Source organism: Saccostrea cucullata, unplaced genomic scaffold, assembly GCF_032062105.1.
Source record: "Saccostrea cucullata isolate Sc308-1 unplaced genomic scaffold, CSIRO_AGI_Scuc_v1 ctg205, whole genome shotgun sequence".
NCBI classification, from domain to species: domain Eukaryota; kingdom Metazoa; phylum Mollusca; class Bivalvia; order Ostreida; family Ostreidae; genus Saccostrea; species Saccostrea cuccullata.
In genome coordinates, this window is record NW_026936671.1 from 374033 (window position 1) to 433163 (window position 59131).

Here is a 59131-nt window from a genome sequence, read left to right on the forward strand (position 1 = left end):
CCAAATGTTTAAAATTTCATAGCAGTGAACAATGGTCATTTGAACAAGGTCAAGAATATTGAAATCAAAAAGATTTGGTTACAACTGGAAGGTCATCAAAGACATCAAGATGATTTCAAGTTAAAAATGTAATTCACGAAAAGAAAGCTTTTACTTATGCTTATCATTGTGGCCAGAATCGCTAGATGAAAATGGTACAGCTTTGCCACATTTCTTTGTTGTGATTTATCATTTTCTCAAAGAAAAATATATATATAAAGATAGAAGGGGGAAATGGAAATCTCTTTGAAATTCAAGAGGTTGAAAAAAAAGGTTCTAATTAAGTATGCATTGTTTAATTGACATTTAGGAGTATAGAGAAACTGAATCCCACTACACTAGACAAGCTAGGCTTATAACAAAAAAAAATTATTGCAGAGAATGCTGATCGTTGGCGTAATTGAAACTACAAAAACAATCCCTCGCATCCTGAGACAGACCACCAAGACAAAAACATATGTCTTACTTACAAAATGACAAATACATTTAAGAGGAAAAATATCAGTGACGTTTTATGACTCAGTTATCCTTGTCCAGTGACAAAAATAATCATAGCGAACGTCTCAGCAGAGAGTTCAATAGAATAGCGTTGACGTCACACAGGGTTAAATGTGATATGACATTAAAAAAAATTAAAACCAGAAGCGGTAGGAACCCGGAAATTGCCCACGGTGCATAGTCTGTTGCATGCGCACTTTTCTTATTTACATGTTTATGTTGTGCAAAAGAATGCTTTCGCTATGAGGGGGTTAATTGGTACGAGCAGATCGTGCGAATTGTATATAAACAATTCTGGTGGAATTATGAACCAAAGTATTTACCAATTATCCCTGCTTATTAACAAAGCGTTTTTAACCTAAGAACAACAGGCCGGGTCAAGGGGTTTTGAAATGAATGCTATTCAGATCCTGTCCTATCGTCTTATTTAAAGAAACCTGACCCTTAACTTTTGATAACTTAGTTAATGAAGATTATTTATTTGTTGTTCGTGATATAATTAAGATTTCCTAATACTTTGGAAACAATACTGTTTTATTTCAAAGAACAGAAGAAGGGTTTTCTCGCCATTCCGGCTTTTTTCTGCCGCTTATTAGAAGATGCATTAAATGTGAGTTCCTTTTATATATTGAAGTAACTCGATTTGACCCAGATTGTCTCTGATAAAAATGGAGAAAAAAAACACAAACTGGAGTTTATCAAAGTGAATATCAGTAGGTTTTAGAAGCGGTAGAGTGGATGAATTCTATGGCATGTCTGATGTGATTTGTTTGCAAGCCTACGTAGGGTTCTAGTGATAAGAAGAAGATACAGAGTATAGGGATTCGCTTAGTGTCTGAGTTGTTCCGAGTAAACTGCAACGTATAGTCAACGGAGGAAAAAGAAACATTCAATTCCTCTCGCGGAGCAAAAGGAGCAAACTGACCGCCTCCTGTTTGTTTTTGTGTTTAATTCTTCTTACTTGGACTTGAATCAGCAAAAACATCGTTACATGTTTTTCTTTTTTCTGTTGGAGTTAATGTATTTAGGGTTCGTATATTAAAAGATTCTTGGGGTTAGATGGTGAAAGCTGTTAAAAACTACCCCTGAAGGTGTTAAGAAAAGTGACTTTTGGCAAGTAAAGCGTCTCGGAGCTGTGGATATTAACAGCCTTAGTGAATATTACAATTAATTAAGGATTAACAAGGAGAGGCCATGTGATCGAAGATTATCGTTTGAAGATCGAGGCCCAACCTTTACTGTTTTTCTACACACGTTTTTCTTGTAATTAATAGGAGAGTGTTTTATCGCCGATTTTCTTAATAATTCATCTCCGATGTAAATTTGATATAGATAAGGTTTCCGACATTCCTTCTCAACAACCAGTGGCACTTAAAGTAGTTACGCTATGAGTGCGCGGGCTCAAAGTATTTGCTGGGTTCAATATTTACGGAAATAACTTTCCTGAGTACCTCCGCTTGTAATGGGTCAGTAGCTTCGTGACATTGTTTGGAATATCTGGATTTATTTAATATTTTATTGTTTTAAAACAATGGACAGTTTGTTGACAATTGTGACTTTTGTGCTTTCGATTTCCGTATGGACTTCCGCAATAGATGTTGGACCAATCGCTAAAGCCCGATGTCGAGCAAGGTGCCTGCAAGAGGTATATACGACTTTTTATTTAAAAATAACAAACTTATTCTTTGATTAAATCGTAATGATTATTTAATTTTATGTGTATTTTAATTGACTTTCAAATATCTATTATAATTTATAATTACATTTTGGGAAAAAGAAATAGAAAAAAAAGCTGTATCATTTTAAGGATTGACTTTTGCGCAAAGGCAAAATGTCTTCATTTTGCGATTTATATCAAAAGTTTATTTTCTACTTTAAATACCAAAAAAAAAAATATTGTGATGTGTTTAAATTATAGATAGAAAATTACATATTAAATATATGAATAATGCTAAGGAAGCGTGTTCGAATGTTCAAGACAAACCGGAAAAAAATTAGTTGGACCGTTTTCATTTCGTTAGTTAATCTTCGAGGTCATCATCATCCATCATCTTGATCAACCAAAAATGAAAACTTGCTTGGAATAAGTTACAAAAAACTGTAAAAGACGTTAGTACCAAAGCACAAAATGGGGTGACGACAATTTTTTTAGAAATAGAAAAGGAGAAAACTAAGTAAGGCATTGTTTGATGATACGAGGAAGAGTCCAGGTGCGCGCTACAGGTACCTAAGGCCTGAGAGTGGAAAGATGTAGGCTGCATCTGTAGGAGTGTACGCAGGATACATGTATGGCTGTCCACTTTTATCAAGATATCAAGTGTCACTTGTGCGACTTCAACAAAATGACTGCAGAAATCAAATTTTGAATATTTTGGGAATTGAATCGATACATATCGTGATTTCCAATTACCGAATTAGCCCTAGATGAAGTGACTTTTAGTTCATTTTTTTACGAAAGGTTATGGGTGTTGTAAGTGCTTTTGGGCATGACAAATCCTCGGTGTCCAAAATTAACAGGTTAAAAATTGTGTTCCAAGTTGTGCAAGATAATTATATTGCTTTAAGACATTGCTGAATTAAAGGCTGCTTCCATGCAAAAAGTTGTGCAAGCACATTGCAGAAATATTAAGGTTACCTCTAGCTAATGCAGTATTAAGAATGAAAAGTTGGATTAAAGAGTTAATTTTATGATTGAAAGAGATTTAAGCAACGACACATACATTCACTTATTTCAGCATGTGCTTTATCTGGGGATGCCAAAATGTCCCCCCTTTTTCCTGGGTATAGGTGCATGATAATCTTCAAGAACTAATTAATCTTCTCGTTATTCCCCTTATGTTTTCACTTTCAATACTTTTCTTTAACAATGTTGTCATAGAAAAAAGAATTTATGTGGAAACATGTTATTATTAAGTTAACCAACCTGGAGACAAATTGATTAATTTGTTTGAAATTTTATTTGCTTTGGTGGCAGTTTTATTTAAACATGCAGAACACAGGTGCATGTTTCGAAATGCTTATTTGCCCCCCTTGATTCTTTTTCTTTTATAGACAAATCTTTAAGAAATTAAAAGATATTTATCACCCATGCAAAGAGGAGGAACTAAATTGCGATGTAAAACTTTGTATTTAAAATCTTCAGAGATAAGCTAATGGGACAAAAAAAAACCTAAAAAAATGTGCTCAGAAGTCCTGTATTTCCATAAGTATGAGCTGGCTAAAAATGTTTGACCAAAGACTAATTAAATCTCAAAATTTCATTTAAACAATATTTCAATGGAAGCATTAGCTTTTGAAGGAAAAAAAGTTCAGTGGTGCCTTTTGCAAAATAAAATTCTTACACAACTCCAAAAAAAAAATTGCAAAAACAGATGTATTAACAGTTTTGGTGTCTTTTTTTTCATTTGAGCATGAAAACCTTCATAAGTATGTTGATTGTTTTTATGAAAATTGAAGTGATGCACAAAAGTTAATGAAAAGATTGAGGCATAAAAAATTAATGATAAATTTGGAACTTTGGGTAATTTTTTTCAAAAAATTATACAATTGCTTCTCTTCATTAAATTTATGTTAGTATTTTCATGGTGTATTTTTATAAGCTATTGCAGACATCTCAAAAGTGAATAATCCACAAGGAATTTTTCCAAGAAAATATAATAAAGTTCCACAGAAACTGCTGAGATAGAATATATCTTTGAACATTTATTTTGCATTGATATCTGAATTGCATTTTTTTTGGACCATGTCATTTAAATTTTTCAAATGAGTAGCTAACACCAACTTTTATTTTTGTTTATTTTATTTAATACTTTCTTTTTTACTATCAGATAAGCATTAGTGAAATATCACTTTTAATAAATTTTTCCTTTCTTCACAGACATTGCGAGCTCCGTATGATGATAACTCCTGTTTCAAGAGGAAGAGCTGTGATGTGGTATGTTCATGTTTAATTTAACAAAAAACCTTGGCTGAAAAATATCACCCATCTAAAAGCTCTATAGCTATCTCACATTGTCCTTAGATTTTTTTTTTAATTCCACTATAATATTAATGCATGTCATCGCCTCTCAAACCTTTTAATATGATAATAAAGAACTCTTTTTTTATAACATTTGCTATGAGCCTAAAACAGCATTATGATGAAAGTATGGGCCGTTCACAAGGTTATTCATTAACCATGGTTATATGCAGGGTTGAATTTATAGCCACTATTTTTCACTTCAATATCCATTAAGAAAATGTGAAACCAGGCAAAGTTTAATTTCATTAAGATGAGTAGGGTATAGTTTTAGCATCCTTATATTTTACTGATCAATGGAAGGAAAATATAGCAACTCAGAATTTTCAATGAAACTATGATTGCATGTCTTTTACTCTTTGAATGGCATTGGTTTTCATACATATGATAACCAAGAATTCATATATTATATAGGCAACACCGTATTTTTCGGAGAGTTATATACTTGGTAATGATTATAGTAAGACAAAAATTTTATAAATCCTGGTTTTTGCTGTTAACTTTATGCTGAGGATAATATTCTCAAGAATAAAATTTTCTTGAGCATTGACCAACTCACACAATTAAGCAAAATTAAAGTTCTCACATTCATTATAAATTCATATTTTGATTCATTTATTTGTTTATTATTTTTTGCAGTGCTGGAAGATGTGTGAACCCCTCGTTCTGAGGCCTGAAATATTCTCAGAAATTTGTCACAATGGAGACAAATGTGTAAGAAGAAACATTTCATTTTAATTTCTAAATTTAAAATTTTTAATTTTCAAATTTCCAAAATTTTTATTGTCAGGGGAGACTACTTTGTTCTATATCTTTTATCCAAAAACTAGGTTATTGTCTGCTTTTATATGAATACTGTATACAGGGTTATTTTCGCCCCATTTAATTTTCGCCCTTTCACACTTGCAAACAATTTTGCCCCGTTTTAAATTCGCCCAATCAGAGTTTTATTAAAGAAATTATACCATATTATTTCATTTCGCCCTGTTTTAAATTAGCCCAAATGAGGGTAGGGCGAAAGGGGCGAAAATAAAATGGGGGCGAAAATTTCCCTGTATACAGTAGCCATTTTCTAAAACTCAAATCTGATGGGGTTTTTTTCCTGTTTGTAAATGTTTGATTCATCTTTACATTGAAATTATATTAATTAAAAGCATATGAACAGACTGGGTTAATGTGGAACTCTGTGAATCATGACATAGCAGGCAATATGTTCTAATATTTAGATTCTCAGCTCAATACAGATGAAGGTAATTGTAAAAAATTAAGTAATGGCTTAAATTGATAAGTTCCAAGTTTCTAGGTCTTCCATGAAATTTATCTCTCTCTTTTTTATTCCAGCAAAAAGGATGCAAAGTAGCATGTGATTTCAAGGCAAACATTTTGAACACAGGTAATTTATTAGGATTTGCCTTTGAATTCTTAGATTAAGTATAAACAAACAAGTATTTTGAACTTGTTGACTTCATTTAATGATAAATAAAAATATGAGTGTTTTTTAAGCCACATGTTTTATCACTATTTTATTTTTTAACAGAAATATATACATTTCTAAAGAAATATACATTTTTAAGCAAGTTTTATGCAATTTCTTTATAGTTTTTAGTATAAGAGTATACATGTATATTATTATTATTTATTACCCCATTTCAAGACCAAAAAAAAGTTTTTATTTCTCTTTTACATGGCTGTGTATCATCAGACAGACTATTTCTAAGGATTCTGTTAGAATGATCAGCAACAGTCAAAATGCAATAAAACTGGTCCCCCTCGGAAAATAAAAAAGAATACCTAGTCTCGTTAAAGTTGCCCTGGCCTCATTATTTGCTTCTGGTTTAGACTTGCCTAATTGGCTAGACTCTTTATGTGGAAATCTAAAGAGAATTAGAGGCAACAAGTAATTATTTCAGGAAGAGATAATCTTTGTGGATTTTATGTCAGTTAACCATTGTGTGTTTTGATGCACATCCAGAGGAGCCAAAGTCTTGAAAAACTGACCTTTGCTATTTTTCCTTGGAGTATATTCTTGTACCGGTACACACTCTCTGATTATGACTTGGCTATACACTGTAATTAGTTTTGATTTCCCCCCTCCACGTGTTGGCAACTCCTAGATTTTGGGCAGTTTTTGACTGCTACTAGAGATAGTCTCTGATAAGATAAACAGGGAAATTAAAACATCAGAACCTGTTACCAGGGACGGGCTGCAGAGTTGACTGACCAGGGTCTACCAGCTAGTTATTATTAATAACACACGGACAACATGCATATCATGTATTTATATCCCAACATTTGTAGGGATATCAAGGCCATCCAATACTTAATATTTTTCTTTAGATAGATTGATTTATTAGCATACACCTTATCACAGGTTATGCCAATTTATAGATTCATTGACTTTTTTCAAAAAGAAAATAAACAGTTTGCTTATAGGAACATTCAGGAAAGGTTTCCCCCTCCCCCCCCCCAAAGTACTCTCCCCCCCCCCCTCCCCTTCACATTCATTGGTCCATCTTAAATTTTTGTTCACACTTAACGAATAGATTATTACACATATTAATTACACCTCATTTTAATTAATGATTGCATTTATCTGAATCATTGCAGCATCTCCTAATACTGGTCAATGGATGTTCAGCATTGAACCAGTGGTGATACCATTCAAAAGGACACAGAAAATAGAAATAGCGTGGGACACCCCCACCTCAGAACAGGTGTCAGGGAATAGACAGGCCTTTGTTTACGTCCTTATGGCCAAGGAACCGGTGGGGACACCACAAACCAGGGCCTGGACAGAAGTCATACAGGTAAAAAATAGGGAGAAAGGGATGAGATTTAATTAAGCATGTGGAAACAGTGTTAGGTTAAAGGTTTAAATGGCCAATAGAAAAAGGCCAGTTTGTTACTTGTGTAATGGGAGAGGAGAGAAATGCAGCAGACTGGCCCAGGATTCGAACCCAGACCCCCTGAATCTCCAGTCAGGTGCTCTACTGACGAGCTATCCGGCCACTGGCAATCGATCCTGGCTGACTGCCACATTTGTTAAAAAGGCAATTTAAACAAAATTTAATAAAGAAAATTATGAAAGTTACCATCAGTTATCATATACCTGGTATTAAGAAGTACATTTACTTGCATGTACCGTATATACTCGCCTATAAGTCGGTATTTTGAGAGTTAGATTTTGATGCAAAAGTCTATATGTCCGACTTATAGGCGAGTCATAAAAAGATTGGTATTCATCTGGATTGCAAATCGTAGTATTTCATAAACATTTTCAACAGCTATAATAAAGTCTGGATTTATTATTATCATTTATGTATAATAAGTTATACATAAATTACATGTATTTTATATACATGTATTTAATAATTCTATTTTTTTTTCTTAATCATAAGAGGGCATTATTTATTTTTTTATGATTTAAAGTTAGACATCGACTTCATTTCTAAAAAAAATAATTGAAATCAGGGTAAAACAAAAAATAAGCATTTGATTCTAGCAAAAAGTTGTACCGACTTATAAGCGGATCAATGGCAAATCCCTTCCAAATAACCTCAAAAAACACAACCGACTTATAGGTGGACCGACTTATAGGCGAGTATATACGGTACCTAAAAAAGATGTCATCATTGTTGCTCTTAGCTTAGTGCTGATTTGTTGATTTTAAAGTGCACTGAAGGAAAAGTGCTCAGAAGTATGTTAATTATGACGGTCTGAAATTTTTGTGGTTTAGTGAAAGCTTTTCATGTCTTGGTCTTTTACGGGGCTGATTCTCTCTCAGTTTTGGATTAGTACTATCAAAATTAACTTCATCAAAGTGGTATTGATGTCAGTAAGATCTTAGACTCAACTTATCACCTGCTAAAGGCTTTGTTTACCCAGCTCTGGGGTCTTGATAATGATGAAATATGATTTAAAGGCTTTCTTTGGGTAATAGCTAATATTTCGCTTCTTTTAAATCTTAGCACATTTCAGGTTCAGTGTATATATTCTGACTAACTTTAGCCTAAATTGATAGATGTATAAGTTTGAAAAAAAGTTTTTCATAAGAGTGTATGTTAATTAATAACCTTTTATAATTTGCAGAAAACTTAAATTTGATTATTTAGACATATTTTAACTGATTAGATTTATTTGAAGCAAAGGTGTAAAATCATAATGTAATACCCTTTAAAAAGACGAGCGGAAATAACTATGAGTATTTATTCTGAAATATAGAATATCTTAACTTTTTTTCACTTTCAGCCATTCATTTAGCATTGTGTTAGACCTGTAGTGCATATGAACAAGAACCTGAAACATTCTGCCTTTTTTGCAAATTTGAAATAGCTAGATCAAACAAAACTTTAATTTAGACATAAAACTGTCTATGTAGCTTGCATATGGGGAAAAAATCTTGTCTTCTAAGTTATATAATTGTTATCAATATAGCTAAATCAAATTAATGAGAAATTGACACGACATCTATCACTTTCTTTATATCTATTTATCAGATTTGTACATAAAATTCAGGCTCTCAGTGCACCCATCCTTAGACCTGTATCAATATTTCTGGATCTATTTTTATCAGGCATATTATGAAAGATTTTTAATCCATAAATCAAATTTTTTTATTGCTATGCCGTGCAGAGTTAATATTGTGAAGGCAGATCATAATTTGTTCACATTCCCCGTAATGTGTCACCTAATTTTATCTGCCAGCTAACGATTAAAATAGGCTCATCTTGTTTCTAAACTTAATCTCGGCTAGGCAAAAAAAAAATGTATATGAGCGAGACTTCATCCCATATTGAATCTGACAGTGCGAAGGCAGTGAGTTTGTGTGGCCGAGCTTTGAAGCAGCATGTAAACTCTAAGTAATCACATGAATAAAATCATGTACATAAAATTCATTCGGGCTTGCTTTATTGAAACCAGTCAAACTTGGGTCAGACGAGTGCTCTCGGGGAAAATATCTCTCACATGGCTCAGGGTATATGCTTATATCTACAGTGTTACCTTTCGGTAAATTAGTAGAAATAGGTGATGAAAAATGCCTGAGTCTCCCACCTGTTCTTGCGAGTTTTCGGGCTTGCTGCCTTCCCAGATGCTAAGAACAGCACTCGAAATATTTAGAAAACATACCTCTCTAATGTTTCGATACAGCGAGATCAACGGAATATCAGGCTGTTTTTATAACTGTCTGTTGCTTCTTCGCAGATTCTTCATATCAGAGTAGATACATACAGATAAAAGGGAAGGAGCTGGGACAAAAAATAACTCCTTGGACATAAGAAACCTCTCCTAACTCTGGGTCCCTATCTCTAATACAAGTTCCGGTAATCCTCTATAGTTTCTCTCCATTATTAATATATCTCATTAATGAAGCCGGCACTTGAAGTTCAGCGAACATCAAACTTCTTCACGGTACTTGATGTTGTAATCATAATAAAAATCGGACTTTTGTAGAGATACCACCAGCAGTGATGGATTCGACTGAGATTTTATTTCCTAGAAGTCTTTTTTTTTTCAAAACTTAATCAAAACTTCAAGGCCAAATTGAATATTTGGTGAAGCTTTGACATTTAAGCAATTTTTATTTAATATAGATTTTATGGCACAAAGATACAATATTTCATAATATACGCTGAGGATGATCTGTTTGAAATAGAAAGAAGTACTTCAAAAATTATTTTTGATCCTCGTATAATTTGTCTCGGAGGAGTTGAATGGGGGGAAGGGTGCAGATGATTCTTATAGGGGAATGAATTTCCCATTGAACTGAATTCCCTCCAATTCTGTTTATACTGACGTGATTTATGCAATAGCTAGACATAATGCCAATGCTCAGATCAAATTACATCAGAAAAATTTAATAAATTGACAGATAAATTTTGACTAAGCTAGCAAAGTTTTTTGTGTACAAAAGCTTTGTAAAATACAATTACTTTAATTGCCATTCATAATCCATACATGTATTATATGTTTTTATGGGGGGAAAAACCAATGAGTATTTTTTAGAAATATAACATTTGTCTATAAATGTTAAATCATTGAAATATTTACATGTATTCCAATAATTTTATTCTAAGATCTCAATTTTTTGAGATGTTTTAGTTACTCTAAGCTCTAAAGTTAAAAAAAAAAAAACCAAAACCCCAAATCAATAAATCAAATATTAAATTTTAAATTCAAAGGGGTTAATTATTTAGTGCAACCTTGTAACATTTTTTGCTGAACCCTATAGTGATTGCCAATTGTATCTTTGCTATTTGGAGGACGTGTGTATGAGAATTAATCCATTCTACCGCATTGTTACCCGGTACTCATAAAGAGCTACTTCAGTGATAATGGTAGTAACTGGTATAATTGGTTGTGCCATCTCTCTGTTGATTTGGGAGATACTATACGGCAATTAACATAAGAGTAAGTCTGGCACAGATTACTCCAAGAGCAATGTAACCACATCACACTTACTCTCTGCCAAGGTGCACACCCTTAATAGCCATGGACATGATGATCGCATGTATTTCAATATAGTCCGTAACAATATGATTCGTAACAGCTATAATTCGTAGCAGTATAATTCATAACAGTATAATTTGTTATACTATCATTCATTTAATTCACACTGTAAAATTTGTAAGTATAATGTGACCTTCTTCTATTTCATATCTCCCCCAAATGTATTGTTCATAAATTGTCTTATGGTATGTAAGGGATGAGGAGTATTTATTTTCTTGAATTCTTTCAGCTTTCGGGTAATTTATGAATTACCAGTATATCAAAAAGGATTAAAATATCATATTATCGAAATTTGCAGATGATATATAGTCCGAGTATTTAAAATCAATTTTTATATTCAGTAATGTAATTAGCTTAAATACTATGGTATTCAAAATTGAATATTTTACATTAAATACCATGCAGATCTCATCAATTTTCGAAAAAAAAAAAATTAAAAAGTGATTATCAATTTACAAATCTTTATCATTTATTTATCAATCGACTATGAAATTAAATTTTGTTCTACTGCATTACGTAACTTTGTTCCCATTAGCAAGAAACCCACCTTGCAGATTGTTTACATGGGCACAAAACAATTTGTACACAACATTAAGTCCTTTACCCAAAATAAATTGTCTGAGAAGATGTTATACAATAAGAATCCTTACCAATAATACTTTGTAAGAGGGAAAAGTGCTAACCAATCGTAATAATGTTTCCTGAGAAATGTGACCCAGTTCCTATTAATGGAGAGCTCTGCTGGTTATGTGTCTGTTTATTAATTGTTTGACAACATTACTGTCTAAGAGTTGTAACTTGAAAATGATAAGGAAAAAAGATCATACCAGGGTTCGAAATTCACTATATACAACTCGCAAAATGCAAGTTGTAATATCTAAATTGCGTGTTCAAAATTTTGTAATTTTTTTGATTTTATGCATCCTAAATTTTACCTGGGAAAAAATATTTGTTTCACTTTCTTTCTGTTTAATTCTGCATATGTACAATTTTTAAATGAACAGGCATATGCCATGTCCGATGATCATGCAGGTAGAAAATTATAAAGTTTTTTAAAAGATGGATTGATGGCGGGTTTTTTTTTTAAAAAAGCTTTTGTTGCAAGCTGTCTTTTGAAATTGTGTGTTCATTTCTTTGGTACTGGCAATTATCTACAAATTGTAATTTTAGGGGATTAATATTGGTTTCAACCCCTGCATACTATATATATATATATATATACTAGTATATATTGGTTTTTATAATAATTACTAATAGATGCAGGACTGCAGGTTATGACCATCACGCAACTGTCCTTTTTGTTGTTTTAAAAAGTGAAGATTTGAAGTATATGTATATATCTTTTGAATGATTTTAAGGTTTATATATGTATATCTTATGAATACAATTGATCAGTGCATATAAACCAAATATTCTATTCACTCTATCTTCTGAACATGTACTCCATTTATATACTTTGTAACTTTTACATTATCTGGATTTAAGTATAAGATGAGAAAAATTATATCTGAATGCTTATAGATACAACTATAAAAAAGAATTGAAATGAAGGACCATTTACTACGATATTGTAATTTTATACAATACAAAAAAAATTGACCTCTTATATTTGCACTTAGTTCTTTTTATGAAATATGATTTGAAGAGCAGTATACATTCAGAATTGATAGTGACATTGGGGATGAAAATAGATTTGTGCTTATACAATGAATGTTTATGATGTTGTTTTTGTAAACCTGATGACTGAATGAATTTGGTAAAGTTATTTTGGCACAGATCGTTTCTGACTTCAGTGATACAAGTTTACATGTACAAATCTACGCTGCATGAAACAGTTGTTTCTTCCATTGCCGCTGTCATAATACGATATTTTGGTTCCAAGTTCTATCTGTGGAGCTCGACATGAAAGAAAATAAAAGCGGAGTCATTATGATTTAAGGATTGTTAGTTTATTGAGACTTAAACTGAAGAACAAGGGTTAGAATAGGGGGAATTGGCTCGTGTTGATACGTAAAACACGTGTAAAGAGAGGATTTGTCACAGACGAGTGCCGAATCACACCTCATTACGGGCCGCTGATGGACGAAGATTTTTCTTTTTTCTGTTCTGAAAAATTACCTGCTTCATTTGATGTGCAGACACCTTGCGGTCCGAAGCTTTAGAAGCAAAGCAGTCATAGGATCGGTGCTCATTCCCTCTTGGTTAATTTCTCACTGTAGCTGTTTTTTTTTATATGCAGAATGTAATTGATAAAACTGCCTTCAAATTCTTCCAAGATCCATATATTCTTTTCTTAAAAATATCTAGAAACAAGTGCTTTCATTAACTTTTTTGCAGGATTTCTTTTCTCTTTTTTTCTGAATGTGATGCAGATATAAATTCCCTGTAGATTATATTGTGCAAAGTTCAGCCTTAATGTATAGATTGGTGGCAATTTTGTTTTATTCTTATTCAATTTTTTTAATATTGATTTTGAATTCTTTTTTCTTAATTTTATTGATAAACTTTCATTTTCTGCTTATTTAATGTTCTCCGTTTACCAGCTAGTACACCATTTACAATCTCCGAGATTCCTGTCAATTTATTGCTGGAGCCAAAATAATTCATATTTAGTCATAATGGGATATATTTCTTGAGTAATTTGATCAGGCCCAGTCTTATCAAAGCATATCTGATGGAGGCCAAAAGAGTTTTATGTCATAAATATAAAACAAAGAGAGTATATTTTGAACATTCTTTATTTCAAATGCTTGGTCAATAACAATTTGATGGGTTCACTTTGGTAAAAATCTAATATATACTGCATATTCCGCTGATTATGTAATCCACTGGTCTTTTAAAATTTCTGTGTTGATTTGCTCCATTCCAAAGCAAAGGACATAAAAGATTTATCCAAAGATGTGCCGGTGAAAAAACTAAATCTATCAGCCTTATTATTTATATCAAATTTGTTGTCTTTAACCGGGATTGGATGTTTTTATGGAAATAAATGATTTGATTTTCATTGCTATCTCTTTAAATTATACCACTTGAAAGTTAGCCAAATGTGTGGGTTTTTTTTTTTCATCTCAACCCAAACTGCTATATGAACAAACTTAAAGATTACCTAAACGCACTTGAAGATTTTTCATTGTTCTCTCTGTTGGAGAATTGGACAAATTAGTGGAAATGTGTATTTTTTTATGTCTTTCCAGACAGCTGGTGTTAAATGTAATACTGTGAAATCTTTTTTTGGGGGGATTGGGGGGGTATTTTTGTTGTTTTCAAGGTTTGGATTGAGACACCCACAAATTTATGACCACCACGAAATGATATTTTTCAAATGCAATATCTACTACTAAACATTTTCAAAATGAAATCAAACGCCTAAAATCAATATATTTATCTCAAACCTTGAAAATTTCACCCCACAAAAAAACGTTATTTTACAGTTTGGGTATTTTTTCTTTTCAGACAGCCTCTAGGAATGTGGTGCTGAAGAGAGAGATCCTTCTCCACAGTACCGAGTTCTGGCTGGTCGCAGTGACAGAGAACGGAACCGCAACTGACGTCCATTTCCAAGAGAACGACAAGCTTATCTCAGGTTCTCGTCAACAAAGACATTGTTATCCATCATTTATCATTATAATCATAAATCATCATTCGTATATACGGTTGAAGTTACATGGGTATTGCCAACATACTGAGTACCTGCATGGATACGTTGAAGTGAGTTGGAAGTTCCAACCACTTATTCTTTTAGTGCTTTTCTGTTTAATATCTTAAACTCTCAGATATATCAAGGTTTTTTTTGGTCATGATAACAAGGGTTGACTGTAAATACATGTACAGTCAAACACATCTCTAACAAATATTCTGATGAACTCCTTCATATAGGGTAGTCAAGTTTTATCACCAATGTTTCTAGATACTAGTAGATAACTTGTTGACATGTGGAAGTTGAAATTGCTTGGTGTTTTCTTATATTAAAGTTTGAAATAGCAACAAGAATAGATTTGTATTAATGAAGGGATGCTAAATCCTAAATCATGAAGTTAATATGAAATGTAAATCCAATTAACTCATTGCAAATAAATTCAATATTTTAAGATCATAATTGATAATGAGCTAATGAAGGCTAATTAAGAATACTTTTTTTTATATAGAGGTGATGTATCCTCCATCAGGTTCCTTAACTGCCAGTACAAACCGTGGATCCTCGGTCAACACCCCCCTCCAGGTTAACTACACCATCACTGAGGACCCCCTAGATACCACCCTCTCCGCTCTCGTCCAGTGGTCCAACCCGCCCCTCCCTTTGGGGGAGGGGGACGCCTACACGGTGACCTGGTTTATGGAGAACTGTCAGATTTGGGAGTACTCCCCACCTTGTGATCAACCGGCTGACCATTACTCACACACTGTGTTTTATTCCAAGGACAAAGAGGTACCTAAAAGGGGGCAAACACAAAATATGTTGTTGAAAGAATGAAAATTTTTTTGTTTAAAATGATGGTTACAGCAGCAAATTGTAATATACAACATGTATAGCTATAAAACAGCTACAATCACAAAAGAGTTATGATAAATTTGATCTACTGATATGAAAACAATTTTTTTTAAGGTCTACTTTGTTTATTATTTTATTCAAAACAGCTGAATGCAGGACTTTTACTAAAAAGTATTTTTGAAGAAAACAGTACTAGCAAATATATTAAAAAGAAATTATATCCTGACAAATTCAATCAACAATTCCAAATGATTTTTTTTTTTCAGTGTTGAAACAGTGCCATTTAACGTTAACATTGTTTTTAATGTGTCTTTAAAACTTTAAGATTTGTTCTGACTTTTTTCAGCCCTCTTATGTGATCAAGTCCCTGATGTACAACTCACTATACAATCTGAGAGTGGACCTTAGCCTTGCCAGTCGCAATACGAAGAAAAAATGGTACGGACAAGTCGAATTTAAAACGGAACTCTGTGAAGATGTGGACACGAAGACATACACGAAATGTAACCATAACTACGTCGTCAACAATGGATCTGCTGTCACAGACTCGAATAAGCCCACCGGCGCAGACACAGTGGATGATGAAGAAGGTAATTATAGTGTAACCTGCCTAAACCAACACCTGTGTAAACTGATTTCCTGTGAATTCCAACCTATATTTTCATTCCAATTTTAATGTTTTTCCATGTCATTTTACACGGTACACTCAGAAAATTTGTGATCCCCTGTGCATGTCTGCTTTGATTCCCATGTACTACTAAGAAAGAATTACCACACAAATTTACAGTTGTACAAGTCAAAACAATTTTCTGACAATTTGTAGAAAATTATGTTTGACTATATACTGTAGATCACTTAATTTTCGCGACACCTTATTTTCGCGAGATAGTCATTGGTTCTTTATAAGCGAGACAAAATTTTCACGAATTGTGGTCATTGTTCTATACAATCATAAGGAATACTATTATACGTGAGAAATAAATTTTCGCGAGCACTTACGCGAAAATAAAGTTCTCGCGAATAAAAAGTGATTTACAGTAGCTGCATGCATATGAGACCATTTAAATAATTGTGGTAAAATTTTAGTTAATATATAAAATTTTTATTGTAAAAAAAAATCAATGGAAGATACCTGGTAGTTCACAAAGGAGAGAACAAAAGTTCTTTACAGAATATTCATGTAATATGCTGCTGAGATCTAGCAAACACCACAAATTTTTGTATTCTTCCAATGCTTGAATTTTATTATGGTTATATCCCTCTCTCTCTCTCTCTCTCTCTCTCTCTCTCTCTCTCTCTCTTCAATCTATTTCCCATTATAGGTGTCAGCTATAAGTCACTACAGTGCAGTCTGGTGGTAATTTGTTTGACCTGTTAAAAGTTTAATTATTTTCTATAAGACTACATGCCTTATCACCACAGAGGAAGCGAAGGCATCAGATAAGCCCCTAGTGTAGAACAGCTCACTCCACACAGTAATTACCCAGAGCATTTCATACAGGATATTTTTTTTGAATCCCTTTGCTTCATCGCCTGTGAAGATAAGACAAAGTCCCTGTAGCTAACCTCTGAAATCCCAGCCAAAATCTAGCACCTTGTTCTTGTACCCCTTCAACAGAGATTCAGATAAATTTTCCCGTTTATCCCTAATTTTCACTAATTCCATGGGAGGGGTTGGGGATCTTTGGATAAATTGCTTAATGCAGCTTTTCGTTTTAAATCAAAACAAACAATTTTGTTTCTTGGAGATCTTTAAAGATGTTTTCCATGTTTGATTCAAATCTGAAGAAGTTAAGGGAGTAATGGATGGGAAAGGTTTTTCTTCAGAAAGATCAGATCAAAACTGAAGTACATGTACCTGCATCTAATGAATTGTCTATCTCCTGCAGGTTTCTTGCATCAGTGCTGTTTTGCACATTCTAGGAAATATATCTGCATACTCACGTACAAAATTTTAGAAAAGATTTTGCAACTTAGGTTAATTATTTTAAAGATTTTAAGTTATCATAAGTTCTTTTAAAGATATTGTATATTGTTATAGAAATAACCATGAAAAGATTTTTTTTTTCAAAAACAATATCACTTTGCACTATTTGAGTGTGCCAAAAATATCAAACCAAGTTGAGAACTGGACAATGCCTTTTTTTTTTTTTTCAAGGGAGACAATCAATTTCGTTTCGTCCTCATGTATAAATGTTCTTTTCAAAGAAAGGACAAAAAAAATACACATGCATTGAAGGCGGTATATTGATCTCTCATAAAGTCAATAAATCAGTCAAAATATCTCATATACAAGACAAGTCTTGAGGGAGGAAGTAAGCGGTATGTGAAAGTTATTCAAGTACACTATTAGAAATGATGTATACACATTGTCAGTATTACTGTATTACGTATATTACGTACAGAGGCGATAAAAAACAAATAAAGCACAGCAAGAAAAATCAACATTAATAATTAAAAAACTCGGTTAAGTTTTCTCCCTGCATCAATCACTCGATCGGCAAATGAGGAGGATTTTGTATACGTTATTGTAAGACGAGAAACGATGCTTCATCTAAAGGGTATTGCTATGATTTCAGTAATGCCACCTTTTTCAACCCTTCTTATAAGAATCGTTGATGGTACCTCTGATGTTTGCCGCTAAACAATCTCATGCGTAAAGAATATGTGATATAAAAATCTAACACCCACTGAGGAAAGAAAATAATATTGAGATCACCATCAATTTTTGGCACCTTCTAAAATAGCATTACGTCAGTGGTACTGTATATTGTTTTTATAATGATGTACCCCTTCCCTGCAGATTAACGTCGTCTGCAAAAATCTTTTTTTCTTTCCATTATTTTTAATATCGTAAAGCGGGGCTTCTGTTTTGAAGATAATAACGGAACATGGTTGAAGCTTAGGTAAAGGGGAGAATAAGAATGTATGTTCATAAATAACTAAAACCCTGTCTAAGCAGTTGAAAGGGAATTCATTTCTCTTATCTGATACCAAGGAATTTTCTTCTTCAAGGAAAAGAATCAACAGAATACATTTTAATGACGTAGCAAGATTCAGACGGCATTTAGGGCATCAAAATCACTTGATTGCATGCTAAACAATAATTCTGCATAAAGACTGTAACTTTTGTGAATCTCAAGGCATTGCTAATATCAGAAATGTAAATACACACAATCAGACCTATATAGTTTAGCTCCCCCCTGTAGATGCCTTATCGGACTTTGTCATCTATTATTAATTATTTTATCTCCTTGAATTCAGTGAAAATGAGTCCCACAATTCCATGACAGCTTATTTTATTGCAAGTCATCTGTTTTGGTTTATGACAATCTTGCATGTTTGGATTAGCAAAATAAATGCATGGGATTAAGGATTAGAAAACTTAAAGATTTTTAAACCTAGTGGCCCTCGGTTGCATCCTGTCTTGATATGATAAGTGTATTTATCTGTTGCCTCCTTAAAAAGATCGTTCTCCATCTTTAGACCTCAATTCCAGTGAACTCAAATGACGTAGAAGCCATCATGAAATCTACTCACATAGACTTCCTGTATACTTATATTGCACTTCCTCCCCCCATTGTTTTATCTGATATTGCTCTTTAAGCATGATCATGAGTTAGATTCTCACTTAGAAAGGGAGGGTTTTCTGCTTTAAAGTACAATATGTACATGACCAAACCCCTGATATTGTTCAATAGAAGATCTCTACTGGAATTTCTTTAATGGTGATACCTATATATAATGAAAAAGTTGGTGCAAAAGTGAAGATTATAAGTTTTAAATCAGTTATATTAATTGAAAATCAGAATTTATATAAGTGGTATTGATTTAAAATTGCCTTTTCTGGTCCTGCCCAATTTTTTTTTATATCCAAAGTCGTTTATTCATGCAGTATATGCCACAGCAATTTAGGGTAAAATCGTCAACTGCAAATTATCCTACTACAATTTGCAATAACATCTCTTCTTCTTTTTCTCATCAAAAAGATCCTACCGATAGCTCTGATCCGTTACTGTAATCAAATTTTCTTGAACACATTTTATTGAAACCTGTTTACATAATTATGTAGATAATTAGAATAGAGGAATTTATGAATATAATTTTTGGCTTTTTCAGACCCTTTGGTTTGGTACCTAAACATTGTATCCATGACGTATGACATAGATACAGATCGCGTCACGGCAAACGTCTCCTGGATGGTGCCATATAATACGTCATACATCCGCGGCTACTCCGTCGCCTGGAAACTCGTAGACACTGACTCCTACAAGCTGGACTCTAGCTACAAGCACACAGTCACCAACCACAGTTTCTATGTCATGTCCTTAGACCCCAATAAGGAGTATGAAGTTCAGGTATGTATGTTTTTACTTATTTTTCCTCCATTTCAGTTGTTTTGTAAAGGTCAAAACATTGGAAGCCAAGAGTGAGAAAAAATGGCTTATGACCTAAAGATGTGTCATGACTGAATTTAGATCATTATGTCAAGGTCAAATTGCCTGCAGAACAATTTTTTTGATTCTAACTTGTCCATATTTTGTAAATGGAAGGGAGAAGGGTTTTTCTTTTTTTTTTTTTTTACCTTTTTGTGAGTTTATTCATAGAACTTTTAGGGTTTTTTGTGAAAAATGAAATGAAGACTACATAAATATTTAAGAGATCTTTGTTATGACTTTGATTTATATATATTTTATTTCTAGGTGGTACCTGTTTTCAAGGATAACAATGAGGGCTCCTTCATAGGAAACAACCAGGAGAGTGAGCGGTTGGTCTTTAACACTACATGGTACAAGTCCATGCCTCCGACACCCAGAACAGGCATGAGAAGAGGTACGGTCACACACAGTTATAGGGAATAGGCTTAGAATAAATCTACTGTACACTCGTAGTGAAGTAATTTTCATACCCCTAAGTTTTTGAAGATCCTCATGGTGCACACAAAGTTTCATAACACACTAATGCATGTCATTTAATTTGTTGGCAAAGCCATCCATCTTATGACAGAATAAGAATCCAAAATTTGAAATAAGTGCTGATCTGATTATTATATTCTGCATTAATTACCATTTTTCACATTCTTTGCTTCAAAATGGATTAATTTCGCGCTGTATTTTACAGATCAACCAACAGTGAAGCAGTCCAGAATGCAGGGGGTCCTGGACAAGGTGATAATCGGGATCGCGATGATTGCCAGTATCACCCTCCTCGGACTCATCATGCTCTTTGTGTACAAGAAACGCCACAGCTTCAAGGACATCATTATCACCAAGTCAACCGTCGCCAAGAGCAACAGCTACAAGTCCAATGTGGGATGTAAGGGTCTTCTTCTCACTTATATAGTTTTGATACTTTAAGTCATTGTGAATGTATCAAACATTCTGTATGTGCCCCAAGAAAAGACTGGCATGAGTAGGACATCCTGTAGATATACTATTTTCCACGGGGTCATAATTCCGTGGAATCTTGATTTCTCTTGAATCCGCGGGTAGAAAATTACGCAGATTTTTTTAGACTCTCACTATATTCCTTTCAAATGTTTTGAGTGTGATGAGACAAACGGTACCATATAGCATTCAGGGTAGAGCAGAAATTGATGAAATGTATGACAATTGGATCAAGATAATTATACATGTATACTTAATCATATTCACTTAGAACATGCATCATCCTAAAAATTACTGAAATACTTCTATGAAAAATTGATTTTTACTGTAACAAATGTGGAATTTACTGAGTCCTGACACGTATTTACTTAAACTGACTTAAAAGTTCACACTTTGAGAAGTAAACAAGATAAAGGCAAATCCTCTAAAGAAGAATGCATCAAACTTCATGGCATGCTTTCCTGTATCTCAGAAATATTCAGTGTATGTGAGGCTGGTTATTTATGTTTACACTGTAGACATGCTATGGAAGACGAACTAGGTTTCCATCATCTACAATTGATGAGTCTGCTTTTGAGCCTTGATATTTTCTTTCTATGTAAATTAGATGATGGATTTTAAATTTTTAAGAGCTATTAATTAGGGATATTGATGGCCAATCCTAGTAGTTGTATGGATATATAGGTGCCCTACTTTAATTTTGAAATTCATATTTCATCCTAGTTTTAAGAGATTTTTTGGGGGAATGTTTTCATCAATTCAAACAAGTTTTTTTTGCAAATGAGAAGAAATTATGAAATCTGATGAAAAGACAAAGGTTACAGAAAATGTCATTGAAATGATATCAGACAAGGCATATCATTCTTGGAAGAAAAATTGAAATAAAAAAAAAAGGCCAGAAAAAATAATAGAATCATGCTAGGTAACAGTAAAAAACAAAGGAAATAGAAGGATTTTTTAAAAAAACCTTCAAAAGTCAACACTTCGATCATCACGCGTCTACAGATTAAATTCTGGTTGTTGACGAAAGACCTGATTCTCTATTTCTGTGACAGACTGCAGTCAGAAAGACATAAAATTTCTATTTCTGGAGCAAAGTCTCAGGTGCTTTCTCTGTTGCCCCGTGTTAATATTTTTCTCATTGAGAGAAAAAAAATGCGAGATTCCTTTGTTGTAATTGAAGTCCCCTCGTTCTGGGATTGTGATCATTCTGTTACAAAAGATGCAACACTTCAAGCATCTAAGCATAGCCAAGCCCTGTTGGTTAGATCATATATTGTGGCAATTTGAGCTCAGGTTCTGTTGAAGGAATTTTCATTTTTTTCCCATACATCCATTGTTTGTGTGGGGCAACAGATTGTCTTACAAGTTTTGTTCTCTGTGTTATTTCTTTTTCATCCTTTTTTCCAAATTTTTCATTTTTTTTTTTTTTGGTGTGGTCTTTTGAATATTCTAATGAGAGAGTTGGCTTTCTTCAAAAGTATATATATGTATTAAATCCAAACTATTAGACATACACCTCATTAAAAGAGTATTTAATCATTTTTTTTTCATTGTTTTATTACCAGGGGGTAAGCTCATGTACAATTTTAAATTTTGGCTTGCACTGTATGGTGGTGGGCCATTGCATTATGCTCAAGAATTAGGTTATGTTGGTATATGATCATATCTGTGATTTTTTTTTGGATATGAATTGATATAAATTTACCTTACTTCTGTCTTGAAAAGTAATAATTCTAAGATTAAAAATTTCAGGGATATATTCTAATCTGACATTTTCTTGGTGGATAGGAGTTGGAAAATTTCATGTCTCACAACCTAACAAGATCAAAGTGTAGATTTCAGCAAGAAAGTATCATAGAAATTAATCTTGTGCCTTCATAAAGAGGATACAAATCATGTTTGTCATCCAACAAAATGGTTTTTGGCACAGGGCCTTATTAACAAAATTCAGGTGCTTTGGCTCTCCAGCTTTCTTTTTCCTCTCTGTAATTTTACGCCAGTTTAATTGTCTTGATTTTGTGGGATCCTGGAGAGCAAAGGAAGTTCTCGCTTCAGTTTTCTCCCTTTGATTTTGGCAGAGTCCTCTTAAGGTGACCTAAGTCACCTAGAAACATGTTGATTTTAGTGTATATTCTACTGAAAATAAAACGTTCATTTATTATGTGATAATTGAAACAGAATCTGCTCAAAACTTTGTTGTTTTTTTTTGTTTCTTCTTTTTTTCAACTTTTTACATTTCTTTTAATTTAAAAAAAGATACTGAAAATATCTAAGCAATAAAAAATAACAGGGTGTTTTAAAAAAAAATTCTTCAAAATCTTGCTTTTTGAGCAATTATAATCATGAAAATCCATGGGTAGTTATTTTTGCTTGTTAGAATCATATTAGAAACTGAGCATTACAAATTATTACGTCTGTCTCACAATTTGTTTGTTTGAAAACATGGGGGAAAAAATTGGAGTAAGCCTGGCACCTTCTCATTAGTTTCTTCACTTTCTTTCCTAATCACTAAATACCCACAAATGATTATTGGAGAAGCAGGAATGAGGGTTTTCATTTACGCAAGTCTGCTGCTACAACGTTGAAAAACACAAGTTTTCAGATCTTAATTGAGTATATGAAAGAAAAGAGTCAGCAGCAAAATTTAAGTAAATCCCACATTAATGACGTAAAGAAAAATACACGGTCATCATTGGGGTTAGTTGAGAAAAGCTTGAAAGATTCGATTCCATTACCAATTTTCATTAGTGAGTTAAATAGCTTTCAATAAGTAAATTGTATAACAAACTTATACACTAAATTTCTGATGATTTGTTGTATAGGAACTAGTTACTACCATGATCAAATTCAGATATAAAATTTTATTGTCCAAGTTTAAAACAGCTAGTGCAAAGAAAATATGTTGATTTTTTTCCTGTTAATATTTCCATGGAAATCCATCCTAACAACAACTCTTGCAACCTATCAAATACCTGGATAGATAATGAAGTGTACTAAGTAGCCTAATGCTTGATCAAAAGCAAACTCTTAGAATATAAAAGTTAACATCTACTTGATATGAAATACAGAAGGTGCTGTTTTTCCTATATTTTTTCTTTATTTTACAGGTAAGGTAGACTACTCCAATCAGTTACTGGTGATCAGTGATGAGTGGGAGTTGGATCCCCGTCTACTCAAATTCAGCAGCCCCATTGGTCAGGGGGCATTTGGGAAAGTGGTAACTGGTTACTATGAGAACCAAAGAGTAGCCATTAAATTAGTCAGAGGTAAGGCAGGTCATTTCAAAGAAAAAGCTCAGAATTTTTCGAAAATACAAGATCTGGTTTTAGAAAAGAAAAAAAATGTCTAGGCAGATATAGACAAGCACAATTAGATGCCTTTGGCTGTATCTTCCTCGCATACTCTTAACCTGCCTTGATACAGTAATGAACCTGTAGAACCATCTTTGTTCCTGAGGAATAAAAGTTAAGTTTTCTCAATGTATCTGCTCATTTTGTATATGTATACGCAAATTTCCCCACAAAATTGTATCCCACAATCTAATAATAGTTAGACTGCCCAAGACAATTGACCCCACACAAATTAATATGTTTCCATATGGTATACTGTAAATGTATTATATTTAGCGTGTACGATATTTGGCGGAAATTGGATTTTTAACAAGTTAGCGTGAATTTGATTTAGCGCGCATATCTTAAATAAATGTTCTTCTTTATAAGTATATGTACCAGACATTTAGTGTTGTACTTGAATTAGTGGACATTGCTTTCAGCCAAAGTTGCTAAAAAGAATACACAGCCAAATGTAATATGTTTACAGTAATCAGGAGATAAAAGTTTTTTTGACCATAGGAAAATAGAAAAAAAACCAAGCCATCTTTCATTAAGTTACTTCTTTTTTGCATAAACAGTTGTTTGAAATCATTGAGGAAACAGGTGTACCATTGGTAGAAACAAGATAGGGACGCACAGATAAATTTTAAATAAATGACATACAACACAGTCTTAATGATCCCGAGGAAGATTATAAACGATGATTACGAACTCGTAACCTGGACCATGTACCTCAATGCATTCATTCCTATCTTTCTTCTATTTTTTTCTTGTACAAAGATAAGAAAATCTTATCAAAGGAGTATTTATTGTCAAGTTTACTATTTTGTTGTTTTTATGTTTACTACCAATGAAAATAAACTTAGTTCAGGAAAACTAGGTTACAATCAAATGAATTTTTGTAAGCTTTTATTTGAGAAACTTTTAAAAGAATAATAAATATGTTTACTTTTCAATCATTATTATAAAATATCAGATAGTATGAAAGTACAGTTGAACCTTAGTATATATTAAACTCCAATATCTTGAATACCATGGATATGTCGAAGTGATGTGGAAGTTCCAACCACATATTCTTTACCTGTAATTATTTTACCCTAGATATTTCGAATCATTGTATATCTCAAAGGTTTTTTCTCATCCCCATAAGATTAAAATTACAAAGTTTGACTGTATAGGGAAAAACCATGAATTAAGAAAGTTGTATATGAAAGAAATACAGATGTATGATTTGTTCTTGATGGGTTTTTCACAAAACATTTTATTATTGAACTTGACAGACAGTGCACCCTTATCCTACAAAGAAGATCTTTTGGCGGAGATCAACTTGATGAAAAGAATCGGTTCTCACCCCAATATTGTATCCATGTCAGGGGCCTGCACTCTGTCAGAGCCCATAGCTTTGGTGATGGAATATGTCCCCTATGGAAACCTTCAAAATTTTCTCAAGTGAGTACCATTCAAGATTTTATTCAGAAATTCTAGCTATTTGAGTTTATGAATAGTTTTTCTTTTGTTTTCTTTTTTTTGGGGGGGGGGTGGGGGGAGGGGTTACTTTAGTGTTTTAATTAAATTATTGTTTTGCATGCAATGCAATCTTAATTGTTTATACCTATTTTTATTTTCAAAATGGGAGTTATGTAATTTTTTTCACAGAACAACATATGCTGTAAAATCATAAACAAATGCCTTTATGAGAGATCAGAAGGAATACAATAATGATGATTAAAAGATGACTTAAATGATGCTGACCATGATTCTGAAATAATTAAGCTTGCAGGATTATAAAGACAGTAATTGGACATGGCATTCCTTTTCAACAGACTACCTCACCCCGCAAATGTCCCACTTCAGTACTTTGTTGAAAAATCATCGCTAATTAAAATGTATCATTTGAGACCTCAGTGCACTCTAAAAAAGAGAAGCCACCTTTGAAAATGTCTTTGATAATTTCTGCCCAGAAGGGGGTCTCTCTCTCTAGTCAAAGTCGGGGGATATATTGGATGTATGATGGTATTGATTCTCAAAGGCAGCAACTCCAATTTGTTTCATAAACTGGGGTCTGAAATAAAAGAAACTGTAAAAAAGCAATAAGACCCCTGCCCAGGGAAATTCTTCAGTAGGGTTCAGGTGAACTTGGAGAATGTGGGTCAGTGAAGGTGATTGATGAGGTAATTGTAATTTGAACGGAGGCATTTTTAATTAAGCAAACAGACAGTTGTAATTCAAATTATCTGTTGTGCAGTCCTGAAAAGTAATAGAAAAAGTGGCACTTGCAGTAATTAAGAGAATGGAAACAAGGAACATGATTCTGTATTGGAGGTGCCTTATCTCTGGCAGATTACCCCACTTTCTTATATACCAGTATATGCAAAAGCTCAGCCACTGAAACCCAGGCTTGTGTGCAGTGCATTATGTTATAAATTTAAAGCAAACACTGGTTATCCCCTACTGTTTGAATGCTTCTACTGAGGCAGACAGGCAAAGAACCCTGCCTTGATGCACAATTCTGATATCAAAATAATTTTTAGCAGATACTTTACAGGATAGAACAGCAGATTACAGCCTAATCAGCCATATGATTATGCTAGGGGGTTTATATGGTGGTGTGCCGTTTTGGCTTTCTTCTGTTTTGCACTTGGGGCCATTATCACCACAGCAGGCCCTATCAGTAACACATGACCCTGTGGCTGATAATATTGCCCTCCCCCCTGCCGGCTCGGTGAAAAACCTGATGGCCATCTGATTTCTCCTGGCTTGAGATTTTTATATAATTGTAATTTTCAAAACACTTTCTCTGAATAATTTATGAGTTCTTTGACTGATAGAGGGTGGCTGCCATTAACTTTTTAGGTCACCTGAGTAAACTCAGGTGACCTATTGCTATCCGTTTTCGTCCGTCGTCGTGCGTCGTCCGTCGTGTGTTAACATTTGAACATTTTCAGCTTCTTCTCTGCAACCACTGAACCAATTTCAACCAAATTTGGCACAAAGCATCTATGGGCAAAGGGGAACAAAAATTGTGAATTTCATGATCCCTGCCCCCCTGGGGCCTGAGGGGTGGGGCCAAAACCACTAAAATTAATGCAATCTTTAAAAATCTTCTTCTTTACTCCTGGACATCAAGCAGTCAAACTGTTTGCATGTTTGTAATCAGCATTGAGTCCTCTATCAAAACTGTGAAATTCATGGCCCTGGGGTCAGGGGTTCTAGTGCTAGGGTGAGGCTAAATAAGTATATAGTGAAAATGCATTATTTCTTTGAAAATCTTCTTCTCTGCTCCTGGGTATTAAATAAACCAATTAAGTACATAGTTATGATGAGCAAGAGCGCCTCTACCAAAATTGTGAATTTATGGCCCCAGGGTCAGGGGATCTGGTGTTAGGGTGGGGCTCTATTGATTATATATAGTGAAAATACATGATTTCTTTGAAAATCTTCTTCTCTGCCCCTGAGTATTAAATAAACTAACTAAGTGCACAGTTATGATGAGCAAGAGTGCCTCTACCAAAATTGTGAATTTTATGGCCCCAGGGTCAAGGGTTCTGGTGTTGGGGGGGGGGGGGGGGTGTATTTATTATATAGTGAAAATAAATGAATTCTTTGAAAATCTTCTTCTCTGCTCCTAGGTATCAAATAAACTAACTTAGTGCATAGTTATGATGAGCAAGAGTGCCTCAACCAAAATTGTGAATTTTATGGCCCCAGGGTCAAGGGTTCTGGTGTGTGGGGGGGGGGGGGACTCTATTGATTATATAGTGAAAATGCATGAATTCTTTGAAAATCTTCTTCTCCGCTCCTAGGTATTATTTAATTAACTAACTAAGTGCATAGTTATAATGAGCAAGAGTGCCTGAACCAAAATTGTGAATTTTACGGCCCCAGGGTCAAGGGTTCTTGTGTTGGGGGGGGGGGGGGCTCTATTGATTATATAGTGAAAATATATGAATTCTTTGAAAACCTTCTCTGCTCCTGGGTATTAAATAAACTAACTAAGTACGAGGGTTGATCCAAAAGTAATGTCACAACTTCGATAAAATCGCTATCCGTCGACGTAAAACAACAAAATTATAAATGATGCAAGCTACATTTATTTCAAATCAGACCAGAAAATTTCAATTCAACATGATTTATACTTTTTAAAATATCGGATTATATACAACGTTCGATAATGGTAGTCGCCGCACCTAAATAACGTCATATGTCGGATACGCGCCGTCATACATTTAAACGCTTCCCTTCGTTTCATTGAAAAATATTTGATATTTGATATCCACGAACACATTAACAAATTTCACTTTCTTGCCCCTAGTACCCATCGTACACTCACTCTTTCCATAATTTATTCTGTCAAAATTCATTGAACAGTAGTAAATGACCAACTTAAAATTTCATATATCGCTCTATCCGTCTGTCTTTTCGACAACGTCACGCACCATTGAACATTTCCGTCCGCCCTCCCATTTTCCGGTTTTCTTGTCATCTGCTGAGTATTTAATGACCCATCACCCACCCAAAATCGCTGAAACCATCTAAAAAAGTCTGTTATTTACATTCTTTCCTCCGAAAGTCTAGTGAATCAACATAACTGTCTCTACTGGCGATTTCTTCATTTTGAAGCAAAAATGCATTACAGTTTTTTTGGCTTTTCTTGTCCACTTTGACGTTTCCTTTTTTCAATGCACCGGAATAAATCAACGATGTTTTTCATAAAAATAGCAGTGATGTCATATAATTTTCAATTTAAGACAAGAAAATGATGTAAATTTTTGTGTTTTAAAGTATTTTGTGTTAGGGCGCTTTTAAAAGATATTTTTTAAGTGTTTGTCTTTTTTATACTAAAAAAAGTACACTTTAATTTGTGACGTTCGGTTTTGACGCGGCGACACCCCCTATCTTATATGTTTTAAACATCTATAAAATAAATTCAGTTAAACATTATTGAATGAAAAATTAAAGTTTAATTAAATTTATATTTGTGCATCTTTTGGTATATAATATTTGAAAATATGAGGCCAAATATAAAGGATATGGACACTGTGACATTACTTTTGGATCAACCCTCGTACGTAGTTATGATGAGCAAAAATGCCTCTTCTAAAATTATGAATTTTATGGCCCCAGGGTCAGGGGCTCTGGTGTTGGGGCGGGGCTCTATTGATTATATAGTGAAAATACATTAAATCTTTGAAAATTTTCTTCTCTGTCTCTGGGTATGAAGCAGATGAACTACCTAAATAGTTATGATGAGCAAGGGCCCTAATCTTGCAGAATTGTGAATTCAAGGCCCCAGGGTCAGGGGTGGGGGGGATCTACTTATATACTGAAAATGAATTAATTGTTTGAAATCTGCTCCTTTATATTTATAAAACATGTATTTATTTTTTGATAGGCAATTTTAAGGGTACCTTTTTAAAATTTGTGCAATGTGTGGACCTAGGGTCAGGGGTTTATGTCACAGTGTTAGGGGCACTACTGATTATTGCTGAATATTACTGATTAGTTGGAATGCAATATTGTTCCCCTGCCCTGCGTATGGGTATTCAGTAACCAAGCTAAGCAACTGCTAAGTGTATTGTTATGATGATCAATGGTGCCTCTTTCAAAATTGTGAATGCCATATAGCATCTGGCTTAAAACATGAATCAAATTCAATAAGTGGAAAGTTGTTGCATAATGCTCAGGTGACCTATAAGGCCCGTGGGCCTCTTGTGTAGAAAGGGGAGGGGAGGGACTAATTAATCTGAACACTAAGAGGGAGGGGATGGTATTTGCTGAATTGCATGTAAAAGTGTATATATGACCCCAAAAAAATGTACATGCTTTATTTACAAACCTGTAACTTACAAAGTAAAATGGCCATTATCACTTTTATGTATTGAGGGTCTGGAAGTTAAAGAACTAACATAAAGAAGCAAAATTGGTGTTCTGTTTAAAAGTATTGAAGACCATTGATGTTAATAATTGGAAAATTATGTTTAAGAAATGCCAGAAAGTTATCAAGGCCAAATTGGGTTCTATGCCAAGAATGACCTTGTGCCATATTTAATGTTGAAGGTGAAAAGTGGCATGGAGTACATTATAATGCACCCTGTCATTTTCTGTAGGATTATCTAGCACTACCTAAAAAACACACAAGTCAGTCAAATCTTATCTTGTATAGTGGTGTTCTGGTTTCTTTACATTTGAGTTTTACTTCCTTCATTTCATCTTACTCCAAGGTCACTAATGCTTGTCAAGCCATCAATTTTATATGGGGAGGGTGGTGTAATGTAAATCTTCTGGGTAATTTCAGCTGCTCATAAGTAACATGGTACTTTTCAGTGTTTTGGTTGAAGAATTAACCGAAGAATTACCAGGGTACTTTATAAATACAAGTACGGCAATATCTTTTGTTGAACCTATGTTTATTCTGTGAAGAATGGGTTGGTTAATGGAATATATTATGAAACAGTATCCTGTTGTTTATGGATATATGTAAAAGTCTTAAATAAAAAGATTACATCATCATTGACTAGCTCTGTGTAATTTGTGAGCAAGATATTCCCCCCAGTTTTGACAGTAGAATTGGATTTTCTTCAGACAAGCATTTTTATGCATCTTTCGGGATTAATAGCCCTATCATTTAAGTCACGAATAGGACTGAGTCCTACATAGGAGTTGCCTTTGTTACTGATTTTTTAGAGTTTTATTTTTCTGTTGAGAGCAATTGGTTCTGCATTGATGTAAATGGGTTTATTAACAACTGAAAACTTTCAAATCTAACATTTTATTAAGGAAGTGCATGAAATTTGCATCCATACAAAAACGTAAACAGTTAACTAAAAATCTTTACGAAATACATTTCCAAATGTCATGCAATTCTTAAAAAATCCACTAAATTTTTTTTAAATTAAAAGTTCCAAGAAGATATAGGTGTCTGAAATTTGAAATGAGCTGTGTCTCTGAACATTTTGGTACAGAATGTCACTCGATCACAGAAATTATTTAGTATTGTATGCAATGAAATAGATGTATATGGTACATAAAATGGTGTGTCCTTGGAAAAAGCCAGTATCCATTTATACAAATTACATGTATTGGCCAGATATTTCTGTTGATTGCCTAGATTATTTAGAGTAGGAAAAGACTCAGAAAGTGTTTTAACTGAACATAAATTGATGGGATCAGTAAATTATTAGCTGTAGGCAGATGTACAGTGATTTGGCAGCCCTACCTGTTTGTTTGCGTATTTTGTCGAGAGGGAAAGTAGCCATCGTTTATTATATTCCTGTCATAATTTCGTCTGCAGAAAAAAAAAGTTTTTACGCAAAAAGATGTTCCTGCGTTATCTTTATAGCTTGTGATCATGGGAGTCCCTAATTTCATGCATAGTTAGAAATTATGCATTGTCTGTGGGGCTCCCCTGTTTTAATCAATCTGGTTCCAGAATCATTAGCTTTCATTTTACCTTTAACAATCGGCAATGTATTTATGGCCAACGAATTGGTTTTGACTTGTTTCAAAAAAAGTGATTGAAAGTATTTTTTCAGAACAATAATGAAAACGATAATGAAAAGCAAAAATGCTAAAGTAATTGTTCTTGAAGGTTCAACAAGTAATTAAGCAGGGGTAAAATTTTTTTGGCTAAACTCTCGATTTTTATTTTTTTAACTATGCACTTTAATGACTTTCTGCAGCCATGTTTTGCATGGTTGAGGAGTTCTGTACTACTACTCGATGACATATTACCAGGTATACCCTTTATCTGTTCAAAAGTCTGCACTTAAACTTAAGCTCTCGAACATGTGGTTAAGTCATCTTAGGATAGGAGCATCAGTGCACGGGGCTGATTTTGTTTGTCATGTAAGATGTAGTACAAGAACAAAACACATCTCAAATTCCTGATGCAGCAAATTGACTGTATTAGGACCCCCCTGTGTGGTTTATTGGACTCTTTGGATTGGCAGCTGTTTTGGGGGGAATAATATTTTAAAAATAGAAATATTTTTCAATCTAATAAAATGCAGACTTCTTTGATCCTTGCTTAATAAACTCTTCATATCAAGAGTGTATATAGCACTGAGCTATTTGGAACTTGGATTTTATTTATTATTGATAGAGATATTTTGAATGTTGCAAAACAGATCAATTATTTGCAAATCTTTTTCTCTTTCTAATTTTGACATACCCGGTATAAACATGCAAGCACTATAACAAATCATAAAATTTATCCTTTCAAATGTAAACAATATGAACATTCTTTGAATATGGGAGTAGGAGTAAATGTATAAGTATTTGACATTAATTAAAGAATCATCTTTGTAACAATGTTTTACCCTTATATTTATTGTTTTGTTTGATGGAGGCTGGGAGTTCTATATACCAGTAAACAAAGAGCCAGTACATCATTCTTCTTGTATACCCTAGCATCCCCCTTCTTGCTCATCAGCTGTCAAGTCTGGACAGTCAGCCAAGGGTAATAATCAAAAATTAACAAGACCCATAAATCACTCAAGCTATGGCTGCCTCTCTCTCTCCTACCTCACACTCGGTGCAGACTGAGGAAGGTGCGAGGTTCGCCTTTATGATATCTGATGGCTGGCACGAGATTCCTGTCAGCATACTGCACAGATATGACAAATAGGGGTGCTGAATTTCATTAGTTCCTGCTTCCGAGATTTCCGTGGCATGCAGAAAACGAGCCTGCGATTTGAATATGCATGTGCATCACTGCTTTCATGACCGGTTAGCATGTGGTCAAGCAGGGTACATATATGTATATTCTTGTTACATGCAGGTTGAAATAATTTTTAAATTGACAATTACTGGACTCAGAGAACTGAAGAGCTAACTTACTGGTTCAGGGCTTTACATTAATATCTTATCCCCCTTCTGGTCCCAAGAAAAGAATAGCTTCATCCCATTATAGTGGAACTCTTTTTCTTTAATATGAAAAGAATTTTTGAAAAAAAAATGCTACATCAGTGAAAAAGAGTTTTAAAAAATGTACATGTATAAAATACAAAATAATATGATATGAAGCAGCTATTAGATTCTTTTTTGCAGTTTTGCCTTTCCAGTTAATAAGCAAGTATCTTGATGATTCATAAAATGAAAGCCAAAACATTATTTGTTGCAGCAAGTTGAAAACTGCATATTTATATTAAACTTTGATAAAAAAAACCCAGAGTGCATGCATATACAGTTTAATGTTCCTGCTTTTAATTTGCTTAATGTGTAAAATCAATCCAGAAGAAATTACATTACAAAAAAAAAAAAGAAATATAAAAATTAAACCTGAAATCTATTAATTTAGTTACAAATTGAACAATAATTGCAGATTTGATTGAATGAATTTCTTTCTTGTGCAAAAAAAAAAAAAAGATAAGGCTTGAAGTTTTTCAAATGCAAGTCAAACTCCAGGGTCAAGGTCAAAATTGTTGATACCCAAATTAAGGAAGGCCATTTCATAAAGAATATACTTAATATGAAATATGATAGCCCTAGTACTTTGGATACCAACAATTTGACCTTGAAGTTTGACATAATATTTGAAAAACTTCAACACATGCTATAAGCTACTATATGGGGGCATCATATTTCACAATCACAGCTTGTTTTTTCATATACCAGGTAGCTCTTAAATCTTTTTTTAAAAGTCTTATTAAAATTCAGTGTTAAGGCAGGTAATTTGAAATCCACTTGTATATCCTTAAAACTTTATGTACTTGTAAAGAAAGGGACAAGGAGCTTTGGTAATAATGTGATATATTAGATTGCGTAATAATGAGCATGAATGTAATGAAATCTTTGAGCTCTTAAAGAACTTTATTTTGTAATGTTCTTTAATCAATACATCCCTCTTGAGTTCAAGTAATAGAAAAATTTGTCTAGCAGTAATTTGTTCCAAGGTTTTGGTATACATGGAATTGAAAACTGGAACAACCTGAAACTAAAAAAAAAATTTGAGCAGCTAGGTCAAACCGACGGGCTGAGAAAATCCTGCTCATTATCAACTTATTTTTGTAAATTATCAGTTGTTTACTTGCAGCTTCTAGATAAATATCAAAAGATTCCTAGTTATTATTTGAAGACGAAGTCATTTTAATTCTGAAGTTTTCGGAAATTTGTTTTTGTCAGACACTGATAATTTTCTGCCTAAAAACTTCAGCCAGTTGTACATTCTTTGATAATTTTTTTTCCTGTCTGTCTTGGCTCAGAATTTGCCAGATGTAAAAGATTTTATTTTAGAAGAATTATTTTTAATTACTGCAGATATTTATAATAATGTTAATCTAAAATTAAGACATTTTTTGGAGGAATATTATACCTGTTGACTCCATGCAGTCAAAATGTAGATTGAACTTTGAAAATGGGTGAAGCAAGTATATGCAATGAAATATATATAGAGATAATGAACAAAATTCAAGCTCAAAAGTCCATTTAACAATATAAATCAGATGCAGAGCACACAAGGACCTCCAAAACACCAGAGGTGGGATCAGGTGCCATGGAGGAGTGATAATCCCCTGCTGACCATTCATGTATGCATTTTGAAATCAAAGTACATGTATGCTCACTTAATTGAGGCATTGTCATATATTTTTGTCTTGCAGAAAGTGCCGCTTAGAAGGGGATTTCCAGAAGCGTATAGGTCGTCCTAGTGAAGTGGTATACTCTCTAATGGATGAGAGTGGTGGTATTGATAGTGGTGTTATAACTCCGGCAGACATGCTGTCCTTCGCCAGACAAACTGCAATGGCAATGGTTAGTTTATGTGTGTAATTTAATTTGAATTTACATCAGAAAATTATATACCTTGTCTCACATTCTTTGCATTGCATGTACAGATCAATCTAAGGTGTTCTTGGATATTATGAAATGATTAAGTTGAAAAAGTTAAGTTGCTCATTCATGAATAGTACATGTATGTCTCTGACTCAAATCATGTTCTATTCTTACATGGAAGTAAAATTGTCTTAGAATGTTGAGGTATATTTCTTTCGGAAATCCTTTATCAAAGTTTAACACTTTTAGCTGATTGACCTACATTCCATAACCACAATTTGTACGAACTCTTAAAAGAATTTCTCGACTTCACTTTATCTTGTCTTATTCTAATCTCAAAGAAGGAAAAATCTTCCTATTATCAAACATACTTCACGGGACCAAAGAGGACATGCAAAGCTCATCCATATCAGTGTGGGCTTAAAACGTAGGAGCTGGGGTGCTGTTGCCAAATTATGTCTTCAGCATTCTTAGACTTGTTTTTGCTTGTGATCTTGAAAAGTTTTACTATACATTTCTATCAACAACAGAGAAGATAAAATCAAAGCAATCAAAATACCAGGCCAGCTCTTCCCCAAACTCAACCAAAATATTGGACGGAGGCTGTTTCAACATGTCTTCCAAAGTCGTACCTGCCAACTGATATTACATATTTAGACTGTGTTTTATGTTGGAGAGGAATTTTATCATATATTTTTTTTTATCTAACTTTGAGTATCTTTTGTTTGATTTTATTGGGTTCGTGAGTTCATCGGAGAGATGTGATGGTTAAGCAATGAGCACTTTTAGATTCGTTCCTATAAGACGATAAGACAGATTAAGTTCAATTACAGAAACTTGTATTTGAATTAAGTGCAGTGAAATACATGTACATATTTTTTAGCAAAGGTTTTTTGTACTACTGTTCAGGAATTTCATTTTCAGATATTTTGATATTTGACGCTAAAACTAAAATCATGTTTGGGTTATATTTTACCCTCTTCTTAATTGAATACAAGTAACATCTGTTCTTCTATCTCTTAATGACTGTTCCTAAACTAGTACACAACTAATTGCCACCAAACAATGGAGAATACTTTGAAATTCCCAAAAAAAATTTTTCATCACCATTAGATATAAATATTCTTTGATCAAGTACTCAATCCTTTTGTTTCAGGAGTACCTGGCAGCAAAGAAATACGTTCACCGAGATTTAGCAGCCAGAAACGTTCTTCTGGGTTACGACAAAGTTGTAAAAGTCTGTGACTTTGGTCTGTCCCGGGACATTTACAATGACAACCAATACCATAAGATAACCAGTGGGAAGCTCCCCCTCAAGTGGATGGCCATCGAGTCTCTGAGGGACCGCATCTTCACCACCCAGAGTGACGTCTGGTCCTTCGGAATCTTGATGTGGGAGATCATCACGATGGGTAAGATTGATTGAATGTTGTTTAATTTCCCATTTGAGAAATTTCATTTATATATGGACGTCGATGTATACTAGTGAAGGGCTTCAAATATATAGACCTATACTTGAGACTCGGGTTTTTGAACTATGAGGATTCTTTATCATGCTTATACCTACCATGAAGTGGGATCTAAGTTTTTTAGGGTTTTATACAAAAGACCAGTGACATTAGGGTCTTATACAAAAGACCAGTGACAATCACTTTTAGTGCTGGGTGCTTGGCAAAAGAACAATTTTTTTTTGGGTGGGGGGGGGGAGGGGGGGAGAATTGTCACTGAACAGAGCTATGAAAACTGGTAGTTGTGTTTATCCATAAATGACTATTTTTACAGTACATACAGTGCAACTTGTCTCATCTAGATGTTATGTAATTCAAAATGCTGTCTATAGGGATGAAAATTTTGAGTCCATTTCTTCATTTTTTAGGAAGATTAGCCAGCTACTGTAGTATTTAATGCAATTAGAATTGTTCAATTATAAAGGACTCAGTTAAAAGGAAATCACTGTTATAAGGATTTTTTTTAGTACGTAATCCTTAGGCGTCTTTATTTCACTATGTTCCAAATCAATCAAATATTGATATCAAGAAATCAATAGAACTAAGAAAAAAACTTAAATTTGGAGTAAATTGAGGATTAAAGATAACAGGGTAAAATAAATTACTTAAAGAATATGTGGTTGGGACTTCAAGATATCAAAGGTATTAATTAAGATATCAATGTTTGAGATACCAAAGTTCAACTGTATATGGATATAAAGAATGTAATGTATTAAGAAGTTAAATTTCAAATCCCAATGACTTTATAACTGAGTTTTTACTCATGTGTATACATGAAAAAATTTCAGTTAATCTGTCTTGAAGCAAGCTAGATGAAGGATACATAACATTGAAGCTCTTATAGATAGTTTCTACATGGAAGTCATTGGTATACTGTAATCTTATGAGAACTGCTTATCAATGTCAGGTTTAATTTCCTTAACAATGAATTGTTTTATTTTTTTTTTTAACAGGTGGTTCCCCATACCCAAATATAGCATTAGCAGATCTTTACTATGTTCTAGCCAATGGTTACAGAATGGAGAAACCCAGTAATTGTTCATCAGAATTGTAAGTAAAATATATATATCTTAAAAAAACATTTCATTACATCATTCAAATCATTAGAAGCAGATGCTGGAGGTCATCCCTCATTATCAAGGTCAAATCCAGTGTTATTTGGTTCAGGCAGTGCATTATGGGTAAGAAGGCACCCTACTGGCCTACTATCATCTGAAGCATGTATTTTTATCTGTATCCTCTTTCACAGCTAATTGGATTAGGGTGTTTTTCAATTGCTGTGTCTTCAAACATTTCCCCCATCTGGGCTCACTGACTTCAGAGCTGGCGTGTTTACCTTGTCAGTCATATCAAACAGTGTATTAGACTACTTCAAATTAACTCAATTTGATTTTGACTGATGAAGATTTTGGCAGACATACTGACAAGGTGAGGGAACTGTATCCTCCTTCTACACAGGAAGTGTGATAAAATTTCCCAGCAGGTGTGGATCCTTAAACAGAAACTCAAAACTACACACGTATGCAAATCCATCTACTGAAAACTATAAATTGTCGGCCGTATTGTTCTTTTCCTGTCAGCATTAAAAAAAAATTTTCTAGACAAAAGCACCTTAATTATTCTTCAACCTTAAAATGTCACCACTGAGCATTTAGCAGAAATTATGGGTCTACCTGATGAGCCGTTATGGCCCTATTTTTTACTTTGTTTTGGCTGCCGTTTCAGCTAATTTCAAGCAGTTTTTCCCCCTCCCCTTGTCAAGGTCACCTCCACTCATCATCTTTTTGTACTTTTCATCTCTTATCACCTTTACAAGAAAACTTCTTCCTAGTTCTTCTATCAAGGTCTCAGTTTTTGGGGGTCCACTATGTATCAGATCCTATGCCAAGTAGGATGTTTTTTAAACAAGCTGCAATCACGTAGTAGTGTAATTTGGCACCTTGAATGTGCAGAAAGATTTGAGGTCATAAAGATAGTTGCGATTCATAAGATACATGTATGAGAAGGGGTTAACGGTGCAAAGATATGTATTTTATGATGATCAAACTTTATTACTGAAGCAAAACTGATAATGAATTCAATTTTTGTTATGTAAGAGTAAATGATACCACATATAAGCTTCAAATCCAGACAGTTTAAATTATAAAATGAAAAAAAAGAAATTTAATTTATATATGCTTCTAATTCTCTGAAAGCATCTTTGATCATGAGATATGGAGAGCAGATGAACAGTAAGATATTTATCGAAAAAGAAAATAATGCAGAATTGGTCACACCCAACTATTATTTTCATCAATCTTACAATCTCCGTTCTTTTCCGGTTTAAGATCTTTACGTTTTATCAGTTTTTTTTTGGCTTGAAATAGACTTCAGGTTGTGAGTTCGTGAGATATTTAATTGTAATGAACTTGTATCTCCACCAAAGCTTAGGTGAAAAACAGGATGTAGGTGTATATTGGATTAAGATAACATGTACATATACCTACATGTATATGATAGCACTGTTTAAAGTCCAAAACAGTCAAGCCCATTTATCCAGACACCTGCTTTGTTGCACCATCCTTTCTACATACATGTACTATTGCAAAATTGGAAAAGCTGAAATATACTACTGTACAGAAAACTGTCAAAGAATGAAAAGGAAATTCATTTTTTGCAGTGCACAGTGTATTTTGCATCTTGTTTAAAGCAATCTCCTCTCCTCCTCCTCCCCCCCCCCCCTTTTTTTTTAAACAAAAAATTGAATGGAAAAGAATGAGAGGAAAGAGAGATTGACTTTTTTGCACTCTTCAGATGTGTCAGTCATTTGAAATTGTGCAGACATGTCTAAAGAGACATAGTTGTTCATAAGATCAAACAGTTTATACTAAGAGGTGTTATTTTTCTTTATCTAAAGATACTGTTATGGTAACATGTTTGTATTCACTCACTCTGTCAACTGAGGGGAAAATTCAAGAATTTCAAAGATCTTTTATCTGATAAGGTGATATTTTTACTTTAAGAAATGTTGTCTGATAGTTTTACTTTAAGAAATGTTGTCTGCACTTTCATTATCAGTATTTGAATGAAATACTTGAGTTTTTCCCTTTATTTTTCTTACTGACAAAATAAGATATGCCATGGATTTTTGGGGGGTATTTGATGCAAAGCAACTGATCAAGCAGTAGGTATAGAATCCCAACAAAGAATTTCAAAGCACTTATCTGAAAAATGTGACAAATGCAGTAAAACTCAAAATTAAGATTAATCATTCACTGATCGAGAGCATTCATTAATTCTGAATTTTTCAACTAATTTTTGCCATGCTTGTTGTTTTTTCAGATATACGATCATGCGCCAATGCTGGATCGAGAGTCCGTCAGAGCGTCCTAATTTCACAGACCTGAGAGTTCAGATAGAACAGTTGTTGTCAAGGGACAGAAATTATTTAGATTTAGATAACATAGATGCTCCTTTGTCAACATCAGAAAGCAGTAGTTCTCCTAAATCTGATGATTCTGACACTATGTCTCTGCTCAACACACGACCGTCTGCTCACAGGGTAATTCCAGGGCAGTCGTCAAGGAGACCGGGAACCAGTTCACCGGGTACCAGTCGGTCTGGGCCCCAGAAGACAGTTACCATAGCGACAGACCCTGTGACTGTTGTGTGTATTGAGAACTCAGATCAGTGGTATATGAAAGGAGGGCAATCAGAAAGCTCATCATAGCCGTTATAAAAAATTCTACGTTTTCTGTTATGAAATATGAAAAAATTGAATGACACTGACACGAAACTGCACAAAGACAAGAATGGAGGAAAAATGTTCCTCCAAATGTGCAATGGTTGTCTTTATTGTTGACTCGTTGAAGTGAACTGCTCAATATTGTGCAGTAAATATATGGACTGTGATAGCCCAGTGTTGAGAAAACTGTGTTCACTGTGCCAGCACTATTGTGCTTAGGTGTGCTTCAAGCCAGTGTACCAGCACAGCACATTGTGTGTGCTTCTAGAAACACTAAGAAAAATGTCTTTAATAAGGCTTGCTGTGATTATGTTTATTTTTTTGAAAATATGTCATTGTTTTGAATTTACAATGTAGATCTGTAAATATTTATATATTTATATTTTGCAATAGTAATTTATTTTGTTGTTGGGGGAATGTTCTCCATATGATGTGTTTATTATGATAGGGCCAGTACATTTTTACACTACATCCTGTATTATTAACTGTATGGGTAACAGAATTTTGGCAGAGTTTGACCCCTTTCTTGTTTGTTGATTTGAGATTTTTTCAGAGACAAGATTAATGTGCTGAAGTGTAAAATAACGAACAAACAACAAATTTCGGAGCTAGAATTCAACAACAATTTAACAACATACCGGTATTTTAATATTTGCCTAAAAAATAAGTATGCAAATAAATAAACAATTATAACATATAACTCATGTACATGTATATGACTTCATGTACAATGTAACACATCCATCTTATTCATCTCTCATCAAAACGTACTTCTTGAGTCAATGGTTCCTAGTTTAAATAAAACTTTACGTTGAAGGGAATTGAGATTTTGAAAACATGTTTTTTTTCAAGTGGTGCTTAAAAGGGGTGAATATTTGCTAAGGTTGTTCAGAATTAAGAATCTCAAATACACTAATGAAGTTTGATTGTTTGAATGAATTTCTGATCAATACAACTGTAACTTTTTCAAACTAAAAAAAAAATGATGCTTTGGGCTAAAGAAGTTGTAACATTTTTTTTTTAAATTTTAGAAATGAGAACTCTTTTGAACTATTGAAAAAAAAGGGTAATGTTCATAGTGTCTTCAGAGTCTTTAAAGAATGTTGGTAAATAAACCCACCCATGCATTTGTCCAGGTATCGTTTATGTTATCACTAAGTAATTTATATATAATACAATTTGTATCATATTTGCATTAAAACACAATGAAAAATACCCTCAGGTAAACAGAGAAAAATATTTATCTTTTTGTAAATCCACCTATTTGTATGTTACATATTCTTGTATTTCCCATCACACCATACTTATACCAAAGGAATAAACTACATTCAAATCTTGAAACAATTTGATGGAAACATGCTCATGTAATTGTAATAGAGAAATGTTCTTTGTCGAGATTGTTTAGCCATAATATGGGTTTCTCTAAGAATTACATGTATAATTCTTCATATGTTTTATCATTTTCTTTTATTCATCATTTTCATGCATTTTAACCATTTCGTGCCATACAGACTATAAACTCAACAAATGCATCTCATCACCTGTATTTTCCTCTTTAACAGAGGAAAATACATTTACCCCCCAAAAAAAAAGGAAAAATTAACAAGATTAAATGGAAATGTTAAAGTTATTGTTTCAAATATGAAAAAGGACATACTGGATATTTTTTCACATTGCTTTTGGTGGAATACATGGATATGTCTTAAATATGTTAATCATTATCAACTTTCGTTTCATACAATATAAGTATTTCAAATTCAATTGGACCAAATCTTTAAGAAGTATTTTCATAGTTCTATGCTTTCTAAAACAGAAAATACCCTATGTGCTTCTTTAAAACAGTTTTTTAATTTTTTTATGCTCGGAAGCAAATTGGCTTTTGAAAGAATTTTAAATTTGGATGATTGAAGTTATGTATACTGCTGTATAATTAATTAGATTTTTTTTTTAATTTACTTAATATTTAACTTTGCTTTCAATAAAGAGAATGTAATTGGTCTAATGTAAGATTTTTAAAACCAAATTTTATTTTACCTTATTTGTATAGAATAGTGGTTTTCTCCGAGTGTGCTCAGATGGATTTTCTCTTACACCTATTAAGTTTATGCTGCCATTATTTTACCTGTGTGAGTGGACTTGATTGTCTCCCCCTTTTATATGACCGTCCACCATAATATTGTCATGATTGTAAACTATTTGTTTCTGTTAATAGTTATTGTATTTCATGCATTTGTAATAAAAGAAAAAGCTGTTTTACGAGTCTTTTTATTTTGCCCCCCCCCCCGAGAATCAGCATCATTCACAATAAAATACGCTTATGGCAGAGTGCCAGGAGTACAATTTGATTTGTCCTAACTGTTTTAAAAAAAGGTGACAATGTTTTTAAGACTAAGGGAATCTAAAATCACTTTGTTATAAGCAGGAATTCGTTATAAACAAGTTGGCTATAACCATTTTTACTGTAGCTAGAAATTTCCGAAGATTAAAATGTCCACCTTCAGAGAGGTTCATTATTATTTATTTATAGTTATACGAACTTGAAACAGGAAACTACCTAAATTATTGCCCATGTTTGAAAGATTATTTGTAGATTAACACATTTATAGTTTTATTTTACCAAAGGAAAAGTTATATTAATTGAATTTTTATATTTTCAGTTAAATAGAGAAAGAAATAGTCAGGGGAAAGAATCCCGGATCATAATAAAGATTATTGAAAGATACCGTTATATTGTACTACAAGTATTATGGTACAACATTTAATGTGTAGCTTGAATGGAAAGCTACTAAATTCAATGTTAATACAGGTCCTAAACTCGATGACAAAGTTTCTAATAATTCTCGTCCATATTAAAACGTGACGTTCAACAGTAGATGAATACATGTACCATGTTGAAAAATGCGGATGAGAAAATGGGAGCACGTAAAATTGAGATAATTGAGTCAAACAGTGCAAACGAGAGGTTCTGGACCCCGCCCTGTGGATCCGCCAAAGCATATCGTAAGTATGTAAAATTTTCAAGAAATAAAGAAAACGTGTACTTGTGGGCTCATTTGACAAAGCTAAGACATTTGTCGAAACTGTGGTATGTCCCGCTATGGTTTTCTCCGATAATCTAACTATTCTGCATTCACCTTAGTTAATTTAATTAATAGATTACGCTTTTACATAAAATAAGACTTTAAAAAGTTCCATGTCTTTGTGTTTTCCACTGATATTTCCGTTGTACGATTCTTTCAGAAATGTAGACAAGGCCAGGCAACTTTAGACGGCATAACTCAGACATTTGACATTTTTTTGCATTCTCAAATCTTTAAAGTTTGGATGTATGAACAGAAAAATACATTTTTAACGTGAAGGAACAGACATGTTGCATGCGTTTTTAAAGGGTTCGGCGACTAATGCATAAGTCGACATGGTGCAACAACTGCACGCACTGCACATTAAAACAAATTTTATTTGATTGATTAAGTTTTTATATCTTTTATGCGATTTATCTTCTTTTGCAAGAAAAAAAATCTTCTTTTAAACAAAAGGTTATGCTTGCTGTGAAACTTCCTGTTTTTTGGTCGGATGTAAAAGGCGTGTGTTCGATTGAAAATTCTTCCTGGGTTATCTTGTCAGCTGCGTTTCTCGAACTTTATATTCATCAAGAGCGTGGTTTCTTTAATTCCTGTAATATATAATGTCATATTAATTAGGTTCTTCAACAAATGTAAGATGTCTAGATATCTCAGAGCAACCTGTGCGATCTTTATCTACGAGACAAATTGGGGATGCTTAAAGATACAACCAGCTTACATAAAGGTTCCATGACATTTGCGTAATGTATTTTCGCGAGTTTCTTGAAGTAAACATTCGTCTGGATGCGTACTGATGAAAATGGATAGATAACAAGAGCACACGAGATTAAGAATTTCTCCTTTTCGATGGTCCGGAGATTAGGAAACACACTGTTTGATTTGAAAGTGACAGAAATGTCGTCAATTTTATAAAACTTTGATGTAAAATCTTCCAAATGGCACCGAAAGAATTGACGGCTATCGCATACAATATTGGGTTTTCTGGTAACGATAAGTCTGTGACACGTCACGAGATAAGCCCAGATAGGAGAACTGAACGGACGCTTTGGTTTGTCTGATCTACGATGCATGCGATATCGCTAGTCATCACAAATATATCTACGGTGGAAAAAACTACCGACATCTTATTTTGATTATTTTATTTCTGTTTTATATTTCATCTTGTTTCCCCATGTACTATTGAAATCTTTAACATGCACAAGATTCCTGCCAAAAAACGGGTCACTAGACTTCACTGCCTCTTGAAAGACAAGAACCAGTGTAGGATATTGGGATGTTTCTCACTCATCTCTATTGTTTTATCAAAACATTTTGATGAAACATTTCACTTCCTATATTAAGGAATGTTTTGGAATATTTACTAGTCCATGACAACATGCTAAACTTGAAGCAATCTTCTTTACTACAAAGTGTTACATAATTTATATAATTTATTTCATTGAAGATAGTTTGTAAAACACAAGCTTCCTGCTGATTTCAATTGATATATCATCTGATTTTTAACACAAGATCCAATATATTTCCCTAACCAACTGTGAAATGGTCTAAATCTGCAAGATTAGTTGGCGATTAACGATGCCAAAAGTACAGTTTAAACTTCTTGTCTGCCATTTCTGTTTTTCAATACATTGAAGATGAACATAACCTTGTTTTATAGACGGTATAATGGATTTGTGATTATCATGATTATAAGAATCACGTGACGTAGTATCCAGCATATTTATACCTATAAAGTTTCCATGATAAGGGAGGGTTTCTGGAGGTCTGCCTGTCTATTGCCCTTATCTGAATCTTCGTTCCACCCTTACCCATCAATATTTTGACAGATTTATCAACAATATAAAAAAATTAAGCCCCCTCAATCAAAACAAAGAGCGATCGTAAACGACGCAAATGACGTTGCATGCAGTGGGTGTTTTGCTTCATTTAGAAGCGCGTTTGTTTTGCTTTCTACTGCGGATGTTGACGATGTAGCTTGAATCAAGCCAAACGAACGATGATAGCGTTAATACTCCGTTAATATATTTAAATCAGCTCTTCAAGCTGGGCGCCAAATAGTGACATATATGCCCATGTTTCGTTTCTGATTGTATGTTTAAGATTTACATCCTTGACATTTAACTTTAAAGTAGATGTATCACAAATCTTTGTCGCTTTTATTCAAGACTGAAGAGGAACCATTACATGGTATCAGCAATGACTATAAATATACAGCCTGAGTAAGCATTTTGAAGTTCGGATGTGACGGGTGATAAATGTTTGCTTATAAAAAGACCTGGATATAAAGTATTTTGGCACTTTCCCTCTTTTTCAAACTCCCCGAAACAATGAAAACGAGAGGATACAAGATAAACTCACGACAAGATAATGAACGTCTTTCCATAAGTAACTGGAAAATGTCAAAAAATCATCATCAACCTTTAAATCAACAAACTATCTGGAGCAGGAAGCAAAAATTGTCTTGTCATTATCTTTTAAAATTGTCAAATCATTTTAATGTTTTATAATTTAAAAACAAGAATGAAAGAACAAAAAAAACACATATTGACAAAAAGTCTTTATTTAAACACAATCTTGTACAGCTCAAAAACAAAATGGGCAATTATAATCACGGGTTTTATTTTCTTTTAATGTTAAAACATTTTATATCAATGAAAAACGTGTAATGGTTTCATATCTAGTTTTGGTTCAAAGAGAGACAACCGTCCTACATTCTTGGAATGTAACATCAAAAGGCACTTCATTACACATTAATATCTATGAACTGAATTAATTGATATGCAAATATATACATGTAGTAAACAGTCTGCAATACCCTTATTGTTCTTGTGTTGGATATAAAGTTACAAAGGTATATTAAAACTATATGTATTTGTTCAGTTTTTTTGGTGTCAGCATACTGATGTGATCATACCGAAAGACCAACAAAGTCACTGAAATGATAATACTGTATGTCAGACATGAAAATTGAGAAAATTAATGGAAGCTCCAAAACCACGAGTCTTTATTTATCAAATTTCTCTTTTCTTTTCAAAGTGGCCACAAGCCAAACATCTAAGATAAAAGAAATTCCAAAAGTATAAATACACATTTTCTATGATGTTCAAAATGATCCCTTAATAGAATTTTCTTAAGAAACCTTGAAAAAAAAATGAAAACCTCATGTGGCTACACTTATTCATTTTACATGTACTTAATCATATAGTAAAAGAATCTATTTTCCCGATTATTGAGAGAAAAAAAGTTTTTGTCTGGCATTCACTCGTAGGATATAAGGTAATGATTCACAATGTAAGTTAATAATGAAAAATGTTTTTCTAATACACTCTTTCCACTTTGTACTTATATTAAATACTTTTACATGTAATTAAATGGGAAGTTAAACAAGTAATAACCTCCATCATAAATGGCAATAAAGTAATATCATTCGAATATCACCTTTTGAAAAAAAAAAAAAATCATATACCCAGTAACAATTTTTGTAGATTAAAAAAGTTTCAAAGTAGAAAAAAATTTCATAATTAAACATAGTAATCAATATACATATCTGAATTTATGATATGATGATCGAGCCAAGAAATTTGACCTCTACCCCCCCCCCCCCCCCCCCCGAAAAAAGTTAATCATATGTTTCAGTGTTATTCACAATCGAGTTCAAAATTTGAAAATTTCAACATGTGATTATTACTTTGGTCCAAGCATGTCATGTGGTTGGACTTTGAGGTCAAATTCCTCAGCGGTCAGTAGCCTCAGTGAAACAGCAGCGTCCTTTAAGGTGGTCACTGTAATATGGGCGTGTTTGGCAATCTTAGCGGCGTTATCGTACCCGATATGTGGATTTAAGGCAGTGACTAACATTAGAGATTCGTTCAGCAGTTTGTTAATTTTCTGGGTATTGGGGACTATTCCTTCGATGCAGTTTTTGGAAAATGATACACAGGCGTCTCCTATCAGGCGAACAGATTGTAAAACATTGGTGACGATCACTGGTTTGAACACGTTCAACTGAAAATGGCCATTACTTCCACCCACCGTCACGGCAACATGGTTTCCCATCACCTGAGCTGCTACCATGGTAACTGCTTCACACTGTGTTGGATTTACCTTTCCTGAAAACACATCAATGATATACAGTGTAATTAATTCACAGCATAAACATCTCCATATGTTTGATATAACAAGATTAAGGTACATCTATTTGGTATTATCTTTTTGTCTACTTTTATATAAAATATCTGTACCTTACTTAAAGAAATATACATTTTGATACGAGAATGTTTACGTTTCTTGTTATAGTTAACAATTCAATTGGTCAGAATGTCTTACTGTCATCTGATTAGCAATTCTGTGTTTGATTGCAATCCCTTGTTAATTCATACATAGAAATTAGGCTAACCGCTAAAGGCCGTGTCACAATGTCACGATTTTTGCTATGATTCCACACGACTTACAAAAAACCATAAATCGCCGACAATCGTCACGCTAGCCTAGTATTTTTTTGATAGAGGGTGTTTTTTTTCAGTGTGTAACGATACAACTATGATGTCCGCTCAATAATGTACGAGGCTTATACGATAACAGAACGAGTTTTGGTGAGTAATGTACGAACAAAAACGATCAAATAACGAACGCAATACGATCTTTATACAAATTTGTACGATAAGACACGATTTTAAACGATGCTTTTACGAATACCTACAAGTCTGTACGATGCATACATGATATTCCCACGAACAGTGATGAATTCTTACGAATATATGTGGTTTGAGTATACATGTATATATAGAGAGAGGGTTGCTTGAATTTTTAAGCATAATTTCGAAGTTGTATAATTATGGCAGTAGCTACCATGCGGAAGCTTCAACTGCTGCAATATTTGGGGGAACTTGAAAAGAAAATTGCAGAAAATGACAAGGCAATTGCCAATTTATTACACAACGGGTGTCCACAGAGGCAAAGAAGAAGATACTGGATAAGGCCATGGATCACCAGACGTACTCAGTATGGATATTTTGATCGATTGATGAAAGAACTTGAAACAGAGAATGTATTATCATTCAAAGACTTCCTCAGAGTAGAGCCAGGTATGTTTAGAGAGCTTGTACATGTAGACAGATTGAGTCCCAGATTACAAAAAACAAGACACATGGTTCAGAAAGGTTTTGGAACCTGGATTAAAGTTGGCCATTACACTTCAGTATTTAGCAACAGGAGAGTCAACAGAAGTCTGATATACGGATTTCGAGTTCCACATAATACAATTTCCTTGCTGGTTCGTGAAGTTTGTGAAAGTATAATAGTGGAATATGCTGATGAAGTAATTGCATGTCCAACAACTACAGATGAGTGGCAACAGTTAGCTGAGCAGTTCAGAATTACTATAGTAGATGGACCTGGACCATGTCCTTGGTGCTTTGGATGGGAAGCATATGGCTATAAAATGCCCCCAAAACGGAGGACTACAAAGGGTTCCACTCCCTCATTCTTATGGGCCTTGTTGATGCTGATTATAAATTCATTTGGGTTGACGTAGGTGCAAATGGTTCTGCATCAGATGCTACTGTGTTTAACAAATCAGAATTAAAAGATGTCATTGAAAATCAAAATATTGGATTTCCAGAAGCTGCCCCTCTACCAAATGACAACAGAAATATCCCATATTTCATCATGGGTGATGACTGATGATGCCTTCCCTCTCAGGACATGGCTTTTGAAACCTTTCGCAAGAAGGACTTTGACCCATGAGGAGCATATAGACTCAGCAGAGAAATGCGCGTTGTGGAAAATGCACTTGAAATACTCGCCAACTGATGGCAATGCCTCTTAGCTCCAACGCGCCAAACACCAGAAACTAGTTTTTCTGTTGTATAGGCATGTTGCTGTCTTAAATTCATGATTTGATGCGAATGAGATTTCCTAATTTCCAAAACGCGTACAATCCTACTATTTCGCAGTTCACTTGCAGGGTACTTGTATTGCACTTGCCGTCAATCGCCTGTTTTCGTATCATATTCGCACGAAATCGTACGGCATTCCTTTTTAGTCGAGAAACACTCGCAAAAACTCGTGTGATACTCGCGATAAATCATAGGAAACTCGCAAATTGGAAGTTCTACGAATTTTTGCGAGTGTCCTACGAATGTCGAAGATTTACGACGATTAGATGTACGAGTGTATTGCGATTGCTGTACGATCGCTTACGAATAATTAAAAATCGTACTGTGGCCATGATTGGTTTGAACATGCTCAAAACAATCGCCGCCTTCGGCGATTTGCTGCGATGAAACACGACTATCTCTACAATGAAAGCCGAATTACTGCAATTTTTTAACTCATACTCTATCATAGCCTAAAGTCTTGACAGTGTGACACAGGCTTAAGATCTTGAACATAGTCCAGTAGTTATTAAATTTTGGAACAAAAGTAAAGTCAAGCAATAAAAAAGAATAAATCACAAAATTATGTAAACATCACATGTTATACAAAATGTTAAGTAAGATTGCAGCACCATTTAGTGTTTATGTATATCAACAAAATTTAATGAAAGCAGACAGTCAAAGAAAACCCTTATAGATCATGGATTTAGAATTTACCTGGCATAATGCTACTCCCAGCCTCATTTTCAGGTAGAGAGAGTTCACCGATCCCACAACGAGGTCCTGACCCCAGAAGTCTGATGTCACTGGCTATTTTCATGAGACTGCAGGCCAACACATTCAGAGCTCCATGGAGTTCCACCATGGCATCATGAGCTGACAAGGCCTCAAATTTGTTAGGAGCAGTCACAAAAGGAAACCCTATGGATGACAAAAATAATTTAAATTGTTTTTAAACCAGTCATTACTAATCTCTAGGTTGTATATTCATAACGGTCTGTATATTCATAAACAGGCTGTATATTCATAAACCCTTAATTTACTTTCATTGTGAGGGTTACAAAATGATGATTAGAATTTTACAACCTGCATCTTATTTTTTCCAACACATTCAAGGTCAAAGATAAGGTTGATATTGATGATCATAAAATAACCTTTGCCTATGAAAATAATGCTCAGAAATCAGAAAAGATCATCATGTAAAATGATATTCTTTGAAAGGTGGAAGAGACTTCCTATCATGATTACAATGGCTGAAAATCAAATGACAGACAATCTTACCAGTTTCTTCTGCTATTCTGGCAGCTATTTTTTCAGCAAAACCAATTCTGGTATTTAGTCCTGTCCCTACTGCTGTTCCACCTTAAGAATCAATGTGTTCATGTTAACAATGAGGTGTATGTTCTAGCTCTTTCACCAAATTCAACCCATACTGACAAAATGTCAGAAATGTTTTTAAAAGAAGTAAACCAACATGACATTTCTTTATCAGTAACTTTAAACCATCAATCAAAATGTATTCCATCAACCATCTGCTTCAAGGCAACTTTTACAGGACCTATTACAATTAGGTGCAATAATGTAGCTGTCTCCAATCCCCCCTTTGTTCATTACTAAAAGCTTTTTAAAGGTGACTTTTTGAAAAACCCAACCATTATACTAGCAATGAATGATTAATTTCAGTTTTAATGATCTTGATCATTACATGTAATAGCGAGCGCAGCGAGCTCAATAGACTAACGTGTAAGAACAGAGGAAATTCGGAATGAAATCTGCACATAAGTCAGGCAAATTTCTCTGTAAAACATTTCTAGAATTCCTTTAATACCCTATGTCCATTGCGGGAATAAATAAATAAATAAATAATAACGTAAAGCATAAAAGGCTTTCATTTTGTAGAAATCTTTCAAAGAAACAAAAAATAACTCTGCAATGTTTTTTGACCAAAATTGCACTAGGTCTATACATAGTTTCAACCAGATGCTCAGCTGTCTCCGTAAGCTCCAACAAGCTCCATGACGTCGTTTGACGTCACAGCTAGTCGAGACGTCTCGTGCGGCTTGATGTTTGAAGTTGCTGATCAATTTTTCAAATGTTTTTGATTTTACAACTGCGCTCGCCCCAACGGTCACACCATAAATCATATTATGTAAGAGATTGTAATGCTTTTTGTCAAGTATGACGTAGCTCCTTGCTGCTCTTAGTTATTTCTTTCAGAATTTTATATATTTGAGCCCATTTTTTACACATCTAAACTGTGTGACTTGATATTGTGTAAATGACCTTAGTTTATGGTCATGACAAATCCTATGGTTATCTGTATACTAGTAATCTACCAAAATCATAAACTAGTGAAGGTTTAATTCAAACTCAAAGCTCTTTCAAGGGAAATAACTCTTCACATATTACAGTGGACCTTCAGATATCCGGACCCCAGATATCCGGATGCTTCAGTATCCGGACGATTTTTCATCGGGACAGAATTTTTAAATGTTAAAATTGTTTTGTGTAACTGGTGATTCAGGTATCCGGACGCTTCACATATCCGGACAAATTAACTAGGAACCAAAGCGTCCGGATAAATGAAGCTCCACTGTATATAGAGCAATAAATAAATCCTTACCAGCTGCTAGCTCATATATTCGTGGAAGTGTGGCATTCACTCTTTGTATTCCATACTCAATCTGTTGTACAAAGGCACTGAATTCCTGACCCAGGGACAAGGGGGTGGCATCCTGGAAAATCAACACTGTGACAGTATATATACAGACGTTCTTCATGACAGAATGACTGCATTTTGCAAATCCTGAAGATGTTGATTTGAATACAGTTATGCTAGTAATTTCTGTTGATTACTGAAAATTGTTTTAATTCTGGGGAGTTAAAATTTCACAATTTCTCAAAAAGTACCAATCGCGATTGTTTTAATTTAACACGTACTGCAAGAAATTAATTTAATTTTCTTAAAAGCATTTAATCATCTTGAAAAACTAATGATAGCATTCATGATGGTTTTAATTTCATGGAAAAATGATATATCAAAAACATAGTGAAATTAAAACCCATTTGCCAATCTACAGTACTTGCAAAAATGCTAATTGCTAGCAATGCATACTGCTGGCAAAACACATAAAATTTCTGATGTTTACGTAAGAAATTTTGTAGTTAGCATTAGAGCTGGGCAAAAATATCGATATTTTGGTTTAATTGTTATACCCTTATAAATATCATGCTATATATTTATTACTTATAAAAAGTCCAACAAAAGAACTGTTTATTAAAATACAGTGTACATCAGTCTAACAATTTCACTATTGACCGATCTTACATAAGAATTGTTAGACCGCAATGTCACTCGTCTGTTACGTCACAAGTAATTAATCATCGTTCAATAGCGGCGACGCAAAATTAGCCAAAGTTAAGAGCTACAAGAGTTGTTGCTAACAGCAAGGTAAGGAAGAAGGGAAGAGTATGTTTTGTGATAAATAATTTTTGTGATATAATAGATATATAACTGATTTTGTTCTTTCTCAGCTTGATGTTTTATATTTACTGAAGAAGCCATAATTTTCCATATAAAATAATTGATAATATAGCGTGTATTGATTAAATTGATCAATCTTAAGTGAGCAGTGAAGGGTATAACAAAACAGTTATAGACTGGGATTCGGCCTTGGGCAACATTTTCACCTTCAGGTCCAACAAATCATATGTTGCCCTCATACCCAGTCAATAACTGTATAATATTGCAATACAAAAAATATTGTAGTTCAATTCGTTTTTGTAATATTGATATATCGGCAAAATGCTTAGACTAAGGAATTTTATCATTGAATATAAAAATATATGTAAGAAAGGCTTGTTATTAAGCCAAACAGTAAGACATATCGCAATACAGCTAAAAATATCCCAGTATATCACAATACAAAATCTCTGGCCAATACCCAGCACTATTAGCAATACAGATGTACTGATTTTCTCTCATTTTCATAATTTTCTATATCAAAATTTATGAAGATTCTTCATAAGCGGGGGTAGCAAATGAACATGTAGCTGTAGCAGCATGAAAATAAACGTTTAAAAAGTTACACTTTTTAAAAAAAAAATCTAATACATCATGTCTTTGATAAATATTTCAAAGCAAGAACAGCAGTTGTTATGATTCACAGCTTACAAAAAAAAAAGAAAAAAAAGAAAAGGAAACAAAAGACTACTTGCCCACTGTTGTTCACAATTCCTAAATTTATTGGGATGTCAGAATTGTGATTTGCTTTAGGAGAATGATCTTTGAAAACTCATTAATTAAAAAAAAAACAATAAAATTAATTTTTTTGTCAGTTATTCTTTTCAACTGTCTGCCCTCCCAAAGTTTCTTGTCGTTTTCTTAAAATAATTTTTTTTCTCATTTAAAGGTCAAGTGCAACTACGCTATAATGACATTCAATAATCTTCAGAAAATGCAATCATTATCAAGCTTATCAAACTGTAGCTTGAACTGTAAAAACATAAAGAGAAGCAGAATATTTAAATATAAAGTTTAAAAATTTATCAAGCTAACCTGTAGATGGGTCCTGCCTATCTTTACAATGTCCTTGAACTCTTGTTGTTTGGTTGCTAGGGCTCTATGTAAGGTCTGTAACCCTGGTAACAACCTCTGGTGAACCTCTAGGACAACAGCAATGTGCATGGCTGTGGGGAATGTGTCATTAGAACTCTACAATAGGGACAGCTTTATTATATTTTTATGTCATGAGGCTTTTTAGAAATAAACATTTTTTTTTAAACTGAATTGTTCAATGGGAGAAGAAAAGGGTTGTAAGGAACCTGAAAATCTCCAGGTAACAAATCTTAAGATGTAGGGTATACATGTATTATTACAAATCTGAATATTGAAAAAAAAAAGCTTGAATAACATTTACACATTAATATACATGTATTCTTATATTTACATTTAATATTCACATGTATGTATTTCATGCAAAGAACCAGTTAACATGCAACACATGGACATCAAAACATTCCAATAAGTTTTTAAGTGTGGAGGAGGTGGGGGTGGGGTGGAAGTAGTATCATACCAGAAATCCACTTTATATGGAGGGAGAGTGAGTGGAGGAGTGAGTGGGGGTATCATACCTGGGACATATTAACATGGTCATTGGGATGAACTGGCTGTTTGGAGCCTATTTCTCCTCCCATCATTTCTATGGCCCGATTACTGATGACCTCATTCACATTCATGTTGCTCTGAGTCCCCGAGCCCGTCTGCCAGACAACCAGGGGGAAGTGTTCCCATAACTGACCGTCAATTATCTATCAACAGAAAGAAAATTATCTAAGAGTAAGTTTCTGCCAAAGGACTGGGGAGGAGTGGTCCCATAACTGACCATCAATTATCTGTCAACAGAAAGAAAATTATCTAAGAGTAAGTTTCTGCCAAAGAACTGGGGAGGAGTGGTCCCATAACTGACTGTCAATTATCTGTCAACAAAGAGAAAATTATTTCAGAGCAAGTTTCTGCCAAAGGACTAGGGAGGAGTGGTCTCAAAACTGTCCATCAATTATCTGTCAACAGAAAGAAATTATCTAAGAGTAAGTTTCTGCCAAAGGACAAGGGAGGAGTGATCCCATGACTGTCCATCAATTATCTGTCAACAGAAAGAACATTATCTAAAAGCAGGTTTCTGCCAAAGGACTAGGGAGAAGTGGTCCCGTTACTGACCATCAATTATCTGTCAACAGAAAAAAAATTTAAATCTAGAACAAGTGTTTGCCAAAAGATTAGCGGGATAAGTATACTCTGAATTTCATTTCAATATCTTGGTGGACTATTACCTTTCAGGAAGAAATGTCATTGTGTTCTATAATACACACCTCATCTGCCGCTTTAACGATGTAGCTGGCAATTGTTGTATCAAGTCCATACTCCTCATTAACCAAGGCTGCACACTTCTTCAGAATAGCAAACGCTTTGATGATCGGAAGCTAAAACACAAAAGTTTTAGTTTCAGCGTGTACATGCATTCCTTAAAATTTGTGAAATCAACTCTGCAATTAAAAAACTTAAAAATTGACAAAGCAGTGATCAGAAGTCATCTTATAAATCTAAGTGTCTCCTAAACTTACAGGCATCCTCTCTCTAGATCCACCAATGTCAAAGTTTTTAATAGACCTGGCAGTGTTTGCTCCATAGTACATATCACTGGGCACCTGTATCTCCCCAAAGCTGTCTGTCTCGGTTCTAAAGGAAGTCTGTAACAGAAAGAAGTCACTTCTGAAGTATTGAACATTGAGTTCATATTCATCTCACTGTAAGAAGAAGGTACGATTTGGACTTTATTGTGCCCTAAAACTTTAATGTTCTTAAACAAGTATATACTCACAAAACGTCAGAAATACTCAAGCTGTAGAAAGTCAATTAGGAAGTCATTAATATCCTAAAATGGTATAAGACTAGGGCTACTGAGTTCGATGTTCTGTTGAATAAACTTCATGTACATGAAACAAGATTCATATATTTTTTTATTGAATTTAATTAGAAGAAATATAATTAATCGTACTACTTTTTAAGATGAATTTACATGACACACTTTCGGGAATATTTTATAGAGCATAGTAACGTTGCCGTTTCTTAATTTAATGAAATATTTTTTTTATGTCTAATAGACATTTAGTATACTTCAAACTATATAGGTTTTTATATTTTTTGCTTACTGACGTACATCACATTCAATATATACATCAATCTAAATAGCTTGCTACAAGCTTGTAGAAAAGCTTTTCAAAGTGGAAGGGGGGAGGGGCTCTGGGCTCCATTAAATCCAGTCTGATTAAAATCAAACCTTCACTAGCTCCTTTTTATTGTTTTGTCGCGTGAAGCTGCAAAACAATAAGAAGGAGCTAGTGAAGGTTTGATTTTAATCAGACTGCAAGAAATCCATGTGATTACGGGTTCATCCATCGTTGCAAACCACATCCAAAATGTTGATTCTCTCCTACTACGGACCATGGCTTAAGACGATGGGGTTCATCTGGCTGAGCGGCATGTCCAATACATATTCCGTACGAATCCAAAAGAAGTTATATAGGGTCCGTTACCCAAACGTAGGATAATACGAGAATTTAACATTGATTTTGTGCTACTATTTTACTGTCACTCAAAGTGCACATCATTTGTAGGCCCGTGAAAAGCAATTTCAGTTGGGGGGTACATCCATACATTTTCTGGCCATGCATTGTAGAATTGTTAATGATGGGGTAACCTGCGTCAACTTTCAGAGTCTGCAGTGGACTCGTCCAAGGATGCTTTGTCGGTGATTAAAAAAAGTTACCTCAGATTCATATGCAAAGGAAAGCGCGAAATCTCTGTATAGAAACTGTTGCGGCTGCAGAGCGTCACTCATTGTTCATTCGCCATAGAATAGAATCCGATATTTAACACTTAATATCTTTGAATATACAGATGTTTTCAAGATAAGCTTCATTTTTGTTTCTAGAAATATTTTTATCTACAAAAATAATATATTTTTGTGTTTTTAAACTGAGTTAATCGATGACCTAGCATCGTTTTAGATAACTCAAGCCCCTCTAGGGCTTGAGGAAAAATTATGAAATTGGCTTTAACAAGAGTTGAGTAGATGAATGTGATAAATCAGGAAAGAATATCACATGAAGGAGGACCGTTCTGGAAATGTGACGTCATTAATTTGGTCCATTTCTAAGTTTAATGCAGAAAAGCCTCAGAATGACTCATTTCTGTGTTTATTTTCTTCAAGGAAATAGTGTCTGTCAATTTTTGGATATATTATGAAAACTGCTTTGAAAAATCACATATCATAAAATCTTTGTGGGCGACAGTGGCAGAGTCATAAAATCTTTGTGGGCGACGGTGGCAGAGTATGTTTTCTGAAAGTAAATTTCACTGAAAATTGATGTCTTCTGGAACTTTTAAAGAAAATACAGGGAAAATGCACAAGATAATGACGTCACAATTAGCATTTAGGAGGTCACATGAGAAAAACGATTTGTGTATTCTTACTGCATGAAATTCCTACGATTCAGAATGAATGAATTTTAATTTCTTATATCACTTTCATATTTTAGAAAAATACAGGGCTTAACTTGTATTGAAACTGTACCTTGTTCTTATCATTATCAGTTTCAGTCTTAATCACCATTTATCAAATGTTCATTTTAGCTTGGTCTAAGCACATCTTGGTTGACAAAGAAAGTATTTTGAACCACTCCAGGAACCTTTGAATTTCCCGAACAAAAATATTTTCAGTCTGTCCAATCCTTAAAAATTCACTCTCATTACTCATTATGACTATGTCAGACAACTTGAAACAATAGTTGAAGACTCTTAGATGCAGAATGACAGAGATAATTCAGACTAATATGTACACGTGTTGTTAACTACCGTTTTTGATGTTCATTAGATTCATTATGACTAATATCTTTTCTATAATTATACTTGCAATAAAAATGCTTCAGATACGTACCATTGTGGAATTCTAACCCCAATTCAATGTTTTGTTCTGTATGAATCGAATAACTTATCGACTTTCACTTTCCCAGAACAGAAATTCACGGGAGGCAACTCCAATGTTTACGTCTGCATTGGCAAGGAAGGTAAATCTTTTTTTCTTGACCACATAAAATTCTGCATTGAACACTGATTGACTTACAAATGCTAATCTGACATTGTACTTTTATAAACTGAAAAAAAAAAACATTTTTAAATGTAGAGACTGACAAACGTGTTCACCAAAAACAAGAGATGTTTGTAAAACACTTATGCCCCCCTCCCCCCAAATTGGAATTTTTTAAAGTCCAAATGGGCATGACCCTGTCAAAAATGGCGCGATCATACCAAAAACAGAACTTGGCCTAGATTTTTATCTGATATACATGTATCTGTATACCAAAGTTCATTTCAGTATAAATGCAAAGGTTGTAAAGAAAATTAACGGAAAGCAAGTGGACCGATAGACCGACCAACATAGAGCAGCAAAGCAATATGCCCGAAGGGGGGCATGAAAATAGCACATATAGATAAAAAAATCTTGATTTATTTAATCCTAATTATGCAATGAACAAAAATAGTATGACTCGTACACAAGTAACAACATGGAAACTGTACATATTTTGTAAATACAATAAAAATGTATTTACAGTACTTTAATTAAGATAAATATTTTCAACAAATAAATCTGCATTTTGTACATACACCAATTTACATATATTATCCTCTTTTATGTTAAAGCAATATATTACAAATGTCATGAGAATAAATAGAAATTGCACTAATGCATATCAAGAATGATGGATCTATGCGACACAGTTTAAAAATTTTGAGTGAAATTTCACATCAAACAATTCATTTTATTCACTTCGATCACATAGCACTAAACAAGTAGCCAACTTTGACTCTTGAAAGCTTTTTTTGGTCTGTTGCAAATAAAAGTGTCACAGACTTACACACTTTATATCCATTGGTATTAAAATACAATTGTATACATGTAGTACATAGTCTGAAAGTGGTTTTTTTTTTTTCTTAAGATACATGTTAAATACCCGGTAGTTTTAGAACAATTCATGGATCTAAATATAAGGAACCTGGCAAGACCATTAAAAGATTTTAGGTTTTCTATTACAAGTTTCAGTTATCAACTTGTGACTTAACTTTAAAACTTTGTGGAGAATGCTGACTCAATACATTGGTATTCATACAGAGTTCAAAATTCTGATCAAATATGTATGTGTACAAAGATGTGCCTATAAAATGAGTAAAATTCATATGCAGTACCTCATACATATAAACCACATAATGATTATCATGACTATCATGGCACAAAAGCATTTCATTATCTGCCAATTTTATTAAATGCATGGTTTGAA

General features: G+C 33.7%; 2 protein-coding genes across 2 annotated transcripts; one reads left to right on the top strand and one right to left on the bottom strand.

Annotated features, from left to right (window-relative positions):
* Positions 1–1135: 1135 nt before the first annotated feature.
* LOC134246232 (uncharacterized) lies at positions 1136–41218 on the top strand. The gene is made up of 17 exons (XM_062728562.1): positions 1136–2182; positions 4415–4471; positions 5195–5269; positions 5897–5948; positions 7163–7362; positions 14516–14645; positions 15208–15488; positions 15898–16141; positions 19671–19909; positions 20255–20384; positions 20673–20867; positions 24049–24207; positions 25554–25722; positions 34872–35022; positions 36200–36455; positions 37505–37601; positions 39873–41218. The coding sequence occupies exons 1-17, from the start codon at positions 2069–2071 to the stop codon at positions 40258–40260; spliced, it is 2937 nt and encodes a 978-aa protein (XP_062584546.1). The 5' UTR covers positions 1136–2068; the 3' UTR covers positions 40261–41218.
* Positions 41219–46964: 5746 nt separating this feature from the next.
* LOC134246200 (fumarate hydratase, mitochondrial-like) lies at positions 46965–57842 on the bottom strand. The gene is made up of 9 exons (XM_062728523.1): positions 57733–57842; positions 55358–55483; positions 55106–55216; positions 54368–54544; positions 53793–53948; positions 51858–51969; positions 50516–50596; positions 49952–50155; positions 46965–47467 (listed from the first exon to the last, which is right to left on the bottom strand). The coding sequence occupies exons 1-9, from the start codon at positions 57733–57735 to the stop codon at positions 47043–47045; spliced, it is 1395 nt and encodes a 464-aa protein (XP_062584507.1). The 5' UTR covers positions 57736–57842; the 3' UTR covers positions 46965–47042.
* Positions 57843–59131: the final 1289 nt, after the last annotated feature.

Bases quoted from the DNA above. Each gene is read 5' to 3' on its own strand.
- LOC134246232 (XM_062728562.1), top strand. From the start codon at position 2,069: ATGGACAGTTTGTTGACAATTGTGACTTTTGTGCTTTCGATTTCCGTA. The intron at 5,949-7,162 runs GTAATTTATTAG...GAATCATTGCAG, and splicing joins GGCAAACATTTTGAACACAG to CATCTCCTAATACTGGTCAA. The intron at 7,363-14,515 runs GTAAAAAATAGG...TTTTCTTTTCAG, and splicing joins CCTGGACAGAAGTCATACAG to ACAGCCTCTAGGAATGTGGT.
- LOC134246200 (XM_062728523.1), bottom strand. The intron at 54,545-55,105 runs GTGTGTATTATA...TTCTGTTGATAG, and splicing joins TCGTTAAAGCGGCAGATGAG to ATAATTGACGGTCAGTTATG. The intron at 51,970-53,792 runs GTTAGCTTGATA...TTGATTTTCCAG, and splicing joins TAGGCAGGACCCATCTACAG to GATGCCACCCCCTTGTCCCT.